This window comes from Aulonocara stuartgranti, assembly GCF_965226115.1.
Source record: "Aulonocara stuartgranti genome assembly, chromosome: 4".
Classification (NCBI taxonomy): Eukaryota; Metazoa; Chordata; class Actinopteri; order Cichliformes; family Cichlidae; genus Aulonocara; species Aulonocara stuartgranti.
Genome location: NC_138942.1, coordinates 20,134,018 through 20,194,965, shown reverse-complemented (window position 1 = coordinate 20,194,965; position 60,948 = coordinate 20,134,018). Strand labels below are relative to the sequence as shown.

General features: G+C 38.1%; 6 protein-coding genes across 9 annotated transcripts; 1 reads left to right on the top strand and 5 right to left on the bottom strand.

Annotated features, from left to right (window-relative positions):
* Positions 1 to 342: 342 nt before the first annotated feature.
* antkmt (adenine nucleotide translocase lysine methyltransferase) lies at positions 343 to 2,914 on the bottom strand (the record flags this gene model as incomplete). Its single annotated transcript, XM_082531584.1, has 6 exons — positions 2,821 to 2,914; positions 1,522 to 1,685; positions 1,329 to 1,433; positions 1,113 to 1,253; positions 781 to 831; positions 343 to 582 (listed from the first exon to the last, which is right to left on the bottom strand). Exons 2-6 carry the CDS (start codon positions 1,681 to 1,683, stop codon positions 343 to 345), a joined length of 699 nt encoding a protein of 232 aa, XP_082387710.1. The 5' UTR covers positions 1,684 to 1,685; positions 2,821 to 2,914.
* A 292-nt stretch (positions 2,915 to 3,206) lies between these two features.
* hirip3 (HIRA interacting protein 3) lies at positions 3,207 to 8,723 on the bottom strand. Its single transcript, XM_082530775.1, has 8 exons — positions 8,573 to 8,723; positions 7,928 to 8,048; positions 7,028 to 7,175; positions 6,083 to 6,436; positions 5,573 to 5,715; positions 5,104 to 5,251; positions 4,017 to 4,115; positions 3,207 to 3,633 (listed from the first exon to the last, which is right to left on the bottom strand). Exons 1-8 carry the CDS (start codon positions 8,644 to 8,646, stop codon positions 3,446 to 3,448), a joined length of 1,275 nt encoding a protein of 424 aa, XP_082386901.1. The 5' UTR covers positions 8,647 to 8,723; the 3' UTR covers positions 3,207 to 3,445.
* Positions 8,724 to 10,060: 1,337 nt separating this feature from the next.
* Positions 10,061 to 20,290, bottom strand: kctd13 (potassium channel tetramerization domain containing 13). The gene is made up of 7 exons (XM_082531730.1): positions 19,751 to 20,290; positions 18,398 to 18,658; positions 16,283 to 16,452; positions 16,113 to 16,202; positions 12,163 to 12,215; positions 11,886 to 12,081; positions 10,061 to 11,538 (listed from the first exon to the last, which is right to left on the bottom strand). The coding sequence occupies exons 2-7, from the start codon at positions 18,633 to 18,635 to the stop codon at positions 11,290 to 11,292; spliced, it is 996 nt and encodes a 331-aa protein (XP_082387856.1). The 5' UTR covers positions 18,636 to 18,658; positions 19,751 to 20,290; the 3' UTR covers positions 10,061 to 11,289.
* Positions 20,291 to 21,166: 876 nt separating this feature from the next.
* sez6l2 (seizure related 6 homolog (mouse)-like 2) lies at positions 21,167 to 38,408 on the bottom strand. Of its 2 annotated transcripts, none has more exons than XM_082531174.1 (19): positions 38,251 to 38,408; positions 37,442 to 37,509; positions 37,129 to 37,257; positions 36,815 to 37,030; positions 32,871 to 33,004; positions 32,370 to 32,562; positions 31,086 to 31,271; positions 30,783 to 30,966; positions 29,534 to 29,697; positions 28,814 to 29,008; positions 27,275 to 27,413; positions 25,651 to 25,847; positions 25,108 to 25,302; positions 24,040 to 24,234; positions 23,732 to 23,922; positions 23,516 to 23,558; positions 23,172 to 23,289; positions 22,936 to 23,047; positions 21,167 to 22,529 (listed from the first exon to the last, which is right to left on the bottom strand). In XM_082531174.1, exons 2-19 carry the CDS (start codon positions 37,494 to 37,496, stop codon positions 22,500 to 22,502), a joined length of 2,676 nt encoding a protein of 891 aa, XP_082387300.1. In that variant the 5' UTR covers positions 37,497 to 37,509; positions 38,251 to 38,408; the 3' UTR covers positions 21,167 to 22,499. The 2 variants fall into 2 exon arrangements, with proteins under 2 accessions (XP_082387300.1, XP_082387301.1); XM_082531175.1 differs by having other exon boundaries at positions 21,225 to 22,529; positions 23,516 to 23,554; positions 23,731 to 23,922.
* Positions 38,409 to 38,432: 24 nt separating this feature from the next.
* Positions 38,433 to 44,195, top strand: asphd1 (aspartate beta-hydroxylase domain containing 1). 3 transcript variants are annotated; one of them, XM_082531176.1, is made up of 6 exons: positions 38,433 to 38,557; positions 39,626 to 40,097; positions 40,231 to 40,437; positions 41,593 to 41,800; positions 42,442 to 42,555; positions 42,774 to 44,195. In XM_082531176.1, exons 2-6 carry the CDS (start codon positions 39,645 to 39,647, stop codon positions 42,881 to 42,883), a joined length of 1,092 nt encoding a protein of 363 aa, XP_082387302.1. In that variant the 5' UTR covers positions 38,433 to 38,557; positions 39,626 to 39,644; the 3' UTR covers positions 42,884 to 44,195. The 3 variants fall into 3 exon arrangements, with proteins under 3 accessions (XP_082387302.1, XP_082387304.1, XP_082387303.1); XM_082531177.1 differs by having other exon boundaries at positions 38,547 to 38,597; XM_082531178.1 differs by lacking the exon at positions 42,442 to 42,555.
* Positions 44,196 to 45,367: 1,172 nt separating this feature from the next.
* cabp5b (calcium binding protein 5b) lies at positions 45,368 to 49,547 on the bottom strand. Its single transcript, XM_082529258.1, has 6 exons — positions 49,300 to 49,547; positions 48,361 to 48,391; positions 48,126 to 48,269; positions 47,509 to 47,618; positions 47,207 to 47,354; positions 45,368 to 46,752 (listed from the first exon to the last, which is right to left on the bottom strand). The coding sequence occupies exons 1-6, from the start codon at positions 49,348 to 49,350 to the stop codon at positions 46,724 to 46,726; spliced, it is 513 nt and encodes a 170-aa protein (XP_082385384.1). The 5' UTR covers positions 49,351 to 49,547; the 3' UTR covers positions 45,368 to 46,723.
* Between the last annotated feature and the right edge of the window lie 11,401 nt (positions 49,548 to 60,948).

The following is a 60,948-nucleotide window of genomic DNA, read 5'->3' as shown; positions in this document are numbered from 1 at the left end:
CAATGCAAACTCCAGAGCAGATAAATATTTAAAAGTCTTCCCTTCTTAGATGACTAACTGACTAATAATTAGCCAGTCTGTCGCAGTGCTAACACAGAGACACAGGCAACCATTCACACTCACACTATGAATTAATTATATTACTTAGTTTTTATAAGTACACCATTATTCAAGCTCTCTGACAGGATTCTCTCTCTGTTTGTGAACACAGTCCCCGGGCCACAGAGGAGTAAAGCAACAGCAGCATGTGTGAAATATCCTGCTGCAGATGTTGGAAAAATCTGTCACATTTCAGTGAATGTGATTTATGTCATAAAAGCAGCAAATTAATAAAAGTCCATGTTACAATTGTAGGAGAGCAAAAAAATAAATAAAATAAAAAAATATAAAAGACTCTGTGGCTGTGAGGTTATTTTTGTTGACAGTGTGCTGTCTTTGTTCTTGCACGCTGTATGCCCAAGCTCTGTCCACGCCATGTCCCTCAATTATGCAAGGTTTCCAGTCAGGAAAGGGAAAACGGCCTGCCACCACTAAGGCATCATCAGGCAGCTCGGCCTCTAACTTCTCCTGCAACAACGAAAGCTGCAAACACAAGAGAAAAGCTAAAATTACGGCAATACTTAATAATAATGTTCATAAAAATTATCTAATGCCTGCCAATAATCCACTGTACCACATCTATTTTTATCCTATGTTGGATGAACCCAAAATATTTTTCATTCTTTATTTCCCCATTATAAACAGTTCATAGCTCATGTATATGTTCACAATATTACTCACCACACTAGGAGCCAAAAACACAGTGACATTCTTGCATTTTGTCAAGTCCACCTGTGATGAGATAAAACGAAGGATATAAATAAGCGAACAGCTTTAACAGTAATTTTGTTTCAAGCAAAATAAATCATTAAAAAAAACAAAGCATTTGGCTTTCCTGAAGCATTTAGTTACATAAGTATTAAATGTCACATTAATATGAGGATAAAAAAAAACCTTGGAAACGTTCATAAACATGCTTGGTTACTTACAAGAGACTTATTTATTTATTTTTTGTGAAGCAATTCTGCAAATTTGCATGCGAGCATCACTGATACCACACGCAAGTGACAAACCTTCCAGAGGTCTTCTCGTCGATACGATACTTTTCCATGATGCCCTGCTCTCCATGCATAAAATCGGGCCAGGCGAACAAGCCAGGGGTTGAGCTCATAACCGACAGCAGGAATGAAGCCATGCTGATGGGCTTCCAAGACCTTAGGAACACATCGAAGCCCTGTTATTTATCAGTGCAAGTAAAAAAGCAGCCCAAATATGTTGTTTATACTTACTATACGACCATCACCAGATCCTAAATCCACAAGACCTCCCTGTCGACCTCTGAGAAGGGTCATCACATTTTGTACTTGGGCTCTGCTGGCAGGAATGTAGGGAACCTGGGAGAAATTTCAAAGAGCTGAAGTAAAAATGAGTGATGCAAGAGCACTGCTATATAAAAAGTTATTTCAGACAACGTAGACAAACCTGTAGCTTCAAGGGGACTTTTCGGAAGCCAGGCTGGAGGATTCCTGCCCACATGGCATATACAGCAAGCCCAGTGCCAGCGGCTATCTGAGCAACACCCCATCCTCCAATGGGCCTGGACTTCAACTCAGCAATAACCTCATCTGGTGTGTCATCATCCATTCCTCCATGCAGGATTTACATAAACTCAATTAAAAGAACACACTAAAACTCGAAAGCACAACATTGTGAAATATTTCTTTTTGTTCTACCAAACAAATACTTTTTAAAATTATTAGTATTTTGCAATCAGAATTATAATCTGAATGTGCTGTTGTGCCAAACGCATTTTGCTTTTTCAAGGTGTGAACTATAAAATCTCTAAAGGCTCCTCTGTTAATGTGTTTGTTTTATGCTTATTTCATCATTTTTACTTGTGTTATTTCAGTTATTATATTATATGTAATATAGACTAGTGTAAGTTGACAGACAGAAAAAAAAAGGCAGGGGGGAAATAGGAGAAAATATAATAAAAGGACAGAGCTCAAATAGAAATGCACAATGTATTGCTTAGATGAGGATGCAATGACTCAGACAGAGTAGATGGTGTATGGATAAAGAAGAAAATCCCAGCAGCACATCAGTGGACATCATGCTAATTTAAACAAACAGAAGATAATCACCAAACAAACAATTATGATTCAGTGTACTACAAGTCTTAAATGTCTTGGGTGTCCTGCACCGAAGGTTTTCAGAAGGATTCGTTTGTTTTTATTTAGTATTTATTGTTTGAAAGCATTTCTCTCTTTTAAATTGTTATAATATGGCGGAAATCTGTCAGACGCAATGTTTAAACGTTCAGAATGGATATTACAATACAAACACACCACTTTGTGAAGGCAGTCATCCCAATGTTCCGTAAACACATGTACCGAAACCTCACAGTGTCACAGGAAAGTTTTTAAAGAGATTATTACATGTAGCTACATATTTATAAACCTTAAGTGCAAAGTTTTGCTAGGACTTAACAGTCGTACATTTACTGACTTATTTTACATAGATGGTTTAAATAAACAGTCACAGTGAAAATACCAAAAAATAAATACATTTTAGGTTATGCTGAGTTTTCGCAAACAGCTGTGATTTTATGCTGTCTGCAGCAGTCTTCGGTCAAATCCACGCCGTCTTTACAGTTTATCAGGTTACGCTGTCTGCTGGGAATAAATATTTATGTAGTATCGGAGGAAATCATTTTGCCGTGCTCCTATATATTCAAAACAGAAAAATCTCAACAATATTGCAATAATTAACGTGAAATACCTTCTTGACCTGTAGAAATGACAACGGTCAAATTACACCGTGGGACCAGTCCGTCTGCGAAATAGTCCGTATAGCGAAGAGTTTACGACAGTTCCGGTGCAGTTACGCTGATAGCTTCCACAGTAACATGTTAATTAAAACCTGTTGTTAATTAAATTACTGGAGTCATTCAAAACTCGTATAACTGCTCATGACTACAGAAGGATCTAGCACGGTTACAGAAGGTGAAAAGTTTACAAATTTATTTCTAAAATAAATTGTCAAATATTGCCTCATTTGAAAATCTCAATAACTTTGCCATCTTTTCTCTGGAATGACATCCCTTTCTTTTGTCTGTCTCACAAACAGTATTTCAGTCATAAAAGTAAATTACTACTCCACATGAATCCATTTTAATCATAGTATTTTTATTTGAAATACGATTTAACAAAGATATACAATGGCAGTTAACAAAATGGCATTCACAATATTTTAACACTCAAACACCATTAATATCCTTTTTGATCACTGTTATCGCCATATAAAAAAAAAAAAAACAGTTAGATTAATTTTGTTATGCTTAGTATCAAAACATTAAAAAACAAACAAACAAATCGAACACTTCCTGGGGGGGAAACCAGACTCATCAGTCACTGTCTGCGTCATCACTGATGATCCCCTGCAGGTTGGCCCATTCTGACATTTTCCTGCGACCTCTGTGGGTATTGTTTTCCTGATCACTGTCTGATTCTGAGTTTAGAGTGCGCTGATATTCAGAGGACGGACAGTCCTGTTGTTTCTGACTTGCTGAGGCTCCCCTGCGTGTAGGTCGACCTTGGAAGAAACCATATTAAAGGTTCTGAATCGCAACATAACTGACGCTACTGTCTACACCACTTCAGTATTCACCACAAGATGAGCATTGTGCATTTCTCCACATAAGCAGGTAATAAACCAAAGCTACAAGGTCTAGGATTCCCATCTAAAAACAAGGAAACGTAAAACTATTCAAGATATTTTTGCAGTTGTTTGCGTATCTGCTCAAAAAATATAGATTTAAATTGTTATTAAAATCATCATTAAATCAGATTAACAATAAGCATAAACAACAATGTCAATTTGTTTTGCGTTAGTTGCATCCTTTGAATCATGGTGTCTACAGCGCTGTATTTGAAACAACTCTGAAGGAGTCATAGTATGACAAGAGAGCTGGTTACCTTGTGTGGTAATGATGTTGTTGACATCAAGAGCAGCCAGTTCTTGAGCTCGCTCTCTCTTCATTCTGACCTTTTTACATTTCTGAATAGTTGGCTGACCTGTGTGGAAGACAATAAGCTTTAAGTCATCAAACTGCGTAATGAAAAAAATTAAAAATTCAAACTGTCAACAATTAATTTTCATGTTTGTTCAATACGGAAACAACTTGGCTACCATGTGATGACCCTGCTGTTGAGGGAAAAAGCCAATGTTGTGACATTTCCTTAAAGCCTCAAAGCCTACGCAAATGTAACCACATAGACTACAAAATAAAACCAGATAGTTTCTATCTGCAGAATCACATGGACTCTAAAAATGTTTTAGAGTTAGAGTATATAAAAAAAAAGAAGTTCTGTTAAGACGATTTGCCCATGTGGTTCAATTCAAAAATGAGGTTTAGTTTTTTTCAGTTTATGGACCAAACCTGGGAACTTTTTATATGTTTCTAGAGATAGGGTGTTAACTTTTAGTTTTTTGTTTTGGGGCTCCTCTATCAAGCTCGAAGAAACCCCTGGCAGTGTTTGGTCAGTGGCTAACTTTAAGTATCTATGTGTGCTGTGATTAACGATTGATCGCTGGCAACTATATTAGATAAAACGGCTCACTGACAAATCATCTAATTAGCTAATACACTCAATGCATTTAGGCATGTAGACATGGTCAGGAAGATCTGCTGAAGTTCAAACTGAGCATCAGAATAGGGAAGAAACATGATTTAAATGACTTGTTGTTGGTGTCAGGTGGGCTGGTCTAAGTATTTCAGAAGCTGCTGATCTACTGGGATTTTCCTTCACAACCATCCATAAGGTTTCCAGAGAATTATCCGTGAAAGAGAAAATATCTAGACAGGAAATTCTTTGGGCGAAGAGGACTTATTGATATCAGAGGTCAGAGGAGAATGGCCCGATTGTTTCAAGTTGATAGGAAAACAACGGTAACTCATGGTTTCACTCTTTAGGGTTGGGTAATTGCTAAAGAATCTAAATCTGCAAATAAGCCAGAATGCATTTCTTCATTTTTATTTGACAAAAAAGGGTTCCTACTCACCATGTACACCAAGCTCTTCAAGCTCCTTCTTCAGAACAGCCACCTGGGAGCGGATGGAGCGGCAGTCCTCCAGCAGTTTCTTGTAATTTCTCCTCACGCCGCAGAGGGCAATGTAACGTTTGAGCCTCGCCACTGATTTGTCATCAGACTGCAGGATGAAGCCGAGGAAAAACAAGGTGTGAAAAGAAAAAGATATTTTTAATAGATCTTCATTACAGCCTCACATTATATAGTTTTCAGGGTTATCTCTCTTTTAGTCTAGTTTTGCAGATTTGATTGAAAGCAGCTAAATAAACACAACTATAAAACTTTACTCAGTATTGTGTTTAATTAAAGGATCAGATACATCCAGAAACAAAATAATTCAGGTTCTCCTTTGAAGGATATGAAAGAATGCTTCTGTTGTGTGCACCACCAAGTACAATACAGATTAAATGTGTGTTAAAGTTTAGTTTTGTCTGACTCTCACCTTTGGTCTTCTGGTGCTCTCATCTTTCTTCACACTCTTCTTCATCTTCTTTTTATCAGTCTTATTTTCTTTTTCATCTTCCAAAGAAGGTAGTGATGAATCTGAGTCTGGGTCACTGGTTTTCTTTTCCACTTTTGTATCTTCTGCAACACATCAGTAAATCATAACTTAAGTGGACTAGTACTTGTATAATGCTTTTCTATACTAATTGAGCAGTCAAAGTGCTTTCTTACCACAAAGCTCACTCACCCAATCATAAACAGTCGCTTTTTTCCTGCCCCTAAGTGCTTTTAATCTAACGTTTACACACTCACACTCCAATAGATACACTTGGGACCACTCACGGTTCAGCATCTTGCACTGAACCCCACAATTCTGTACAAGCTGGGGAATGAACCACCATTTTTCCAATTAACAGACGATCCCAACTCAGAAACTCCACATATCAAGCAATTAAATATTGTGCCAACAAACGTAATAAATAATTTTTTTTTTTTTTTGCATGATCACCTTTTTCACTGTCAGAAGACTCGTCACTCTTAATTTTGTCACTCGTTTCTGACTTGCAGTCTCCAACTGATTCGTTTTCTGCATCACTCAGTGGCGTTTTCCTTCCTTCATCTTCACTGCTGGTTCTTGTCTCGACGTTCTTTCTCACCATTTTCTTTGGACTGTCACTGCAGTTGCTTTCCTCACTGAGTTCCTCATCAGAAGACTCGTCACTGTCAATTTGACGATTTTCATTTCTCTTTTGTTGTGATTTTTTCACCTCTGGCTCTTCACCATCAGCTTGAGATTTGGCATTTTCTTCATCATTGCTGCTTTCTTCACTTTCTGTTTTGTTGTCCTCTTGAGCCTCAGATTCTGTCATTATTAACCCACAAAAGGACATAATTGTATAATTTACAAAGAAAATATATTTGAATTGCAATCTTGAAATGGTCAAATACACTTGCCTTTACTTCTAATAGTAAGTAAAAATACTGCATAACCATACAAATCGCTTAAGGCTCTTAATTCATGTTGGCTTGCCCAGTTTTGGCCTCCTGCTGGGTTACAAGTTAGCTAACTTACAATATGACCAAAAAGGAAGTTGATGCTGAAGGCAGACAATTTCGAATGAGATAGAAGAGTCAGTAGCCTAGATCTTTACTGAACACAAGCAGAGGTCTGTGTACCCATTTATCAAAGGATCATTTCTGTTTCCATGTTACATCATTTGTGCCATCATTTTGAAATAAATTGTAAAACAGGGTATTACAAGCTGGCTGCAGGGTATCCTTTCTGCAGGTCTGTAATCAGAACGCACTCGCAAGGTTTGGGTGCTTTAGTTGGACCAAACTGCATGTTAAAAAGCTTCATTTGCTAAACGATGTGCACAAACTGTATATGTCTATAGGCTTTCATTTCCCAGTGTTGTCCTTAGTTAAAATGAATTAGACACTACTGACCTACCTGATGATGAGCTTGAATGATTATTTCGTGATTTCTTTGCCCTGGATTCATCTTCACTCTCACTCATGACCTCATCATTTCCATTTTCTCTCTTCCTTTTGTTCTGGGGCTTCTTAGTCTCTGAGTCACTTTCACTTTCATCATTATCCTATGAGGAAAATCAACAATTATAAAGATGATAACTATGGAACTAAAATGTAAATGTAAAAGACTGATAGACGATTATTTTATGTATTATATATATACATAAATTCTGATCTGCCACAAAATTAAAACAACCTGCAAAACAACAGATAAATCCCTCTCAGACTACCAACTATGAGACAGGACCTCTGTTACACAGGGCTATTCTGTTGCGTCTTGCACGTGGATGCTGGGATTGCTTTTGATCCTGTAGATTGCAGAAGTGATGCTCTCTGTATGGGCTTGTTTCAGTGCATATGGGTGCTTCCCAAAGGGTTGATTCTATTCTGGACGTCCGCTACATCGATGTGAACATGAAACGCGAGTCTGATTCTTCTGCCAAAGTGTGGGCAGGATCTTTTATATTTGCACACACATGATTTCATTTTGAATTTCACTGAATCCGTGTTTTTTGAATGTGGCACAGCTCAAAAATTAAGCAAATGCTTGATCATCTCTGCTTGATGGAATCAGGATATGAGGAGTTTGAAGGTAGCCAAGTTTGAGGGATTGTACTACTAGAGAAGGGCTCTGCAGTTGGAGAGAGCTGTTGCCATTGGGAGATGGAGTAATGTTTACATGAATGATAAATGTCAAAATAAAAGCCACATGAGGACCTAAGGTTTCTCAGCAGAAGTTTGCACTGTCTGTGAACGCTTTAATGATGTGGCTGATCAGTGTATATCATTATCTATACGGAAAAGCAAAAACAGGTACCTGCATTTTCATCAGTTCCTCTTGCACCACCTGTTTCATGAAAGTTTTTACTTCTGGACTTAATGAGTCACATTTGTTGTGTGCCTGATATCTCTTTTTTAAAATTCCCAAGGTCAGCGTGCTGGAATAAAACAGCAGAAAGATTACATCTGTGAGTGGCAGGAAGGCTCTCATTTACAGTAACTGTCACATTTGAGGTTTAGGCTTTTGAACACACTGAAAAATACATCTAAAAACGGGAACATCCTTCATAACAGCCTGGCACTAATCGATGCCTGCGAGAGAAGCTACTTGCACTTTTTGCAAAACTATAATATTTAGGTTTTAAAAACCCAAAATGTCACTGAAAGATCGATACGCTAGCATCAGAAAACGTCTCGAAGGAATGAAATCAATAATAAACAGAGAACTCGTTAATATAATACTTTTAAAATATGTCCCATCTTCTCAGTCGTAAATGGCACATTTGGGGTTGATTTTTACTTTTAGAACGGACAACATGCTGCTGGCTGGAGTATTCAAACAACTCAGCTACATTAACCGAATCGCATTGATTTCAGTTTAAGTAACCGAATGCTAACTAAAAACGTTAGGCCCATGTCGTTTATTGTTAGCACAAACACGTCTTTAATGCTTCCACTGTACCTTAGGTCTGCCTCGCCACGGAGTTGACCACACACGAACCTGCGGATACCTGCTGCCTCCTTCTCCGACACCATCCTAACACACGCTGGAAGATTCTTTTTGGCGGCGACTCCGGGACCTCCGCGCGTAATGGGAAGTGACGTCAGATACACCACGCCCCTTCAGTGTAGTAAACAATTGAGAGAACCACAAAAAAGTTTCGTACCAGTGTTGTGTTTTGTTAGTTTTATTTCTAAGTTTTATTTTTATATTTCATTTGGACTTTTTAAAAAAAATTCAGTTTATTTGCAGTTAGTTCCTGGAGTGTTTTTGCTCGTTTCAGTTTAGTTATTGTTTCGAAAATGTTTAGTTTTATATAGTTTTTATTAGTTTCTATGTTAGTTTTTGTCTCTAGTATTAGCTGTTTTAGGGCATAGGCTAGAGCAAAGTTTTAGTAAAATCACTACAGATATTACCACAGAAACAGAAATTTCTTAAATCAGCTGACCCCCAGTCTTGCAGCTATCCAGAGTCTCAGCATGTTCATCAAATCCTCAGATTTTACCAGATTAACAAATACTACAACTAATTAACTCCATTTTTAAATTAATTTTATTCTATTTAATTTTCCAGCATCATAAAACAGTTTGTTAGTTTTTAAAAAAACATTTATCCTTGTTTCCTATATGTGATGAATGTGCTGTAGTTCTATCTTAATGTAAGATAAAAAACAAAACAGCTGTAATAAGGCATACAATCCTTAGTTTGTTGACCATGGCAATATGAAATGTATATGTAACCAATTTTGTTGAATCATGTCTTTCAGTTTTTATTCAGTTAGTTTTCAGGTTTTTCTTTTTGTTAATTATCGTCTCTCTTTTCTTGTCTATGTGTGGAGCTGTTTGCATATTGTTGGGAAGGACAATACTAAATACTGGGGGCTGCTAATAGCTAATAAAATTTGTACTTTCCATTATAATTTCACTTTATTCTAATACCAAATATATCCCAAATACTTAGTAATAGAAGGCACTAGATAATAAGATAATTTTAATTTATAAAAGCAAATAATAATGAATTATCTAAAAGATTTCCCCCCCCTTTTTTCATTTTTTTCTCTTTATATGAGAGTTAACCGGAGCTGTTTCTGCATTGTTTTCAATACAGTAATGACCAGTCAGACTGTACTGGTGTTTTTAAAACTAGAAATAGAAAACCTTAGAGATGTTCCACAGATGTAGTAAAGGAGGACCTAAAGAGGGGACATTGTAACACTGGAAGTGAGCAGCCCAAAGAAGATGATGATCACCCACCCAATGAGGCCATTGCCCAAATGAGAGAAAGAGATTCACTCTGAAACTAATATGTTTGGCTTTTGCACATATGTTTAATTAAAGTCAGCATGGTAGTTTTTATGTAATATTACAGAAAGAACATGTTATAAGAAAGTCTGTTTTGTAAAGTATCTTAGAAATAAAAGGGGCAAAAAACCCAAAAAACAGTCCAAACTAGATTTCAGTCATTTATTGAAATATTTCCATGACAACTATTGGACGGAAATTACATTAGTGCATATTTCAAGATTATTTTATAAAAGATCTGAGTTACATATTGCTCTCATTCAGATTTTCCAGTATTCAGAGTGATTAGGGTTACACACTAGTGAAGATTAGAAAGACAATCCTCTCCCTGAGAGAACAAAAAATACAACCCAGTACACACACCACTTTTGTCATCACTATATGGCCAAAGAAAAACAACATAAAAGAAACAAAAAAAACCCAAAATTCTGTAGTTTAGTTTAAGACAGAAGAAGTGAAAGTCTTATGGCTCAGAACAAAATGCAAAATCCAAGAAATGGTTTCGGTTCCTCTTGAAAACTTAAACTGAAATGTAAGCTTACAATTTATTCATTTACAGGAGTAAATTCAAATTTTGAGTGCAGAGAGAGTGCAACGTACCTTTTCTGAAATTAAAACTCGTTTGAGCACGAGTGAACACAAAGACTCAATACAAAAGTTAAATACCAAATAATAAATTAGGTTCATAAATTAATAAAAAAACATCTTGAAGCAACAGCTGTAATAACATAAATAAAGAAAACTGAGCTTCTCATCATCTACAAGCCTCCCCCCCACACCAAAAAAAAAAAAAAAAAAAAGGCTACTGTGTCTTATTCCAGTGTTGCAATATCTAGGCTCAACTTCACCGTCCTCTGTCCATCAATGTTCGGCAGCATCTCACTCCAGAGGAGAAAGGGGAATAAAGTTTCACAGCCTGCATAAACTGACACAGTGTTTCCTACAAGTCACACACAGAAAAGGCTGCCTGTGCATGTCATTAAAACCCACATGGACATTAGGTTGTCTGCTCTAAGATAAAGATGGGAGGACATTGGGTTTTGAGGACTATTCAGTAGCTTGCAGGAGGTTCATTAACCTCTGAAAAGTAATGTCTACGCCAGTATCAGTACCAGTATTTCCCATCGAAAGACTGTACACACGTTGTTTTCATGTAAACAAATGCATTTTCCTTTCCACGCACACTCAGACCTAAATTTACAAATCAGTCATCAGCCAACATTTCTGAAAAGTCTGAGGACATTTAATGAAATTACGTACCAAACTATTGCTGTCATCGAAGACGTGTTTTTCATTCCCTTAACATTCAAAAAACAAACAAACAAAAAAAATCCCAACAAAGTTTAAGTCCCTTTCTCCTGCTTTGTTTTGACATTTTTAGTCCTTATACACAGTTTGCTGACCGTGGCCTCTTTCATCATGCATTATGTGTCTCCGTACGTGGATCCGTCGTACTCGTCTATCCCCTCCCACGGCACCCTCTTCCTCTGACTGACCAGCTCCCAGCGATGAACCGGAGCCTCTTGAATCTAAAAGGTGCAAGCCTCCTGGTCCAGATCCTCTGTTGTTCTCATAGATGAGGATATTGAGGGTTTCTTCAAATATTCGGGCTTCGGGAAACTCAACCTAGAAGCACAGGTGTTTGGGAAAGGTCACTGAATATTTATTTGCTCTGTACAGCAACCTGAAAATGTGCTTATTTGTAATAAGCATATGTTCAGGGCATAAGCCCAATATAAGGTGTTGGTACAGGAATAAGTTTAAAAAACATAATTGCATATCACTGTCATCCAACCACATGCTTCCTGCCTCTTAACGTAGAAAGCTCAATAACTGACTCCAGTGGGAGGGTTTTCTCTTCTTTGGATTTACTGTAGGTTAATTAAAAGGCTGCCATCATTACCAGACAGCAAGTAAGTGTATTTCTCAAAAATGTTGATCAAATGCTTTAATATTTATTAAACAATGCTTACTTTGGTCTGCTTCTTCTCTGTAGCATAGACAATGGAAGTGCAGCACACTTCAGCAATCTTGCGGCCTTCGCCATAAAAAGACCAGCAGCAGATCTCATCCCCCAGCACGTCTTTGACAAACAGGACGCGGCCATTAAATCGCAGCACGAGTTTGTCGAACAGTTCAATGTTCTTCAGCAGGTTATCGTCAGAGTTGCTGGACACAACAGAGCAAGAAAAAGTAAGCATCTATGAACTTTGTGGCTTCATTATCATTTTAAAAATCCAAAGATCTTACCTGGTGTATGAGTATTTGTTGTTTCCTCTGTTGTTCTGCAACTTTACTACTGGCTAAAAGAGCAAGAAAGAGCAATATTATATTAATAAGAGGGTACGTTTAATACAACCTAAAACGAGACAAACACTTAAACTGTCTCTTTCTAGTTAACAGTAAGTGAGGAGCCTTAAACCAAAGGGGTCATTTCAGTAGAAAACACACTGCTGGTGAACAACACAATAACAACAAAAATATAAGTGCAAGCATCTAGTGCAGGGGTCAGCAACATCTAAAATGAAGATAACACTGTATATATTGTTTTTACCTTTATGCTTTGTGTGAACAACTAAGGTGTGTTGCTTATGAAATCCATGAAGTGCTACAGAGAAAATTACATTTTATTTATGTAATTAACACATTTTGAACTCTTAAAGAAATATAACAAAAGGAAAGACACCCAGCTGAACTAAAATGATCCATGTAGCAAACAAAAACTGTTGTGAGCCGCCCCCCTTATATCACCTTTGGGCTTTTGGAGCCTTGACCTGACTTTTAAAAAAAATAATTGGAAAAAAAGCACTATGCTGCTGAAAAATGAAAAATACTGCCTAAATATGTATTTTGCCAGGTTAATGTGTGTGGCCGGGTGCGGTCTGCAGCACTGCTGCAGGGGCGGCGGATGCACCTGAGTGGCACCCGCAATCACGCCTCGCCGCCTTAACGTCTGTGTTATCTATGCTGTTGTTGGTATATGTCGGGCTGTGAGCTGAAAAGCTACAGCCGGCTGTGTGCGTACAGCAACCGTTTTGCAAAAAGTGGTCAATAAAGAGATGCTGAAAAGCGTGTTCATGCAAACATCGTCGGGTCTGCCGTGATATGTTTACAATGGGACTTCTGCTCCTGAACCTCTGCACACAGCGTATGCAAATCGGGGCTGTACTTTCAGCTTTACGCAGGACTGTAAGCTGCCATCTGTGAGGCGTGAGCGGTGTTTGTTTTTAACATAGTTCACGGTGGAGAATAGCTGCTGACAATGTGGATCTGAAGATCGATAACTGGCCTACCTGGGGTTGAAAGTCTCGATAAATGCACGGCGTTTCTGCGGGTATACCGGCTTCCGCGAGTGTGACGCTTATTTTGAGCAATGAAAAAAATAATAAAATTTTATTTTATTTTTATATTTCAATGTCACAATAATCTTCCAATTTAGAACTACAAGTAAAAAAAAAAAAAAACTAACATAAATAGAATACACTTCAAATTTATTTCCCCAAACCACCCGGAGCCGCACTATAAGGACTAAAGAGCCGCATGCGGCTCCGGAGCCGCAGGTTGCCGACCCCTGATCTAGTGCTACACGATCAATTTCCTACAAACGTATTGTGAAAGTTTCTGGACACAGAAAAGCTTAAGGGCTTTTATTTTGAAACTCACAAAGGAAATGCTGAGTTTCTATTGACAAGGTAATGCTGTAATTTGTGAAATGGGAACCACACTCTTTACACAGATGTTTTAAGAAAAACAGGTCCGTCTGTAATATAAGAGTGCTTCAGATAAAGCCCTGCTACCTTCTTTAGTTGAGAAAAATAAAAGCTCTTTTTTCAAGTACCAGCAGTGTCTGCTGGAGCCTGTAACAATCTCAGCTTTTTTTCTTATTCACCAAAGTAATACAATACTATACTGGGCCCCACCTCTTGATTTTCTTCTGAAATATTTTCTCTCCTAGATAATCCACAATCAACAGTCTGTTGTATTGTTGAAAAGTGGAAGCATTTAGAAACCACAGCAGCTCAGCCATGAAGTGTTAGACCACGTAAAGTTTCAGAGCGGAGGTTGCCGAATGCTAAGGTGTATAGTGAGTAAAAACCGGAGAGCTCAAAACCTCCTCTGGGATTAACATCAGCACAAAAACTGTGCCAACCTGTGTCTGGAGCTTCATAGCATGGGTTTCCAGGGGCGTGCAGCTCCTGTAGGTTTAATGTAGCACAGTGCTTACAACTTATACTTACAAGCATTTTAAGCTTGAATATAATTACTGTTGTGTTTTGTTTTTTTGATCAATATTTTTCTCTTGTGCATCTTTTTCCATCTCCTGGCAGGGCTCTAGAGTGTGACTAATTTGGTCACAAATGCAACCACATTTTTCAATGGTGCAACTAAAAAAAAAAAAAATCTTTGGTCGCACCAGTACGACTCTCCGTGTGGTCATCAACAGACACACATTATGCCCCTATTGGACTAAACCAATCCAGAATCAGAGATAGTAAGGGGCGGAACCTCTCTGATTGGCCGTGGTCCAGTTGAAAGTGCAGTTGGAAGAGGGAGGTGAGTAGCTTGAATAAAGCGATATTGATTCATTAAATCCTGAATCGACTTTTAAATATAACTGTGTTTTGCCAGAAATGCCAGATTCTCAGATTAAAGCTCACAAAACTATTTCAACAACCACCAAACAGTAGATGAAAGCAGGTACACGGATTCCACACAAAGACGTAAACACAGAGCGGACCCGACGCATCAGAATCAGTTTTCTCTTTCTCACCCGCACGTAGACGGACACGCTGTCAGAGCTCAGCGATTCTGATGCGTCGGGTCCGCTCTGTGTTTACGTCTTTTTGCGCTGATTCTGAGCTGCAGGTTTTGTCTCCCTCCAACCAAAATTCACCGAGCCAGCAGCAAAAGAAGCAGCAAACTACGCTTCACATTTGATAAATGTCGTCATGAATTCCCTCTGACTTTTGCCGTTTTGCTTCCACCACGATAAAAATCACACTTCATGCACAGCTCTCTCTCTCTGTGTACTTCAAGAACAGTTTCCCGTCTCAAATCTCTGTTTTCTGCATTATTCATTGGCTTATTACCCACCAGTCTACCATTTTTTTTTTTTTTTTTTAAAAAAAAACAGCGGCCACTGTCTTTTTCTTTTCTTTTTTTTTTTTTACTTAAATGACCTCGGACAAGAAAGCTGCTGTTCAATACTGAAGAAACTTTTTAAAATTATGCAAAATTGCAGAATATTTTGAAGGTTATCTGCTATAAAAAGCCAGGCCAGAAAAATCTCCTTCATGTTTTTCTGTGTTTTATTCTCAGTTACTTTGACACAAAGGCTTCAGCTGTGATGTTCACAATTCTGATGAAGTCTCACATCTATCAGTACTGATAAATGATCAGAATTATAATATTTCTGACGTCTGAGGCAAAATTGAATCAAATCAGGACTTTGAGAACCGGAATCGAATGGATTACAGAAATCAGTGATGATACCCAGCCCTAGTGAGTAGCCTAAACCCGACAGAAGTGGATGTAGCTGTGGGTAATAAGAAAAGTTGAAAAGAACTATTGATAACTTTTTTGTTAAGTTAAGGCTTGATCAGTCTGAAATTCACAGCCAGTGCTCTGACACAGAGCCATCAATCTTTGAACGTTGAAAAAGCACAGTGTATCCAGAAAACACATTATGTGCTGCAATAAATGCACTGCCCAAATGTTCCCTCTCCTCACTGCCTTTCAGCAGCAGGCAGCAGCAAACAGGTCGTCAGAGGAGGCCGATGTGATGATTAAGTTTAACATTTTCTACAATATTGCCAAAACACTTTAAGCACAAGATTGTGAGTTAATCATTTACAAATGAATATTGTCTGTATGGACTGCAATTTCCCCCCCAAAAAAGTGCACATGTAAAACTGCGGTGTTAAGTGATGCAGTTGAAAAATTTGAGTGCGCCTAACCTAACCGTGCGCCCATGGCAAACAGTTAGTCTAGAGCCCTGTCCTGGGTAACAGTAACAGCATCAGTCACTAATATTAGGCATTTAAGAAATGTTTAAGAAAATGACTGATTCCAAAACATTAAATACTACATAACTATCTGCCAGCACTCAGCATCTCCAAATTGCATTCACAAACAGCTAGACAGTCATTACATATGCATCCAGCTTAGGGGCCAATTGATGAAGCTTGAATTAAATTTACCTTTCTACATGTAGCAATCATCCTCTGTTCTTCTTTGGCTGAGGTGATCATGGGTATGCGGCATACACTTTCAAAGACATCCTTTTGTTTCTGGAAGTAAAGAAAACATGTCAAAATTTGTACATGTTTCATTTTATTAAAGTCCACAAAAAAGATATCCACGTGTTTACCTGCATGACACCGAGGCAGTGTTGGACGAGTCCCTGGACCCGGTAGTACTGGGCCTCTTTTAGAACTTCATCTAGTTCTCTGTTGTCCTCCGGAAGTGGTACTGAGCCATCTCGAAGGAAGTTCAGAACCAGCTCAAAATGTCGACCAGATCTATCCAAAACTACCCACCCTGGAGCAAAACGGAGAGTAATTTCAGGAATTTTAATTCAGGTTATTATGCTTATATTATATTTACTGAGGTAGTCAAGAGGTCCCTTTAATGTGTTAGCATAACAGCTAACAAAGAGGATACAACATAATTCAATATTTACCAGCTTTGCTTTCAGAGTCAACGTTATTTTGGTGGGACTTTTAAAACAGTAGTATGGTTAATAAGGCATACTCTTGGGACTCTGACACATACAAAAATGTTTTAAAAATAAAACAAAACAAAACAAATATTCAGAATTCAGTGTTGGGTTTATATTAAATGACTACTGGAGTTAATTAAGACAAATGCGTTGCAAATGCGTACAATATGATGTACAATATGATGTACAAGCAATGATTTGTACATATTTGTTGCACCCATGCGCGCGCTTTTTCTCCCAGTATTCTGTGGGAGGGGCAAAAATTCCTGTTCTGATGTTGAAAGTTGCCAACCTCTGCACTAGGTGATCAAAACTGTAGAAGCAGCCATTCTTGTGAATTGTGGACAACCTCGTAGATGGAAAGATAGATGGATAGATATAGAAAGAGAGTATAGACATATACAAAAGACTATCTCAGTAATAAATGGCCTTTTTTGGAATTTTGCAAATTTGCACATGATGTGAGTGATCGTTCATTTATTCATTATTTTGTTTTGGTTGTTATAAATGCTTACAAGATGAAAAGAACGACAACATGTGAACGCTGCAGAAGTGTAAACAACTTAAAGAAAATAAAACCTGACAGCTGTATTTACCAATAAGTGATGGATATGAGGTTAACCCATCAGTATTGTAAGGATTTTGGCTGAATTGGTGCAAAACTGAATGACTTCCAAAGTGTAAGACTTTCTGTTCAAGCCCATTTTTTTTAGGTCTCCTCACGTAAAATAAACCCTACACCTTCTATACAGTGCAAGTCTTGGTGACAGGATACTGCAACAGCCGTTTGACACAACTTCCGTTTTAGATTCTGCTTAGAGAATACACAGTAACTGAGAGTTATCATTAAATTCTGGAAATAAGTATAAGGGATGGGTATCGAAACCCGGTTCTTGTTGGCATTTTTGCAAACGATTCCCTTATTGATTCCAGTCGCCCCGAATGACGTCACCACGTTGCGGAGCTTCATTTACCTGGCAGGAAACGTGGCGCCTAAGCGGCTCAAAAGTTTGGTTATACTTTACTGGAACGGATGACAACAGGGCAACACGCAATACTTGCAAAGTAGAGATTTCATTTAAGGGAGGAAACACTATGAATATGCAAAAGCATTTTCTCACAAAACACACGATAACCTTAAATGAATGTCGTGTTTTTAATTCCGCTCCGGACTCGTGAATCTCAACCCAGCAGCAGCGGTAACGTTTGCACGTCCTCTCCCGTTAATGCAGCAGGTAAATGATCAACTAACAGTGCATATTATGTTAGCGCAATCTGGACATTACTGGATATTCTTGTGTAATTGCTACAGAATAATTTATGGTATACTTTGTTATTGCTACAGAAGAATATTTATTTTATTATTTTACATTTACATTTTTTTTCTGGGGAACCTGTGACACCCCATTGAAGAGCTGTAGGCTGTGGATCTCTTAAGATCTCACTGTTGGGTTTGTAAGGCCATGTTACTCCTAAATTTCTATCTTCTTCAAAAAGAAGTTATGAAACAAAGTTCTAAGCTAATCGACCTTAGTGTTCTCCTTTTTTTTAAAAAATAAGAATCAATAAGAGAATCGATAAAGAATCAAACTGTTAAACAGAATCGAAAACTGAATCGTAATCGTGAAAATCTTATCTATTCACATCCCTAAGTATAACTGCATAAAACCTTGCCTCAAACTCTCAACATCATGTTAAAACTCCTGATATCAACAACACAGTCTTCAAAATCTTAGTGCTCACCAAAGAGATACATCCACCCACCTTCTGAGTCTATGGTAACATCAGTTTCTCCATTGCACATGCTCCGCAGCAGGCTGTCTTCCTTGCTTAATGTCTGGATGGTTGTATAATGCAATGAGCCACCAACATTTAACTTGATGTACTTGCTCCCCAGCAGACCCTGGTTCCTGTGCTCATCTGTGTGAAGGCAGGCAGGCTGGGAAACAGCGGACTGGGCAGAGTCGGCAGCATGACTGCCGACTGAAGCCTCAGCAGACATGGGGTTGAAGGGTCACTTTCTGACTGAAATACACAAGAGTCTTATATTATTTATGCCACTGCTGATAATTATCCTATTTCAGCTGCTTCTTAACTGAGAGTAACATAATAGCTCTTAGACTTTAGGAGAATAGCTTTGTATCTGAGCTACTTTCTGCTTTCTTTCTTCTTTCTGCTCTGTAGCTGATGTTATGATTATCTGTGTCTATAGAAGCCACATATAATGACGAATATAAAAAAAATTCAAGTCAGAACAAAGTGCACTGGGAAATGGAGTAAGTGCTCATGAGGGTGTGAGCATAAGTAAAATAGATAGACCTATTAACTTAACAGGGTTATTATAGTTTTATATTTTCAAATTACTTTTCATTTAGTTTTAATCTTCGAAAAAATTGTATTAGTCTCTGTTTGACATCTTTTTAAGTAATATTGTATTTAGAGTAAATGCCAGATGCAACATTTAAGAAAATAAAAATATTAGAATAAAAACACATTGTTTTTTTCAAAGCAGTGTGGGTGAAAGTAGTGTTTTTTGTTCGCTTGTTTTTTAATCTTTTTTTTTTTTTTTTTTTTTTTTTTTTAAATCTACTTAACTAAAATATTCCTTTCCTCATATCTAGTTTTAGTGAACTATAATAACCTTAATCATTAATCACGGTGGGGAATTTAAAAAGAGTTTCAGCTGATCTTTGTGTTACTATGACATTAATACACCGTGTGGGTGTTTAGATTTCTTTTTTTCTTTTTTTTTTTTAAAAAGGGCCAAATTACAACTGTCACCAAACCTCTAAACCTGTACTAAAATCACATCATTTTCTCAGCCACATCCACTTTGTTTATTGTAATGATTGATTTTGAACATCTATCAGGACAAAACATTAGGATTAAATGACCATTTTTTTCCCCAAACAGCAAACTGATTCAGACTAGCCCTTTTTACATAAAGCCCTGAGGCGTTACTGACAGCCATTGATTAGACAACATAAACACTTTCAGTCACATGAGGCACCTCAAATGACACCCCTGACTGACGTCTACTGTAATATGACAGCTGCTGACATATCGGACTATTAAACTGAAATTACACTGAGCTAGCTCATAATAAACTGTACTTACCACACTGAACATCCAAAGGTGTTAAGAGAGTGAACCTATCTAAGCTAACAAAACTAAAAATATAGCTTTAATTAGCCAGCAATCGTTAATCAACTAGCTAGCTTCTGTAAAGAGGCCAGGTGAATTTACGGCGCAGCTAACATCTGACGCCTCATTTTAATCGCACAGCTAAAGGAACGAGGCTAACAGCAGCTAGTCTACTCCGTCACGCTTTAAGCTACTAATGCTCATTTGCTCTGTACCGCTTAGTGACCAAGAACGCGAATTCCACATCCACTCCAATTTCACTGTTGGGCACAAAACTGCAGCTAGTATGATAAGCTAAATAGGTCAGTCGGAAGCGAAACTAGACATCTTCTTCCGCTATTTTCTTCTTCTACTTTTAACCGATCTTTGAATCGAATGACTGCCACCTATCGAGCAAGTGGTTAGTGCTTACACTAACTTGTTGTAATAGACTACCACACATTCATATTATTCTCTTTTTAACAGAACAACAGAATTTCTCTAAAAATATATTGAAATTACTATTTCTTTCGGGACCGGTGAGCGTCTCTGTTATAGCTGAGCCTTAGGCCGTGTATACACTGCCATCTACTGGTCACAGTGAGGAACTGCAACAATACAATATCCGTTCTGTTGTTTGCTCTTCGATGAGTTTTGAACAAAGACATGGTAGTGGGTTTAGGTTAATAAAAGTGATTCTAAACTGCCTGTAAGTGTTTGGTTAGTGGATGGAATGATTGTTTTAAAGATGTCTGTATTAATCTCTTTAACCTGGGCCAGTGACCAGCATTTGTTACACTGCAAATAACGGGTCTAAAATATAGGTATGCTCATAAACATGATTATGGTACTTGGAACACTGATATATACCAAAAGGGAAGTACAATGCGTGTTCACTGGACACTGACAACTGGGTCTGACTCAGAGTTTCAGGTCTTCCTACAATGTAAAACATTCACATTAACAAATTCAGATCTATAGTTTTATTTTTCACAGACTATAACACCACATTCTCCTCTCTCCAGGAGTTGCAATGCAACTCAGAGACAGTGACAGGCCACTTCAAGTTGCACACTATGTACAAACATACCACAACCTGAGGGACGAAAAATTACAATGACAGACTTACAAAGCTTACATGCTGTATATGTATAATTAATGTGGATAAATCCAGTGTTAAAATAATCACATAATTGTTTTTGTGTATTGACATACTTTTCAATATGGCTTATCTTATAAGTCAAGAGCATGACCAATTTTAAATGAATAACCCATAAAATTAATATCACTATTTCAAGACAATTTCTATATTAAAATAATGAAATTTAATGAAACTGGTGAAAGCTAAAGTATTGGAAAGCTTTATATTGTGTTTCTCAGTTAAAAACTTAAGTTGTATTTCTTACTAATATGATTAATAGACTTCAACATTTGTGTATGTGTAAATGTGTTGTGATCACAAGCAAATAACTGCACATTTCTACAAGCTGACACCATTCAACAGAGACTTTATTTCCAGTTCAGCAAATAATTTACTGCCTTCCAAAGAGTGTATTCATATATGAAGCAAAGAAATGCTACTGATGATAAGAGAATAATTAAATCTACAAAGATCAGAAACAGTCTCCAAGATCCTTTCATTTGGCACAGTGAATGAGACTACATTCACTTTTCAAACAATCATTTGTAAATCAACACATAATGCATCACAGCAAGCAGCCAGATTTGTAATTGTTTTTATCAACATAGTGCATACAACATCAAATTTGATAACAATGATAGCTGTCAGTAACTATAATGGTAATGGAAAGATTGAGCATAAGCAATATAATTTACAATCAGTGCATGCTCTAAGCATAATGACATTCATGTCCTCACCTTTTTCTTACACGTCATGTCGTGTGGCGTCGGGTGATGATGCACTCGAGAAACAGCGAAGAATAAAATAAACACTGCCTTTGTAAACACTATTTCAACAACAGATGAAACACTTAGAGACATTAAATAATTTAACATTATATTTTGGCACTGAATTTTCATTATATGTATATAATGAAAATATATAACCTCCCGCCACCATGTATAAGTGTGTGTATATATATCTGTATACGAGGCTTATATATTTATAAACCTCAGTCACTATTAAGTCAGATATTTACATTCATTTTGTGTGTGTGTGTGTGCACGCACGTGTGTATGAGAGAGAGTGTTTTGCACACACGAAGAAAAAGTAAAGAAGAGAAAATCACTTTTTTTCCGGGATAAAATCAAACAATTCTTTCCCTGTACTGTAATGATGTACGAACCGCTTTAAAAATACAAGAGAAACACAGGATGTATTATGATCTCAACTTTTGATTGTTACAAATAAAGTATTGCCAAGTTCTTTAATGTTTGGCCTCATTCTGCTTTTACTAACTAGACAAATCCATTTCCCTTTACCCTTCCCCGCTCTCCAGCTCTACTCTCGCTTTTTTGTTTTTCTTTGTTGACAATTTCTTACCCTTTATAAGGCACCGGTCCTAATGATACAGGATGAAATAGGACTCACATTTGGCAGACCACCACATCAGTGCAGAAAATCAGAAGAAATCATATCCAAGGTGAATAAACCAGATATTACAGTGATGGTAAAACAGAAACATAATCCAGACTTTAAAAGGGGGAGTGAGACCTTATAATACAGAGGAATTTGTCTTCCCAAAGAATTGAATCATTCGGTGGTTTCAAGACCCTTTCTCCACTAAATGGACACTTCGTACTCCCGCGTATCCTGTCGTCAAAGTAAAAAACAGAGGACCAACTTTAATGTTGGATATGGTGTTGACATATCCTCACTGGACACTTTATTAGGTACAACTTACATTTAGCATACTTTGCTTTTAATAAGTGGTTATTTCAGTTACTGTCACCTCTCTATTAGACCAGAGCTATTTTGGTGATGCTCGGCTTTAACTTCAGCAGGTACTCTTGACCATGTCTGCTTGCCTAAATGTAGTTGTGCTGCAATATGATTACCTGATTCAATACTTGTGTTATCTAGCAGCTGAACATCTGTACCTAATAAAGTGGCCGGTGAGCATGCACCTTGAATGCACAAATAAAATAGTCATTCAGTCAGATCTCTATTAAAATCAAGTGGAATAAATAATGTTAAGCAGCACCTTCCGTGTACTTACCCCTGCTTCATAAAGGGGGTTGTTGAAGTCTGACTCGACTGTGATGGGACTGTAGGAGTGCGTGTGAGAAAGAGACTTCCAGAAGTGTGGCTTCCATTCTAGTCTGCAGATGCTGTGAAAGACAAAATGCAACCACCTCCATGAACTATTCAGCGCACAGGTCATTAGGAACTGAGGTGGAGAACATTTGGAAAGCAGTGTTGTAGTGTCTACACTGCAGATGTGGAAATACTTACTTTGTGTAGTACATGTAAATTCCTCCAATGAGGAGGATGACCAGGATGATTGGCAGAATTATTGCCAAAGCAATGTTCTCACTCAGGATCTGATGGGATGGCTGGAATGACTGGGAAACTGCACACCAATCAAAAGTGTTACATTAGTTTTTGGTTTGGTTATGAGCCTAAACTGTCAAACACAACAAAAATAAGGTGCTAAATCACCACATTTATATGTTATATTTATCAAATCAAAAAAATACCAGGTGCAATTGCATTTAAAATTAAAATCCCATATGTATTTGTTTTAAAGAGCATGTTTAAACGATGTATTTAAGAGAGAGAAAAACAAAACAAATTACCTTCTAACTTGTGATCATCCAATAGCTCCTCATATGCCACTTCAAAATAAGAAAGAGATAAAATATCATATTTTTAAACGTTCAGGAGCTCAATGCTATATTTTTATATAGTTCACAAAATAATTGCAGGTAACTAATAATTTATAAAGTCTGAATCTAGTCAGTTTAATCTTAATACAACGTTTAAAATAAAGATCCATAGTGGTGAGCTTCACCTTTGCAAAAGGGCGGCGGGCTGTTCCACTGAGATGGATGACCGGGAACACAGCTGATGATGACCTCACCGATAAGTTCGTAGCCCTCATAACAGAAGAATCGCAGAGTTTCTCCAGCTTGGTAGGTGTGCTTGTAAAGAGTTTGGTAACCATTGTCGGGGACTCCAGGGTTTGGACATGGGTCATATTTTACTGTTCGCGGCACACAAAACACACAGAGGACAGTCACGTACGTGCAGCTGATTCAAAACATGCAGAAATAAGCTTCATAAACAGACGAGGTCAGCTGAGTGCAGGAAGGGCACTTACAGACACACTTTGGGCTGCGGTCGCTCCATTTGGGGGTACCAGTGTCTCGTCCGTAGCAGGAGATTTGGCTGGGACCTTCCAGCTGATAACCCTGGTTACAGGAGAAACGAACCACTGTACCAACGGCAAAGCCTGTTTCGGGGCGCACGGAGCGTGCTCCGTTTACCACCTCTCCTGGGTCAGGGCACTGCTGTACTGTAGGGGGCAAAATTAGATTTATAAACTACTGGACACAAACAATATGAGGTTATTATTATATGCTACAGTATATTTCTAACTAACTAGGCAGCTGATTCTCTTTCTTGTGACAGTACTTTCTTTGAGTATATGACATGTTTTGGACTCAACTCGAGTCCAAAGCAGATGTAAAATTTAAAGGTGAGCTCAGAGGTCAAATGTGACTTATTTTAAATATTTAATTTAAATATTGTCAACGTACAGAAAGTATTCAACGTATACTTTCTATACGTTGACAATACACACCATATTGTAAAAATAATAGTTCCTAAGTTTTGCCAAATCTTGACTAATAAATGACTGAGTTGACCTTGAAGACCTTTCTGGATATAAGCCAAATTTAAATAGATTTTTAACATGATTCTACATCTTTTTAAAAAATCAGAATTCATTCAAAACCTTTCAAGCTACCATGCTCTTCATATGACTCTTCAGGTGAAAGCTTACAACCACATGTAACAAAGTGTCAAACCATTTCTTAAAAATAACACAACAACAAAAAAAAGGAACAAAAAAAGAAAAAAGGAAATTTATTTATTTATTTTTTATTTAACCTCTAAGAAACTCCTAAGAATTACAAAATGTTGAATTTTTCCATAAAATTAGGACTACACCCTGGTAAAGATAAACGTTCTTCTAAAACCATCTACACTATTAAAAGAGCTCCAATAGTGGAAAACTGTTAGGAGAAGGGAAGAAAAGGGAAGAGGACTTTTAAGAACCTTCAGAGAAAATCCTGGAAATGCTCTGCGAGTGATGAACTACAAACAGTTTGCATAATCTGGGTTCTCCCTCAGAGGGCTTGGCTCTTTTTCACACTGTTCGTCTTACCCTTAACGCAGGTAGGTGGACTGCTGCTCCAGGACAGGTCCCACTGGCAGGTGATTACGTCAGAGCCGCTGATGTCATACCCCGGCTGGCACTGATAGGTCAGCACGCTGCCTCTCACGGGGGAGGAGTGGGATGAGCTGATCCAGCCAAACTCAATATTAGGAAGGGTAGGGCAGGTGTCATTAGGTTCGACCTCTTCATAACACAGACAGAGGAGCAATTCAGTGACAGAAACAAAAGCAGCTGTTTGAAATCTGTTTCCTGCTGGCAGCAGCCCTCATTCAATTCAACTCAGTTCAACTCAATTCAGTTTTATTTATACAGAACCAAATCACAACAACACTCACCTCAAGGCGCTTTTAATTGTAAGGTAAAGACCCCACAATAATCCACTAGATGACTGCTTGTGAGCAAGCACTTGGCAACAGTGGGAATAAAAAACTCCCCTTTAACAGGAAGACACCTCTGGCAGAACCAGCTCTTCATATTGACCCTCTCCATATTGTATTGTGTACTTTTACAGTCATCAATTAGTGCACTTACCACGATAATGAATGAGGAATCCCTGACTCAGGATGAAGCTGGAGTCGTCCAGATCGCTCTGAAACTGGATGGCAACCTCAGACCCCCCTGAAACAACCTGGAAACGCTCTTTGGACCCCAGGTACTGGCCGATCACGTGGGACGTGAGATCACGCCCATCAAAAATGGTCAGCACATCAGTGTGACGGATATTTAAACTACGGAGTGAAGAGAAGAATCACAGGAGAAATAAGCTTTTTTATGTGTTGTATTCTTTTTTTCTAATACATATGTTTTTTCTTGTTTGTTTGCTGCTTTATTTTTAATGTTTTAAAACAATTTTCACATGTACCATGGATACAAAGTGTAACTTGAATTAAAATATAAACATGATCATGATTAAAGACAACAGTAGAAAACCAAGACCTGTGGGACATTCGTGACGTGAATTTGATGCTGATTAAATGATTTTTCTCTAATACTCATTTAATTTATTGTCAGTTCAGTGTGCTGTGTGCTGTAACTCTATTACTTTAAGGGAGAAATTAAATTAAGCACATTTATTAAACTACAATTACCGCTTTGTGCTTGTGTGCCTGAGCCAACACACCAAGGTACAGTTCATATTAATGATTCCAGTATGAAGAATAATTGGAGTTGTTCCTCATCTGAGTTAAGAGCCTAGGGAAAGAGGACGCTGTTTGCTGTATGGACTGTGAAGCCTCCTGAAGCAATTCTTTGATTTGTGATATAAGGTTATATAAATAAATTTGATTTGATTTGATTTAATTATAAAATGGAGTCTTTCTGTCCCTGTGCTCATGTAGGTTTCCTTCAGGTACTCTGGTTTCCTCAAGCAGTTAGTTAACTGCAGTTAACAGCTAATTCTTAATGGGCCTTATATGTGGATATGAGTGTGTGTGGCTGCCTCTCTGTGCCAGCCCTGTGATGGATTAGGGACATGTCCAGGGTGCACCCAAGCAGCAGCCTCTAAGGCTAAAAAAATAAAGTCACTGCAGAAGCTGGTTTTATTTTCGACTTCTCACCTGAGGGTGACTCCAAAATATGAGTCATTTCCCAGTGATTCCCATGTTCAAATGTTCAGCTAAACAGCATTTTGGCCTCTGTGGATAGACTACTAAAGCTTAAAGTTAGGGGCGCAGCTGCTTTGACTGACAGGTGTGCTGACACGAGCAGCTGTAGCCAATAGCTGGTGCCTTTTGGGGCATTTTTAATGAAACGCCTGTCAAACAACATATCCTGCTGCTGTACACATTGTTTAAGAGTGACTGTGTTTTAGTATCTATTATTTAAAAATGTCAAAGAAATCCCCCCCTGATGTTCCTGAGATATAGTGTTTATAAGAAGCAGATGAATGGATGTCTATATTTTCTTTTACTGAAAAAAACATGTCTCGGAGACATAGTTCAACAGCATGTGGAGATTTTTATATACTGTAAATAATTAGAAGCTAATCTAGAAGTTTAAAACATCTAAGATTGAAGATACTAACCTGCCTGAGATTGGGTGGACATTTTTAAAATATTGAATAATTAAACTCTATAGTACATAAAGCATCATGCGGTCTAATTTATTTTTAAAATGCATTCCAAATACTAAAAAGAGACACAAATTAATCACTCACATCTGGACATCCAGTTCAATGCGTTTCTCCTCGTTACCATGGATTTGCCACACACAGTCTAAGCCCTTGGAGTAGCTCTGGGGCCAATCAGGAGACAGGATGGTTCCAGAGGGCTCGGTCAACTCCCCTCCGCACAAAGCTTATGGGGCAGAACAAAGGAGAGAAACTGAGGTGAGGATGCAGACTGGGAGACAGAGAATGATTAAATTGTAGCAAGGAAAAGTAGACATTAAAGAAATAAAAAGGAAATTGAGAAGACACGAAATATTAATTTGGAGAAAGGAAAAGAAATAAAATTAAACTTTAAAAAACATTTGCAGAAGCAGGCTAAGCACATGCTTTTGTAATCATTTTGTTCACTACACATACTATTATAAGAAGGCTTAATGCAAACTGTCATTAGCTTACTTTCAGTCTTTTAAGGAATGATGGCTTTGACACTATTACCTCATTACTTCACAGCAACTACAAATGTAATACAAACAGTTCAGAAAGTATGTCAGTAGGGAAGTGGCTACTCAGCAGCACTTCTATTTCAGTGTAAAGCTGCTTTCAGCTGCTCCCTCACTCTGGGTATCTCCACATATTTGATTTGCAAGGCACCGGATATATTATATTATATAATATTGTTTCTGACACAACCACAAAGGGATCTGTCTCCTCCCAAATTGAAAACATGCAGCGTTTTAGGCGAGTGTGTGAACGACTCCATGATGGAGTGCAGTTCTACCATTTCCCCTGTAAGAAAACGCTCAGTTTGTGCTAGTGCTGGCTTCACGTAAAATGCCAGCACTAGCTTCACCAAATCCGAGGCATTAAACTGTGTTGCTGCACAGACACACGTCCAACTATAGTTATGGAGGGAGTCCAAGCTTTCGTTCAATAAATGTGATAAAAAAAAGAAGATGCAGAATGAGACTTCCCATCCTTCACACACACATACAGGATGGTAAGTCTACATTTGCAAATCTAATTCAGTGAGCGAAAAACAAGGATATGAAGACCTGGACTAAACAACCATAACTTTATAACAGGCACATGGATGCCAATCTCCTGACATTTCCTATTTCACCTTTCTGGATCAATATTTATACAACCTACTTCTTGGTTTCTGTAAGCAGAAATAAAACACAGCATTTGGCTTTCAGAATATGTCACGTTAACGCTTAGATAAAACTCTGGCACCTGTGTTTTCAGCCAGTCCCTGACCCGGTGCAAAATCTCTGCCAGTTTTAAATCTCAGTTTTCACAGCATGCTGGCAGATCAGCAGATGACACAGTCAATGTGGCTACACATGACATCTCAAAGCTTCAGACGCTTATCTCTGCACAACTCGCCCTAACTATCAATGAATCAAAAAACATTTTCTTACGTCACGCTAAATAAGAAATAAACAACAATAAGTAAAGTTTATATTTTTGTTTCGAAAGATGCTTTACAGTATGAAAGGTTTAATATTATTATACTGAAAATCAGTAAACAGTGTCAACATTACCATCTTCTCTTGCAACATGAAACCGATGAATCCTTAAACGTACCTCTGCACACAGGTTCGCTGTCATTCCAGTGAGGGTTACTGGGATCGACGCACTCAATGGTCCCTGAACCTTGTTCCATGACAAAGCCTGGAGAACAGGTGAAGGTGACGGTGGTTCCCAGCTGATACGTGATGTCACTGCTGCTGAAGTTTCCATGAGGCATGTAGGGCTCCCAGCAGTGCTCATCATCGAAAGCTTAAAAAGGACGAAGGAAAAAGTAAACCACGTGTGCACATTTATAAAGATCACAGAGTGTTTCCTCGTCATGGCATTTGATATTCAGGGAGCTGTTCTCCTTCTAGATAAAATTAAGCAGCCATCCTCGTTTGATTTATTGGGGAACTTTTCAGTTTCAAATCTTGGCTAGAAAAAAGCCCAGGTGTAAAAGGCTAAGAGTTTCAGCACTGAGCCGCTTCAAAGCCTTAAAGTAAATCCCACTGAAACGTGGGCAGACTAAGCATTCATGTGGCTCATTATGCATGTCTTTCCTGAATTATCAATAATTAACAAGGGAAAGGCTTTACTGAGATTTAACAAAATCTCCAAGAATCCATTTGCATGATTTCTGGCTTTTTTCTCAGGCACAATGCTGACCTGTGTACCATATATTTCACAGAAATTGGGTCAGAAGGATGCTCTACTCTGCTACCATCTTTTTGTTTTGCTGAACCCGGGAAATACCTAATGTAAGCAAAAAGGATGCAGGCTCTCTCTGCTCACCCTCATATCGCAGCGCCAGCAGCAAAGGGATGGAAGAAGAATCAGCTGTGAGCTCCAGGTACAGTGTGGAGCTCTCGCTCAGCAACCCACGTTCTGGGACGTCATCCATATCTGAGTCAAAAAGCGTCGGAGCCAGGGAACTGTTTCCACTGCGCACAATTAACCTGAAAGCAACGAGCCACAAAGACGCCACAAAGGTTAGCAGGAATGCACAGGCTGAAGGCGGCTGAACAAGTCTTTTGCTTTGGCTACTTTTTTATTGCAAAGTGAAAGTGTGCTGCGAGAGACTTTGCCTAGTATTTTGAGAGATTTTAAAAATTATCTCTAAACATATAAATCTTCTCGCACAATGCAAGCACATGCACATTAGTCCGCCTGGTGACTGAACTGCTGTCTATCTCTGTGTTAGCCCTGTGATCGACTGTCGACCTCTCCATGGCGCCCTGCCACTCGCTCTATGACAGCTAACCCCCTGTGACCCTGAATCAGATAGAAAAACGGATGGATTGATGGATGGAGAGATGGATGGATGAATGACCTTCAGAGAACAAGCGTAGGCAAAATAAAAGGGAAAATAGCAAATTTCTAAAAAGTTTTTTTTTTAAATTATTATTGTATGAATCTGGGAGCTTTATCTATGACTTAAAATAGCAACTAAATATTAAAGTGAACCTGCTGATCTTATTTTCTGCCACACACATACTGTTACAGTGCTGGATGCTCATATTAAACAGGGCCAAAGTTTCAAATAATGATACCAGTGAATGCAAAATGAATCCTCGTGATTCCAAAGCTCAGGCTTTAGACTGCATAAAACATTGGTTTCCAGTGTTTCTTTGATACTCTATATGGTAATCGCAAGCAAAGGATTTTGTTTGCAGAAGCATGAAGAGAGACAAACAAATCAAGAGAAAGTGGGCTTTTACAGAGACAGGAGCTTGTTTCAAACAGAGGACGAACTTAAAGGCTACACAAATGGCCAGCGTAAAATAAACAATAAGGAGTGTTTGTAACTATGAGAAAGCCAGTATAATTGAATCCTCGAAAAAAATATGAAGCTAGATACAAAGCACAGTTGGTAGTTTACTCCTACAATTGATATTGGAGAAAAACAAATGCTAAACACAAAAATGTAAAAAGAAAAAAGAAAAACTTGTTATCAGTGTTGTACTCAGTGATCTTTTTAAATCAGAGGGCATTCTTCATGTCATACTCTGCGATATGTGAAGTGGTTAAAACGCAGGCTTACTTATCATCATCTTCATCCAGTGCAATTCTCTCAAAGTGTAGGTGGAGTCTGTGTCCCTCTTTGGCTTCTATTAACCAGTGACAGCTCAGATTATTTCCATTGCTGTGGTTGCTTACTGATGGAGGCGGTGGGGACAGTATCCGTCCCACAGTCGCATTACGAATCCACCCTCCGCAAGACACGGCTGAGAGAAAATGAAATCCATTTAAATGAACTCAAAGCTGACCAGGTTTAAACCAACAGAGTTAGCAAAGAAGATGAGGCAGTGGGAAATTTAAAAGAAGTCTGAGTCAGTTCACTAACCAACACACTGAGGCTCAGGAGTGCTCCAGCGTGGCTGCGTCATGTTAACACAGGTCGCCACCTCATGCCCGCGGACTTGAAAACCTGGATCACAGTGGAAGTGTGCCTGACCTCCAGGATGGATGTCTGTCACTGTCACTCCACCGCCCTCAGGAGACATTGGGAATGGGCAGGACAGCAGGAAGGCTGTTGATGAAGGTTAACAGTTAAACTCTTTAGGGGTCGCCACAGCAGTTCCTCTTCCTCCATCTCACCCTATCCCTAGCATCCTACTCTGTCACACCAACTGTCTGCATGTCCTCCTCCACTACATTAAATCTTCCTCTTTTCCTCCTCCCTCGCAGCTCCATCTTAATCTCCATCATCTTTGTCCAATAATAATAATAATGTATACTTTATCGATACCCGTGGGGAAATTACTTGTTTTTCTCTGCATTTGACCCATTCACTCGGTGAAGTAGTGGGCAGCCACTAAGCAGGGGAGCAGTGTGTAGGGACGGTACCTTGCTCAGGCATACCTCAGGGTAGCCGTTCGGTGGATTAGAACACCCGACCTTCCGATTATGGGGCGATCACTCTATCTACTGAGCTATCCCTACCCTACCAATATGTCCACTGCGTATGTCCAAACCAGTTAGCTAAACATGTAATGCAGATCTTTTTCCTCTATACTGTCTTTATTCTTTTACTTCTACTGTGTACGCTCTGCACGTCTCTTATTCATAATTTTCTTCTGCCATTTACTCCAAACACATTCTAATAAGTCGTCCATCAGGTGGTGATCTTTAAGTCCTCAGATATCTGTTATGCTATCATCATCACGTAGCAGAATAGAAACAGAAACAGACAGAGATGTCCAAGGTGGCGCGACTGAGCAGGTGGCTGTCTCGTCACCTGCACAATTATCAGCTATCATCACTGGTGTTGCTTTTAACAAGATGCCACTGACACTTGGTATTCACCTTGAATCTTTTCATTCATTTTAATCAAAAGCGTAAAGCTCAGAGTTTCCTGGCTAAACAAGGCAGGCTTTAGAGAATAAGCGATGCACATGAAAATGTGCAGGTGAGACATTCTCATTTTAAAACTCAAAGGACAGTGACTAAATTAAAACCTGCAAATTAAAGTGAGAGAAACATCTACCATGCTTCGGTGGTTTCACTGTGTATTTATGAAGCTTTTTATTCCAGCCACATAACACTTTACCACATTAATGTTACTAAATAAAGGTAGATAGAAAGAAATAAAAATGTTCTGCTTATCTTATGAAAGAGGTTGAGTTACCTTGATAGTGGAGGCTGAACATGCCATGGTTGGTCTGACGCAGACTGCGATAGTGGATGTAAACCTGATTGGTTGTACTACGAATCACCTGACCCTGTTTCATCAGGGTCTCATTGGCTAACAGCTCTGGTCCTGATCTGCCGTATCCCATGATTGTTAGAGACTCATCCTTGGAAAGGTTAGCCTTTCTCACCTGGGGGAAAAAAGAGGACACCTCTTTTGTCTGCTGTCGTTATATAAACTTTCCTGGTAGCTTAGCAGCTCATGAAGTGAATCTGCTGACATACTATACAACCTAAACTAACTCACGATTGTCTGTACAATGTTTGCAAATGCTGCACTTACAAAAAGAAAAGCTGAGTCATGGAGTCTAAATTAAACATAACAAACACTTTCTGACAAATTTATCAACAGCAGCATGTTGGGCTTTTTTTTTTTTTTTTACAATAAACTGCTTAAAAATAGCTGGTTAAGATGTTTATGAATTTTAATGCACATTACCTGAATTTCCACTCCGTAACCTGCGTACACAGTAATGCTGTAGGTGCACTCCAAGGGGGAATAAGATGAAGATGTTGTGGGATCTGGAGACTCAACAACATCCTCCATGGCTAATAAAGTAGCGTTGCATTGAACTGTAAAACAAGAGGGACAGAGCAGGTGAAGAAGTAGGAAAAGTCTATGATTCAGAAAAGCTGTAGCAAACTTATATACAGGTTTTATACTATCTGCATTTTCTTTCTCAACTGGTATCTTCACAGCTAGTGAAAGCATTCTTTGATCATGACTTATTGTCAGTATCCCAGAGGATGCAGTGTGTGTCGACTGATTAGCCTGATAGAGTCTAGATGCGACCTTGTTGCACTCCAGTAACCTGCGTTTTGGAGGAGAACTGCAGAGTGACTTCTGTAAGTGAAAATGAGAGAAGTTCCAGCATCTTAAGATCTTTTATCAAACTGCAACTCCGATGCCTGAAATGAGCAGCCATATGGTTATCAATAAAAATTTAAATGTGTGCAGAGACCAACGGGATTGCTTAGTTTATAAATGTGGTGCTGGGTGTTTATGATTGCAAGGGTCTGCTTTAATGAAAATTAAATTTCTAATTTGGTAAAAGGTGATTACAAAAGCACTTTAATCCCACACAAAGGGAAAATACTCCTCTTCTTAAGATGTAAAATGTGAGTCTGAAAGTAGGCGAAATGGATGATAAGGTGGTGCAAGTTATCAGCAACAGTACATCAGCTGGTTTAGTAAATATTAACTGACATTAATAACAAATGCAGTGAAGCACTGGCTTGGGTGACACATAATATGCTGGTTTCCCTTGGCTTAAATAATTTTATTGACTGACAAAAACCGCTGCTACGCATCAGTAAAATCAAATTACTGACGACCACTTACACAGAAATGATCTCTGGGGAGGAAATAGGCTTCACAATCTATTTGGCAAAGACTGAACAGAAACAAAGAAGGGGTTGCTCGCTGGGTAAAGGACTATAAAAACCCCACTAAAAAGACGGCATGTGGTTTTTGGCACCTTGTTTAATGCAGCCATCCTTATGTAGCCTCACACTTAATGTAATGTGATTCTCAACTCTTAGCAAGAAAGCGACGGTTTTGGGAAGGTCACTTCTGAAATACATGCGTTACAAATTACTAGTTTAAAGTGCAAATAATAGTGATCCATTTAAAAATGAATCTAATTATTACAGTGACTTATTTAATTTAGTTACTCTTTGATTACTTTTCTGACAAATGTTTCGAACTGAGCAGGAAAGTTGTAGGCGGCAGCTGAAGCCCACTAAAAGGTATTCCCGTCGGACTATACAGCAACCTGATTTGTCGACTGTTTGCAGGGATGGCATACTCAGGTTAATTACAGCTATGCACATTCAAATGGAGCCCCTTTTGAATGTAATCATATATTTTTCTTAGTAACATTTATTCTAAAACTGAAACATCTCCAATTACTCGCCAACACCAGAAAGCAAATAAGCCCATTACCCAGAAAGCTCAAATGTGCGATAATGTTGCAATAAGCAATGAACATGTTTGACACCTTTGCCAGGCTCCTCGAGAGATGTTTGACAGAAGGCTGAAATCCCAATTAACACTAAAGACCCAATAAAACCCCGAGAGGAAGCAGGTGACAAACACACTCTCTCTTTGTGTCTTTCACACACACAAAAACACACGTCTCACAGATTGTTCATCTTCTGTGACATTTCTCTTCCCACATATGGTGTAAATCAGCTGACCTCCCTCCTTCAGCTCAATCAAATTTCCAAACTCTTGTTTGTGCTGTTGCTGTATGAATCTCATCCATCTCCAATAAGAGTCTCACGGGCACCGGAGCCCACAGAAGTGCATTTCTGACTATCATTTGCACAGGATGTTGGTGCACTCTTCACCATCCTGTATCAGCATGCTTGCCATGAGACAACGATTTCTTACAGGTGCTGTTACCAGTATTTCAAGGTTCACGGTTGCTTTTTTCAGTTATTTCCATGCTCACCAATTACTTTTTATTGCATTTATTTATTTTTTGCATCAACAATGAGAAGATAAACAATAGAATTAGACTTCATTATTAACACTAGTCTGGTTACAGTGAACACAGTCAACACCAATAACCTCCTTCCAGATGCAAGTCCCCTTTGTATACTATAAAGAATAATTCTCAAAGTACTTTGTACCGACGTAAACATTTAGAGGGTTTTTTCAGTGCAATTAAACTGACTTGCTAAGCATAAACTGTTTTTGTGGAGTTATTAAACAAAACTAATATTAAAATGTTAAGCTACTTTCAGCTGCTCCCTTATTCACAAGGGTTCACCATAGAGAGCAGATATTTGGCAGCTTTTTACATCAGCTGCCTTTCCTGATACAGCCCAAAGGACTTGTGACTCCTAAGCATCAAACTGTGGCTCTTTCACTTTTCTGGCAACTGTGTAAACCACTAAGGAGCCACTAAGTTTATTTTGCGTGTAAGTCTCAATGAGGCTTGTCTGGGAAGTTCCCTGTGAGCCGCAAAAAAAGAATGGAAATCAGCTAAAATATCATGTATGCTCCTTCACACTGAGTTGCTCTATGTTTGCTACATTACGCTTACAGTTTAATTGCTCAGGCTGAGTGTTATTTGCCTTCGTGTCAGAATAGAGAAACTGTGACACTGTGAGTGTGGAGCTTCACTGAGGTGGGCACTATCCCTGCGATGGCACAAACAGGAGTGTGTGTTAAATGTTTATCATATCATCTAATGCATGCCAAAAGTGAGTAACTAAACAATTTAAATACCAAAAAATGACTTATTTAATTTGCAGTGTGCAGGTTTCACATCTTATTTTTTTTCAAAGAATCACAGATCCAGTCAACAAGGTCTCTGTTATCCTCTGTGAATGACATAATTATATATTTTTTAGAAGGGGCACTTCCTGGATTCAACCCATTTCTATTTGAGGTGCTTAAATAAAAAAAAGTCAAGGCACTCCCTGTGCAAAATAAAGCTAAATTTAAGCCTAAATCTACCTTCCTTACTTCAAAATAAAGGCATTTTGATTTTATTTTTAAACCTGAGTGCCTTTTTACAATATTCAAGCTTATTTTTTATTAGTTTGAATCATCAGTGTACATCAAAAAAGGAGCTAAGTGGAGGAAAATCTTTGTCCAGGATTCAATTAGGAACAGGCTAAGAGCATCTCTCCAGATTTTGAGACAGAGGATGAACAGCCTGTTTATCCAGCTTTTCTTCACTGTCATTCATTCCTATACTAACCATCAGATACAAAGATACACAAGCCCTTGGAAGGCATATTATTGATAGATCTGGCTAAAAAACCCCATCTGAAAACAATCTGGGCTGGTAAACCAATCTGTTTTTGCTTTGCTTTGGGATTACTGAAGAGCGACAGAGACAACAGGTGGTCCCACTCTCAACATCAAACAGGTAAGTAGGAGTACACTTCATCAGCCTCTTCTCAAGTATTCAGTGTATACACTCATTCCTTTGTGTCACGAATCCTGAAATGTAGAAACAAAGGAAGCACAGTATTGCTGCAGGAATTAGACCACAAACATGCACAGATGTCTGCACTGACTGCACTTCTATTGTTACTGAAAATGGAAAAATATTCTCTCTTTAGCACTAAGCTAAAATTCCTTATATATAAAAAAATCTGTGGATCTGAATATGTGTCATAGCATTACTTTACATTATTATTAGTTAAATGCAAAAGTTTAAGCATGAACATTGAGTCACTAAAGACTGTTTAAAAAAAACAAAAAGTATGTTTACATTTACCTTGTGTGGCAAAATCTTCTTGAAAGTGAAGCAGGGAAGTTGAAGTTGTGATTGGATTCAGTAGAAACTTGCAGTTGCTGTGGATCATCACATCGCAAAACAAACAAGACTCAGGGGAGGGAAGATGGGAAAACACAATTACCTGGCATGTGCATTGTGGTTATGGTGGTTGTGGTAATCAGAGTGGTAGTTGTCTCCTCCTCTATGGGTAGCGGGGACATGGTATTCCTCGATCCCTTTTGGCTAGCAGCTGAAGAGGAGCTTAAAGCTGTTGTCAGCAGCCCTGGTGACATGGCAGTGGCTGTTGACTCAGTCTGCCCCATCCTGGGTGCAGCCTGAGTCGGATTGGTGGTGGTACCTGCAGAGTCCAAGAGTTTGATTAAATGTGTGTCATTTCCAATGTACAATTACTATAGCTGCATTAATTAAACTATATAAAGAGCATTATTAGTGTACCTGTGTCTGCAGAAGCACGTCCCAAGTATTCCTTACTCTGCAGGGCAGCATGGATCATGTCGCCCAGTGGGTAGGAGTCTGGGGGGGATGTTGGGGGTGTATCAGGCTCAGGAGTCATAAAGCTCATCCCTGGAAGAGGCACAAAGTTAGTTTTTGTTGTTGTTGTTGTTGCTGCTGCTGCTATTTACAGCAAAAGGGAGAAAAGACATTATTTTTCCTAAATATGCAAGAAATAAAATATCTCAGTCCACCATGTGTCTGCTGTAACAACACACATTTAAGACCACATACACACACAAACATAGACTGTTACCTGAAACTAGGTGGATCACTGTGACAGACAGCGTCACAAGGCGAGTGAACCCCATGGTTATGGATGACCTGGGAAGGTTAAAATGAACGGATCGATTAGTAAACTGTCATGTGATCATGTAATTAGGCGGCTGCATTTTGTAGGTTACTGTAATGATTATTATTAGCTTATGATGGCTGCAGGAGGCTTATTCCGCAGGAGTGGTAATGAATAACAAATTGTTAATCACAGCAAATTCGGTCGCAATTCAGCACATGTTTACATCACAGGCCACTCGGATCGGAACATCACCGCGATACCGTAAAATCTCATCTCAAAAGCCATTTCGTTTTATAAAGCGTAGAAGCGTAAATGTCTATTTATTAAAGGCTGTTGTTACAGGTGTTGATGTGGAGAAGAAATAAACCAGGTAGGCCCACACGTCGCACAAGGTATAAGGTTAAATATTCAGCCTTCCCTCTGCATTTTCTCATTCAAATCTGCAACAACATGCCGAAAATGCGCTATTCCAAAAAAGCGAGCGAGCCTGTGATCGCTGCTTGCCCAATTTGAACATGATACCTGTTCACAGCAATGTGTGAAAAAAAGAGGAAAAAAGGAAAAAAAAATAACCTCCTCTTGCTATTCGAGGCGTTTCCTTCGGTGAAAATGCCAGCTTGGTGTGTGACAAAATGATGGGGCTCTGCGAGGCAGCTTCTCTCGCACCTCCCTCGGCCCTCTTTTGTGCGGAGGACGATTTTTGACACCAGTCATCTCTACCGTGAGACCAGCAACCATCTCAGCAGCGCTTAAACGTGCCTACCACTTACCTTTGTCTTCCAGGCGGCGTTTAAGTATTCTTTATCCTGGCAAGTATCCTGTTGCTTTAGGCCGAAATACGGCGGGCTTTGCGCTGGTGAGATGCCCCTGGCTGGTTACCGTGTGGTTGACGCATTCGGCTATGATGTGAGGGCATTTGCGTTGAAGCGCCAGGTGCACCCTAGCGGCGAAATGCTGTAACTGCAGAGCGCCGCGAAGCTCCCCACCACATTTTGTCTGTCAGCGGTGGAGGAGCTGTCCACCGACGCGGTGCTGAAGTGCGTCCCGACACAGCGCTGCGTTGTAGCCTTTATCAAGGTAATCTGACAGGGACGGGAAAAGCGGCACGGTAAATAGTGTATGTTTATTCATTTAAAGGCCTGCATGTGTCGTACCGTGTGCATGGCGAACATTTTCAGCCGCCGATTCTTGGAATGGGTGGATGTTTGCTCCAACATGGAACACGGGCAGTAAACAAGCCAGCCGAGCTGTGGGGGCTGGTGCAGAGGAAAAAAACAAAAAACAAAAAAACAAAAAAACAAAAATGTATGCTGAAGCATGCGCAAATCATGAAACACATTTATGGTGTACGTCTGTGCTGCAGCACGGGGTGCTTCCACTACATGTGAGGGCTAAACGAATGTGCAGAAATATGACCAAACCCCGACACTTTGTTTACTGAATCTTCTAAAGACACACACACACACACACACACACACACACACACACACACACACACACACGCGCGCGCGTATATACCCCAAAAGCCAAATGCAACAGTTGCACTAGTCATGCAATACTAATATTTTAACTAATGGATAAATATTGAAACATAACATAAAACTGTTTCAAAAGTTCCGTGAATTCAAAGTAAAAGCTAAACTTTGTAGTCACAAGACCTAGCCTGCAGTGAAATCCACAGCTAGTTTGGGTCACAGATCAGGTCTTATGTAACACCATGTCAGCCTCCAACTTAAAAAAAAAAAAAAAAAGGGGGGGGGGGGGGGGGGTAAGTGACCCAGTGATCCAAAGCTACATGTCCACTCTCAAGTCCACTCTGACATCGACCTCAATCCCCATGGCGCTGAACGGGGATTACGATAAAGAAAATAGGTTGGGCAAGGACGGTCTTTTGTTTGCTTTGGACTGCAAGAAAAACAGAACTGTGGAAAAAATCTTGTTGTTTTGTTCCATAAATTAAAAAAAAAATACACGAATCCACTTTAATTAAAAACATAACCATGCAAAAAGTGCAAGTAAAAAGTACAAGTGTGATGGCATCTGTAAAACTCCTTAAATTCATAAAAGAAGTAAAGTAGCAATAGAACTTTGCCAAATTACACATGTTGTATTATCTCTCAGTCTGTTTCTATTTTATTATTTCAGTGTCTCCCAAAATTAAAGGATGCACTGGTCAATGAACACGCTTCCCTTGACTCCGTATATGGAGCTGGGTGTACAATCACTGAGCGGCCTTCTGTGGACTCTACTGCTTTTGTTTCTTTGGCACTGTTATCGGATGGGCTCCGATCTGCCAATCCCAGGCCATGCGCATGCTGGAAAGCTCAAGTCAAGCTCAAGGAGGTCCATGATGTCCCGTAGCGGTAGCTGTATTGGAACAAAGTGCAGTGCACGATCCAAGCTGTCCAGGAGCGATCAAATTAGTCCCTTTATTTCCATGGAAACAGTGGAAGACGATGAGCAGGGACAGGGCTACCTCACCCCAGTGCTGAGTCATGCCTTGTTCCCTGCCCAGGCATCTGCAGAAGCCAAGAAGTTGTACACAGCCCTGCAGCAGTATGCCAAACGCTACAGTTGGGTGGGCATGGGCCGCATTCATAAGGGCCTCCGCGAGCAGGTATGCTTCCAAGTGGACTGCAAGAGTTGTTCCACAATGGTTTAAGATTTACAGCTGCATTCTTGAAGCCAAAAAAACCAAAAGAAAACTCTGCCAAGAAATAATCACAGCTTTTTCATTTGTCTCACTTTAGGTCAGACTGAATGATCACTCTGCTATACAGAAGCCTCATCTCTTCTTTCTGCCAGATGTTCCAAGTGTGCCTTTCTTCCCACGTGACGCTCATCGACATGACATTGAAGTCTTGGAAGCCAACTACCCTGCGATCTTGGCTGAATTCCAGGCTGTTTACCAGAAGGGCATTGACTCAAAATTAGGCTGGACCTGTGTAGGACCAAAGGTATGCAATAAAATCCTTCAGGCCAACTGGGAGAAAGTGATATAATGCACCATCCAAAAATAATTATCTGTCATTCAAAATACCATGGAATGAACTTGGTAAGTCCTGGAAATCTACTACACTTCCTGAGATATATTTTAGTATGATGGCATTTTTCTGATTATTCATTATTTTTTCACTGTTTTTTTCTTTTTTTTGGCTCATAATGTACAGTTGTGGTCTCTAGTTTACTCTCATCAAAGACATGAATGCCATGTTAATTTGGGACATTTAATGATTTATCTGAACTGTCCTTTTTCCAGGGTGCCATGTTTGTACAGCACACATGTTTAATGACTAAAAAAAACAAGAACTGGGTGCACAAGTTTGAATTTATTTTGGATCTTCTCTAATCCACAGCATAAAAAGTATGCTGACAGCCTCAGAGTAAAAGTGAAATTTGTTTAAATCAAGTTGCACATCAGTGCTTTTGATTGCCATTAACAAGCTTCTGACAAAATTCTGGCCAGATATTTGTCTATTCGTCTTGGTAGAATTGGTAGAGTAAATTTAAACAGTTTTTTCTGGCTTGGACCCAGTTTTGTGACTAAATTTCAGTCGAGTTCAAAGGTGTTGATTTTGGAGCAGGGAATTCTTTCTAGCTTGGCACCCTCTCAGTTCATGGCAATGTAAAACTGGCTTCATCTCATCTGAGGGTGGCAGTTTGTGCCTACTTGGCAAAGTGGTGACACATCTGCATAACTATTGTTCTGAGTATTGGTCAGTCAAGCTGTAGCTGGTTATTATCACCAATGAGAAGTCAATAGACCTGGACCTTGTCATGTTAAAGGGGATTACAGAAGCTTCAGCAGCACGTATTAAAATATTAAAGTGAGTACTTGTATATATTTGAGCCCGTATGCATACTTTTGTGTGGATTAGATAAAATCCAAAATAAATTGAAATGTGTGGACCCAGTTCTTGTTTTCTAAAGCAATTAAAGATGTGTGCTGTAAAATCATCCCACCCTGGAAAAAGAACAGTTCCAAGAAATCATTAAAATCCCCAAATTACTGACTTCATGCCAACGATGAGTGGATGTAAGCTTGTGATTGGAACTGTTAGAAAAAAAAAGATCTGTATCAAATGTTAAACATGGACTTTTATCTTTTTCAGGGCCAAGCTGTGTTTCCTTTGTACAGCGCTGGTGTCTCTGTGGCAGGAAACTGCCGTGCCTGTCCCTGCACCTACCGGACACTTCTGTCTTTACGTACTTTTATAAACAGCAATTCATTGGGATCAGCAGGATTTTGGCTGCTGGGCCCTGGAGCAACTTTGGGAAGCACATATGGACCCACTAATACACGCCTGCGTTGTCATCTTGGTATGTAATGGACTTATAGTTATTGTGGATAATGGAATCTGTTTATTCTGTTGTAACTATCCACACTACACTAATACATGGATTTATCCTCCTCAACCTAATGACCTGTTTTTATGATATTTACATCAAAGTACACACACACACACACACACACACACACACACACACACACACACACACACACACACACACACACACACATACTGGTTTATCACCTGTAGGACTTGACTTCAGGGTATGTATGTGTGTGTATTGCAGGAACTACCTCAAGTTATGTAAATTATTAGTTCATTATACATAATGCACTGTGCGAGCAAAAACAAAGCAGTATTATTGGATTTAAGATTAAAAAGGTGGAACTGTTTGGGTGCACATAATAAATTGTTGTCAGACTTCGCTGCACTATAGAGAAATAGAAGAAAAAACAGATTAAATACTAAACCATTGCATAATGTAATACTTCTCTGGTCAGGGTTGAGGTTCAGTTCCCTCTCGTCATTTTTGTAATGTGATCCATCTGGCTATAATCCTTGCTGCTTTAAATAAAAACAGGGTTGGAAGCCATGCCCTTTTAAGTAAAGGGGAAAGCATAATGCTGTGTTTTTAAAACCAAAGCTGAAAGACAGACGTCGCTGTTGTAGGTCTGCAGACTCCACCCCTGTGCGAGCTGGTGGTGGGAGGGGAGCCTCAGTGCTGGTCAGAAGGACACTGCCTCCTGGTTGATGACTCCTTCCTTCACACTGTCTCCCACAAGGGTCAGTGAGTCACAAATGGCTTTGACAAATGAATTAATTTGTGATCTATTAGCTTATTGCATTTATTAATTAACATATGACCAAATGTTAAGATGTAAAATGTGGTGGGTAATTAAAAAAAAAGATTCCTGATCAATTTTTATGAATTGTTTTAGATAAGTATAAACAGCTATTACATTTTTTAAATGCTAAAACTATATCTCCGTCTCCTTTGAAAGGCCCTCCAGATTCTAGACCCAGCGTCATTTTAAGTGTGGACCTTTGGCATCCAAATGTGGCTGCAGCAGAGAGACAAGCCTTGGACTTCATGTTCAGCCCTGAACTCTAAAATGTTTTTGTTTATCTGTGTACTTGTATACAACATGAAGAGATGCCTTACATTAGACCTGGTAGTCCTGGGACATGCATCTCATTCCAGTAAATTAACCGCTGTGTGAATCTGCCCCAAGAATTACACAAGCCATGCTTTCAAGTGCTGTTGGATTTAGGGTCTACACCGAGATTTACCACATGAATGCATTACATTGTTGTTATAGGCTGGATGCTAGGCCACAAACTAAGCATCACTTGAAAGCACAAAGAGCAGATCCAGTGTTAGCAACTTGGCATCATAACTTTATGCATGTGAAAACTACTGGAGTTTATTTTCAACTGTTGATGCATGTGCAGATATGCTATGGGAATGATTCAACCAGAAAAACTGTGAAAAAAAAAGATAAATATTACAATTGTAATATAAAATGATTTTTATTTTCCAAAATTATTGCCAAAAATATTTTGACTAATATATACTGTGGTTCTTTCTTTCCCTACATACAGTCCTCTGTGTATGCTTGTATATTTCTATCTAGAAGTGCTTTCCTATAGTTTTGTTTATAACTGATTGCCCTGCAGTGGTTTACATATTATACAACATATAGTACTGTGCAAAAGTCTTGATCCATCTGTCAGTTCTTTATATTTTACTAGGAAAATGGGACGAAGGTGCAGTGATTTATTGAAACATATAAGAACACACATGATAATTCAGTACATAAGGAATTGTAAAAAATAGAAAATACAAAACAGAATTGTAAAATTATAATAAGCTTAAAATTCAATACTTAATATAAACATGTTTATTCTTTGTAATAATAATAATAATAATAATAATGATGATGATGATGATGATGTGTGGCTCAAAAACTTTTGCACAGTCCTATATGAGGCTTTTGTCAATGCTGTTTGGAAATCAAAAACCAAATAAATGATCAAACCATTATTGTCTTGCTATATATAATCAGTCGGTACCAAGGGGCCCAAATATCATCTGGATGGACGGATGTACAGATGGCAGTATGCGTCTATGCTTTTATGCTGTTTACAAAATTCTGACCCACTATCTTAATGTCACACTGGAAACTGAGACTCATCAGGGAACATTTTTCCTGCGCAATGTAGTCTCAGTTCCCTTTTTTCAGCTGACAGGAGTAAGACTTACTGTGGTCTTCTGCAGCTGTAGTTGCTTTACAATTACATGTTATACATTCAGAGATGCTCTTTTGCATACCTTGGCTATAAGAAGTGGTTATTTAAGTCACCGTTGTCTTCCTTTAAGGAGTCTGACCATTCTCTTGTGACCTCTGCCATTTTCAGCTGGAGAACTGCCGCTCACTGGATATTTTCTCTTTTTTGGTCCATAGTCTGCAAACCTTAGACATGTTTAGGTGGGAAAATCTCAGTGGATCAGCAGTTTATGAAATACTCAGACCACTGCATTCGACACTAACAACCAGGCCACGGTGTAAGTTCTTCATGACAGTTTCTACATGCCTAAATGCAATAAGTTGCTGCATTGAATATTTGAATATTCTTATTTGTATATATTTCAAAACTTAATTATTTAGGTGAAAATAATTATTTAGGGACATGGGCAAGTTTATAGTCTAAAAAAAGGTATGCAGTCTAAAACATATCACACAAACACTTTAATGAATGTGTCTTTTAATTCAATCATCATACTGAAACACATTTCCAATCATTTAGGTCATTTAGCCCTTTTTTGCTTCCTTTTTTTAGTCGGTAGATAAGAATTAGTGTGCCGATTTTGTCTTATCTGCCATCTGTTCCTGTGAGGGTCCCATGATGGGGATTACACTGACTGAACTAATCCATCCCAAAGAGGCAGATTATTCCCGAGACTGTTTAAATGCAGTTGTATGGGAATGATTCATTCAGCAGGGGACATTTACTGGGAAGAAATAATGAAGCTTTCACAGTCATTAGCAGATAGTATAACAATTTAAAAGCAAGTAAAAGAAGATTTTTTTCAAAATGAAGAGATATGAAGTAAAAAAAAAAATTAATTAAACTTTATTAGTAAATATTTAAAAATAAAGTTAAACCTATATTGTAGAGATATTTGTATGCCACTAATGGCATATTGCAATATTATTAGTCATCCAGTCAGAAAGAATAATTAAGTAGTTTTTTTTCTGAAAATGTAACAAAGTTCTATAACACACATTATTTGTCATTACCAGCCTTGATATTAGTCTTTAGAAACTCAACCATTACATGTAAGTCTGAAAGATGAAAATAGCCTTTGTCACATGCAAGAACTCACATGCTGTTCTTTTGTTATGCAACAGAATTAGCAACTAGAGGGATTTTCAAAAGTGAAAGATGTCTAATATGGAAAGTGGTTGAAAAATAAATCTCTGCTTACTATCACTGGGAGTCTGCTGTTTGGAAATTACATCAGTCATTGGTATTCAACTGTTCAATTGTTGAGAAAAATTTCCAGTAATAAATAAAATTCCATGGAAACAGCCATCCTTCAGAGGTTTATTACAGATTTTGCAATCTTGACTTTGAAGAGAAAAGATGCTGAATGATTTTTACCCAAGTCATCGCTGCAGAGAGAAAAATGGGATACAACAACTTCAACCTTTACACAACCTGCAGTCTGGAATAAAATATTTTTGAGAATACTGTCTATTTGCCATAACAGGCTGATCATAGTCCTGATCATAGAGGAAATAACTTCAAGCTGTGACTGTCAGTAAAGAACATATCACCCATCCCAGAGTAACATCTGTGCCCTGTTCTTCTTTTTCCCAATACAGCTGAGCCTGACTGAGCTCATGAGAGCAGACAGCAGACAGTGGAGACACAACCAAAGAGCAAAACATTACAACAACATGTATAAATAATACTCATCATTCAATAAATATCACATTTTTTTTTTACACATATACAAAACATTGTATTAATTATGTTAATTTGGTCATGGAAAATGATGATTATTAATTTTTGTAACTATTTTGTTTCAGATATTAATTTAAAGGTGCCAAAGCAAAAAAACCAAACAAACAACAAAAAACAAAAACAACAAAATATATATATATATATTTTTTACAATGGTGCATCTCTACCACAATCATCACATATGTTTTAATTATCTCACATGTCACAGAGCAATAAAGAAACCTAATCTCTGATGTTTTATCCAAATAAGGCAAGAACACAGCACCACTTAGACTACACCTCCTGTCTGGTGATTAGCAGTAAAACTGGGGAAATGCATGTATCTGTTCAGGGAATACAATAATTAGCATGTCAGTAAACTCCACTGCTAAGTTAAACTGCAAATCAATGACCTTTTGTAGTTTGACATGAATTGCAATCCTTTTTCTGAGCCAAAAACAAGAATTTCAGCTAAACATGCAGAACTAATATAGGTGAAAATGTCCAGGAAGGAATTCATGCAATGTAAATCACTTCCAGCATGAAATATCGGTATGCACCGCAGCCCACCAAGTCTGTCCAGATCATAAATTAACTTAATATACTGTAGAGTTGCTATTTTTAATATTTTATATTTATTTATAAATTTTAAAAATCAAACAATGACACAGATACAACCTGTCATTTTTTTTAACTTGGACACGTTCAGGGCATTAAGAAAGAAGGGGACAAGTGACAAATACACAAAATCAGGTCTGGCTTTCTAGAGCTAACAAATTTTGACAATAGCAAATCCATAAATTAATAAGTAAGATTTAAAAAAATAATGAGTGCCACATATTCTAGCAGTGATGCAGGAGCCCATTACCAGAAATTACAAAATAACAATAACAGAAAACGTAATAAAAATACATCCGCTCCTTTCTTCATTCCTTTGTTCTCATTTCTGTGACATCATTTTCACAAACTCTGTAAAGAAAATAAACATAGTTTCTATAAGCTATGTTCTTCTTGCTCCATAAAGCTACAAATATTTATTCATTCTTATGTAAATGTTGCAGCCTTGCAGCAGCATTATTGATGACATAGATTTGCCAGCAAGATTGAAATATCGGTAAATACGTGTGTAATAAGTTTTTCTACCGAGGACTGTCACAGTATTAGGAAGACAAATTTTGAATATGTTTTTGTCACAACAACAAAAGCTTAAGTTAAACTAATTTCCTTTTCCTTGAGGTGAGTGTTGTTATAAATTGGCACTATATCAGTTAAAACTAAGCTGAATGCACAACTTCTTCTTTCTTTAAGTTTCCTGTTTCACAGTTATAGTAATAGTAATATTATTATGTGAGGCAACACAAAATAATATAAAAAGTTGCTGTAAAATGAAATTATTTTTTTGTGGTCTGTTTGTTTAACTTACCCTCAAAGTCAACTGTTCCATCACCATTGTCGTCAGCCTCCTTGACCACTGCATCGATTTCATTTTTGCTGGTTTGTTTGCCCAACAACTTCAACATAGCATGTTTCATCTCATCAGAAGTGATAGCACCATCGCCATCTAAATCAAACTGCAGAAAAGAGGAAGAAGCCATCCAAATATTGCAAACCTTTTAGAGTTCTGCTGCATGAGTTTCATGCTCTAACAAAGTTTTTTAAAGTAAGTTAATGCACTGTCCACCATGGGGTGCCAAAGACCACAAAGTGAGTCAAAGGTGTGCTTACCTCTTTGAAAGCATCTTTGAGTTCCTTCAAACCAATCATCCCTGCAGTTTCATCCAGAAGCTTGGGGGTCATTAGGTCGACAAAATCCTCAAAGTCCACCCGCCCCCCAACTGCAATAAGATTTCGATAACATAGTTTAAGCAGGGCATTTGTCTTCCTGTGATGATGGACTAGAATGAAATACTTTACAATAGTGTTTCTATGGGTTTCATAAATGTCCATATGTACACACACTGACATAGAATGAGCCAAATGATCATAAAATGCATTATGATGACTAATGTTATTATACCCATATGAAACAGGAAATGTCAGCTTTAATGAACCATTTTCAAGTCAAGTTTCCAGAAACTTTAAGAAGAAATGATGCCATGTTTCTATTTGTGTTTGTAGAAAAATAATAAAAGAAAAAGCGAAAAACAAAAACATAATCAACAAATATGGGAATTTATTACATATTTAAAAAAGTCAAATGTGTGTCACAGAAAAAAAGGTGTTTTTTAATGTCACTGTTATATTTGTCTGTATTATTCTTCATAAAATGTGATAGTTAGACTTCGTTTTCTTCAGTTAATAAACTGTAGGTTTTAGTTTTACTTTGTTGTCACATTACTCACGGTTCATGTTGATGTTTTGGCTCAGTTCTATCAGCTCCATTTCAGTTGGCATATAACCCATGGTCCTCATCAAGTTCCCCAAGTCTTTACAGCTTATTAAACCATCCTTGTCCTTATCAAACTCTACAAAAGCTTCACGTAACTCTGTGGAGCATACAATTTGAGGAAAAGTGAGAAATGTAAAGAATTATACAACCCTTTATAAAGTAAATATGAAAGCGTAACATATAATTACCTTCTATCTCATCATGTGTAAGTGCTCTTGACTGCAAAACAGTTTAAATGAAAATGATATTAGTAATGCTTCAGTAGTGCCACAAATTTGACCTATTTGGTAAACATCAGCCTCAATGAAGCACTCTTCATCTGTTGTTCTTGGACAGATGTTACCAAATCACGCAACACATTCTCATCCCTGGGGACAAACGACTCTTTCTAAAAGTAACAGTCATGCATGCTGTGCATTTCTGCAATGCTCCTTAAGCTCTGCATATATAATCATGTTCCCTGTATAATAAGAACACCCATAACACATTAGCTGAAACTGCTTTTGTTCAATGACTTTAAGATCTGTAAGTGTGTATAACTTATTTAAACATTACTGCAATAAAATATTGTAAGCTAAGAAGTGAGAGGGAGTCATTGTCACTCAGACATGATAAATGAAAATCTTTAATACAATTGTGTGAGTGAAATACATTCATAGTTGTTTATGTAATTATACTTTTGTCTGGGATATTCTTCTAACAGTTGCTATCTTTATTCCTGAATGGTACATTTTTAGCATGTATTATTATGTTCATATACACCCTTGCATGGCATGTTCTTTAGCTACAGCATCTATCTGATCAAATTTCCTGTGTAGAATGTCCTGTGTAGATCATAGCCTTCATTTGGTAAAGCTATGCTTGTTAGAATTATGTATAAAGTGTCTTATTACTATGAAATTAGAAAATGTATTCAAAGAAAATGAGAGAAAAGCATCCTGGTGAGGAACCAAGCAAAAATCGGCCTTACAATTAGTTCTTTAAGCCTGTTTCCTCATTAGCTGAAAATTCTACGATATAAGAATTACCATAGGAACCAAAACAACTATTCCAAAAAAATAATGAATTTCTGTTGACAGAGAAAAAGAAGAGAAATTTAAATAGACTGAAATCATATGTTTACTTACATGTCTCCTTTTGCCTCCTTTGAGAAAGATGCAGGGCTGTTTAAGACTCATGATGCCAGATTCAGTCAAGATCCCCAAGCTATGTGTATTTGTGAATTTCTTTCTTATAAAACTATAAATTCCTTCTGTTTTTAGTGTGAGCGAGTGAGAGTATGTGTGTGTGTGTGTATGAACTGAGATCAGCTGCGGTCCACATACGCCAGATGAGGCAAGGGATGTCTCATATGGATTATCTCTGCCGCTTTGGTCTGGAAAAGAAAGATAGGCTTAAATGCTGTGCATATAGACAATTTCACATATGTGTTCAAATGTTACCCTAATAAGCTTTTTAATTTGTTACATCAGTTTTACTATCTACAATCTGCTTCCATTACATATTTAAAAATAGAAAAAAAAAGTTTCTTATATGACCCCGCAGTTAACGCTTAGGATTAGTCATAGTCTCTACATGCAAACAATCAGCGAAAACAAAGAATCGCTGTGACTCTTACATGCTTTATATGAGAATACAGCAGTGTCCTGTTATATGACCATATAAGCCAATGCTTTGTCAAAATTTTATGATGTGTGTAACGTCGTCAATCTGCATCATATTCTTAAGTCTTAACTCATAAATACACATTATTTACTGCATCACATAATTTTAAATAAATAAGCACGTGACCAATGTGACGCCTCAAAATAAATACAGGAAAATGAGATTGTGGCAGCTAGCTCAGGCATCAGATATGTATTTAAAATTATACTTGTTTATATAACAGATTAACTGTATTCACCACATAAAATTGTCTTTGTGTAGTTATGTCATGTCCTGATGTCTTTTGTAAAAACTATTAATGAAATGAATATTAATCAGAGTTACATCATTTTCATGCTTGTAACATTTTCCAAATTGTTAAGCAGTAAATAGGTTTTGCCCATAATGACGCCAGACAAGAAGGACTGCCAGTAAGTTGGGTACCTAATAGCCATCACTTTGTTAATAAAGACTTTTTTCTTGAGTTTCTCCTGATGTAATCAAAGTACCTTAAGTGGTAGTTTGTGTCATTGGATTTGTCCTTTTCTTCTTATTCATCATAAGTACAGGCTGGGGATTAGGAGAAACTGGTCAAAATTCAGCTGTTCATTAAATCATTTATTTTTAATGGAACAAAAATAAATATTAGGCTTGTGGGAAGTGAGGTAGCAAACTGAACATGTTTGTTAGTGAAAGCAGAAAGACAGGAATAAATTCCATGCAACATTTAGCTGCATTTTTATTTATATGACCCAGACAAATCTGCCCCTCCCACTTAAGATCTGAGAGCAGATATCCAGATGGTAAACTGGATATTTCTGCCCTGCTGTTGACTGGATGTTTTCCTTCATTAAAGCAACTGCGCTCTCTGGAAGAGTGTATGTGTGACAGAGCAAATGTCTCGATCAAAAGCCTGCGTATATGTGTGTGTGTGGAAATGAGTGAATATGGCTTGTACTGTAAAGCACTTTGAGATAAATGTGACTGTAGTATTGTCACAATGGCCAGTGAGTCTTGAAGGTTTCCTGTTTTCTTGTTTTTTGAAACATGCAGTATCATCTTTAGAGACTTACTGCCCCGTCTCTACATACCTCTGGGACCACAGCTGTAGATGTGAAACTGCTTTAAAAAACGATCAGCACTACAAATACAAGTTCTTAAAACAGAAGGCACACATTTCACTGCACACATTTGAATGTCAGCAGGTGTCCAGGCCTGAAATGGTGAATACACTGTATGCAAACATAATCATAAGAACAAACAAACACTGACAAATCTAAAGTTTTAATGCTTTTTTCTTTCTGTAGGAGACAATTTCTAGAAATGTGGTGTTTAAATGTATTTTTTCTTTTATTTTTTAATCTTATGGCTCATTTTGATGATTAAAGATGCTTGACTAATGATGAAAGACAGAAATGTTTTGCATATCATAGTTAAAATATCAGCAAGGCATGAAACTGAAATTTAACAAGCACAACCAAAAACATGTGCAAATGTGATTTTTTTTTTAGTTTGAAACTTTTTTTTCCCCCACTATGCAAACTCACATCTTCCTGTGCAGATTAGGAAGGAGTAATAAGAAGCAGTTTAAATCTGGTTCACAGAGGTCAGAACTGAAACAGAATTAAACACCCGCAGTCGTCTGTCAGGATTTGAATCACAAATAATATGACTGTGTTTCCAAAGAAGCTGAGTCACTGTAGAAGATGTAAATCATTCTCAGTTGTTCATAAAGAAAGCCTGCATTGGGGTGCTATAAATAATATACCAATTTTCAAATAATTTAAACCCTCCTTTGAGTGTATGCTTCAAATTTCTCAGAATATAACAAACAGACAATAACGCAGAACTAATTACAAAGAAACAATGCTGCTCTATTACGTGGAGACAATGCTGGTACATGTGATGTCCATGAATTTCTGTGCTTTTCAGTACAGAATCATGTCCTCATTCAGTGCCACCTGCTAACTGTTTTTGTCCCTTTTGTACAAAAATGTCTTCAATTTCTCTGAAGTGTTTATTGATTGTATATTACAGATAAAGGAAAATGCTTAATGTGAATTGAATTTGCCAAATTCACACATTAGTGAGACCCTCCACATCTTTACTTCTGTCTTAGCCTCTCAAGGATGTTCTTTTTATACTAAGCTATTGTTACTGATGAACGTCATTAGTTAAATGTTCCACTAGATGATTTTTTTATTAGCATTACACACCTTCTCAATTGATTAGTTGCCCCTGTCTCAACTTTTTAAAAATTAAATGATCTTTGACCATGACTACATGAATGATCCAGCAATGGCCTCTTATCTTTAAAAAAAAAAGTCAAATAAGGTGCATAAGAAGGTGGTTTGTACTGTCACCTTACTGCAAGAAGGTCCTGGGTTTGTATCCATGTTGGGCCTTTTCTATGTGAAACTTGCATGTTCTCCCTGTGCCTGTGGGTTCTCACCCTGGACTTCTACTTCCCCTCACAGTCCAAAGAGATGCTTTTCATGTAAACTGATTATTCTAAATCCTCAGGATGACAAACACACTGACTTCTTTCTGCCATGTGAGTGCTTCTGCTTCTTCACTATGAAGAAACACTGTCTCTGCTGTGTATTACTGTTCCAGAGACACATTAAATTAATCAAATCCTGATGCAAATGCAAATGTGTGAAGTGTACTTCTGTCCTGCTGACCCATCTTATACTTTGTGTTGCTCATCAGAGCAGCAGTGGAGAATCTTCAGGCTCAGGATGACAAACACACTCATTCTGCTGCTGTTTGCTTTCTTTCCGCCATGTGAGTGCTTCTGCTTCTTACTGTTCCATCATTAACCAGGAAAACTGTGTCAGTCAGGTGTTACAGGTCAGAATTTGGAGTCCATTCCTTCCAGTCCTGTAATGAAAAGGCCCGGGGAGACTCTCAGTCTCTCCTGCAGGGGATCTGGTTCTGAATTTACCTGCTGTGCTATGAGCTGGATAAGACAACAACCAGGAAAAGGACTGGAATGGATAGGAAACCTTCCAGCAACAACAAATATGCGAGTAGTTTGAGTGGACGTATAGAAGTCAGTAGAGATGACAGCAACTACATAGTGTATCTGAGGCTTTCCAACTTAAAGCCAGAGGACTCTGCTGTGTATTACTGTGCCAGACACACAGTGGTTTAAGTAATGAGAGGCTATATAAAACCTTCAGCCATACAGTTTTACAGGAATCTACAGTGGGCAGTAGATGATCAAGAATATAATATTCATCTCACTGACATGATAATGCTTGTGATTCTTCCACGTGTGAATACAAATTTAAAAAATGCAATAACCTCTAACAAACATATCAGAGAATAAATGTATAAATACATTTAAACACTAGCAATCAACCATCAATATTTTGAGTCTACCTTGAGTCTGTATGTTTCAAGAACATAGCTTTAAAAAACATGTGTTGTTTGTTTTTTATTTTGAGATAGAGAACTTAGTTCAAGTATTTTACTTGTCTCTTTCCTAGGTGTTCCAGAGAAAAGGATGTTGATCCTCAAACAGTGAATAAAAGCAAACACATCTGGAAGTATTTAAAACATGCTTTAGTCAGAGAGTTTATCAGTGCAAGAGACAACAGCAGGGTCAAACAGTCATTTCCCTTTTTCCTAAACATTTTCCTTGAAGCTTTCATGAGGAGGACCAACGATGAGAAAGAGGAAAAACATTGACATACAATCCACATACACTACGCTACTTTACTTTCGTATTAATGAACAGTGTTGATGTGGATCTGCTGTGGTGAATATACAAGTTTTGAAATGTAGCATACAACAACGGTGTTTCATATAGATTTCTTCATCAGATTCAGTATAAGAGAACACGGCACCAGAAGAAACCCAAACTGAACTCTACTGAAACAGCAAAGATGATGTTTGTAGTATAATTTTTAAAGAACTGGGGCAAAGCATACCTGGATCAACAACTTAAAGATGAAACCTTCAGCAGAACCAAAGTCAGAGACGGCAGCTCTCTGTTCTGACTGAGTGGCGTGACTAAAAAGCAAAATCACCAGACACAACAGAAGCAGCATGGTGTATCTGAGACTATCCAGTGTAAAGCAAAACCAACCACAGTAACACAAATCATCAGGAGATATAAACATGAACCTGAACACTCTTAATATGAAACCACCAGAAGAGGAACCCTCAGAACACTCATCATCATCATCATCATCATCATCATCATTTATTTATTTATATAGCACTTTAAAAACACAGTGCATTGTACAGCAGGTAGATGAGGAACAATGAGGAAAGAGTGCAGTCTGCCCAGGCCTTTTCACTACAGGACTAGAAGGAATAGAGGCCATAGTCTGACATGTAACATGAAAACAGATGAGCCACCAGAAAGAGAGATCAAAATCAAAATGTTCTGGCATCAGTGACTGACCAACAGTAAACGTGTCCTGGTAAAAGATGAAACAATAAGAAGCAGAACAAATGCAGTGTTCTGTCAGGATTAGAATCACAAATAGACCTTTGTTTCAAAAGAATTGAAACACTTTATAAATAGAACAACATTGTTTTTTCAAATCATTAAACTCCTTTTTTTTTTTTTAAGTAAAAACATCATTACTACTCTATAACTTTTATAAAATTTAAGAGTCAGGCAATTAAACTGACTCTATCACAAAGGGAGAATGTTGCTATATTACATGGAGACAAATGTTGCTACATAAAAGCTTGTGCTGAGAGATACCTGCGGCTCTCCTCGATACTATGTTCTTATTTTCTTTAATTCAATTCAATTCAATTCAAACACTTGGCCAGTACTGTATCATGTCCTAATTCAGTGCTGCCTGTCTGAATGGATGTTTACTTATACTTTTCTTTTACAAGTAGAACGTGAAAGAGAGTGTGATAATTACTATGTGTTTATCTTTTTATGGTCGAGTGAATCTTATAAAATATAACTACTGACTGTGAGGGAGTCGTATTATTTCTTCTGATATATATTATAGTTAGAAAAATATAATAATTAAAAAAGAAAACTGGATATCTGTGTTTAAAATATCCTAAATGAAGGCAACATTAGATTCAGTGATAAGGAATAACAGCACCAGAGCCACACCTTCTTCATTAAATCCTGATGCAAATGCAAATGTGTGCAGTGTACTTCTTTCCTGCTGACCCATCTTGTACTTTGTGTTGATCATCAGAGCAGCAGTGGAGAATCTTCAGGCTCAAGATGACAAACACACTCACTGTGCTGCTGGTTGCTTTCTTTCTGCCATGTAAGTGCTTCTGCTTCTTCACTATGAAGAAACACTATGTCAGCCAGTCACTGAAGAACATCATTTCTGTTTTCATCTCCCCAGGTGTTACAGGTCAGAGTTTGGAGTCTGTTCCTTCCAGTCCTGTAATGAAAAGGCCTGGGGAGACTCTCAGTCTCTCCTGCAAGGGATCTGGTTCTGACTTTAACTGCTGTGGTATGAGCTGGATAAGACAACAACCAGGAAAAGGACTGGAATGGATCGGGGTTGGCCACAGACCTTCCAGCAACAACAGATATGCGAATAGTTTGATTGGACGTATAGAAGTCAGTAGAGATGACAGCAACTACATAGTGTATCTGAGCCTTTCCAACCTAAAGCCAGAGGACTCTGCTGTGTATTACTGTGCCAGAGACCCACAGTGGTTTAAGTAATGAGAGAGGCTTTACAAAAACCTTCAGACATACAGTTTCACAGGGATCTACAGGGGGCAGTATATGACCAAAAATCTGATGTTCAACTCATTGTCACAATAACACCTGTGATTCTACCATCTGTAAATACTAGGGGTGCAACGATACACAAAATTCACGGTTCGGTTCGGTTCGATACTTTGGTGTCACGGTTCGATATTTTTTCGATACAAAAAAAAATGTTCATGCCTTTTTAATTTGTCATTTATTAAAATTATAAATATATATTTTAACACAAAAGTACAGTTTTTAAATTTAACCCTAACCCTTGTGCGTGTTGTTTTTTAGCTCGTCATATTGCAGCCACAGAAATTATTTTGTCCATGAAACCATAAAGCTGCACTTTCTTTTTGCCTTATAGTCTGATTTGTCATAACTTCTCCGTTTTGTGGTAAGCTTTTCTTTGGCTGTCACTTCTTCACCCTGACCTGTCTTATTTGGCTCAGCAGAACTAAAATATATATCTGTCTGTGAAGGTTCTCAATCATCCAGGTCATCGTAGTGAAATATATATCCTGCCGCACTCACATAAGCTCAGCGATTCTCTGCGCGATCAACCTCTCACATGTTTAAGCTGCGGGAGATTTCACTTGTCATGTTTGCATAGTAAGCTAACAATTAATAAGACGATGTCAGAGGAATTGGTGCACAAATTATCATCACTCACAGATCAGTGCTGTCGCTCTCTATACACAGTTCGCGCGATTGCAAAGTGAAAGCAAAAAAACAAGCGCAAATTCAAACACGATTTCAATATGTCACATATTGACAGTGGCTCACCCAATGACATAATTACCCAGCTACATTTCTGAAAGAATGCAAAAGCATTGACATATATTTTTCCTTCCTACAATAGCCCGACAGGCAGGGGAGAGATAGCCCCGGGACGTCGGGCTAGCGATATTGCGAGCCCTGTATCTGATTGAGGAATCACTCATCTTTGGAAAAGAGAGTTTATTACAGAGAAATGTCTCTTTCCAAAATAAAAGCTATACTATCCGCTTCTTCTGGGCTATATTCTCAGCAGCATATTAAACATATCAGGTCTCCATAAGGAGAATCCTGTGCTAACAGCTGTCTAAATGACTCGGCTAAAGTTTGTAGCATGCATGCTTGTTGTTTTTGTCTTTGCACTAGGATGATGTCGGTGTAAATGTGCAGTCATATTCGTTGTGTTCCCACTAGTGCTTTCAGGTTAATCTCGTTGAAATAACCTTAACGCCACAACACGGCAAATCTCCGTTAACGAGCTACCCTATACAGAGGGGCTAGACGGCCAACACGTTAACGAGCTAACTGCGCTAACACACTAGCTCCCACCCATGTAATTGAGCATTGCATGGCACATCCAACATACTGTTTTACTTTAGTCCATGACTCGCTTACCTTCAGGGTCATACGTCACATGAAAACCAAAATAATTCCAAACGCCAGATCTGAATGAGGGTGGGGAGGTCCACTTCTGTCTCGCTAGCTTGCCCTGCGCTCTTCCTTCTGACGATGCTGTCTGTGTTGAGTGCTCAGTGAATCTGCGTTCGACTACTCCGCCTAGGCTGCACTCTCGAGCCTAGGCGGAGTAGTCAAATGCAGATTCACTGAGCGCTCAACACAGACAGCATCGTCAGAAGGAAAGTTGATAAAATAAATTACAAATTTTGTATTGTTCTTTTTTTTTTCTCCCCTTTGGTTTTCTTTCTTTCTCTCCCCCTCTTTCTTTCATTCTTTCCCCCTGTCCTATCCCACAGTCATGTCTGTCCCGTTTGCAACTGAAAATAAAATAAATTCATAATTATAATAAAGGTCAATCAAATGGACCAATATGATGATCCACTTAAAATAAATCCTCTTGGCATCTTTCTTGGCCTCAAGACAACAATTCTGATGGCTATAGATCCAAACGGGACACAAAAAAAAAAAAAAAAAAAAAAAAAAAATTGAAAAAAAAAAAAATTTGAAAAAAATTGTATTGTTCGATACATATGCGTACCGAACCGAAAGCACTGTATTGAACGGTTCAATATCGATACGAATATCGTTGCACCCCTAGTAAATACATATTTTTAGAAGCTAGAGTATTTCTATGTAAATGAACGTGATAAATATTGATACAAATGTTTAATTTAAGCATTTAAACATTTAATATAGTCATATTTCATTTTTAATTTTAAAATGTTTTAAAATTTAAACTATGGGATTTATTGCCTCTATGTTTTTTTTTTTGTTTTTTTTAATTAGAGCAACTTTTCTTTCTTTCTTTCTTTTTTCTTGTTCTTTTTTAAAGTATTGTCTGGCAAACACAACAACAGCAAAGACATTACGGTATCAGATGAAGTATTCACAATGTATTTTGGTCTGTCATCCAAAGACGGGATTACCTGCTCCAGAGACAACAGCAGAGTGGAGATTGAATAGTAAAAAAAAACAAAACATTTAGACTTTTCCTAAACATTTTTTCTTGAAAATGCCATGAGTTCAAGTAAAAATCTGATGTAGAAACAACAAATGTGTTGCTTAGATAATCTGACTGCACTTATACTACAGTACATTGATAGAACTACTAGACCACCTACTCAGTACACCTATGGGAGTTGGTAGACAATTGAAAGTCATGTGATAAAGCTCCTGGCATACAGTTTTTGTGCTGATGTTATACCAGGTAGGTTTGGAGCTTTGGAGTTACTGAGTCATCAGTACTTTTATGCACAATGCACCTCAGCATTTGACCTAACTCTAACTTTATGTGGTCTGAGACTTCATGGCTAAGTTGCTGTGGTCCTTGAATGCTTCCACTTCCATGCAACACCAGTTACAGTCTATTGTGGAATATCTAGGAGGGAAGAAATTTCGCAAACTGCAGCGATCGCATCATAATTTATCACCATGTTCACATTAATTGCACTGTATAGAACGACTCATTTTTTCATGAGTGTTTGTAAAGATGGCATGAACAGGTGTTTGATTTCATACAGCATGTTACCTGCATGTTCTCTGTTGGTCTTTTGCTGTGAGCCTCACTGAAAAAGAGACATGGACAGTATAATCAAAGCACTGCTAATGTTACACTGTTGCAATACATCAGTGTTCACCATGTTATATTCCACAGGTGTGAAGTGTGAGCAGCTTACCCAGTCAGCCTCTGCAACTGTGCAGCCAGGGTGACGTCTGACCATCACTTGTCAATTTTCACATTGTCAGTGCTCGAATATTCTGGATAAGACAAGCTGCATACAGAAAAAGAAACTAAGTCCACTGGTAATGTACATGTCAGACACAGCACACAGTACAAGCAGTAAAGAACACGTTTAGCATGAACACAGACTCTTTCAGAAGGAAGTTGACTCTGATGATCAGTCTAATGGTGCCAGAGAACCACCCACAGTAACGCACATAATATAAATATAATACACAATCTTTATTCTAATGATAATAGCATGATATTCGTAGAAGCCAAAAATAATTATGTATAATATATGATGACTTCAGTGTCTAATGTGACTTTATTTGAATCTGTCCCATCTGATGGCTGAAACATGGGCAGAGGAGATAAAGGCCTGTGATGCTACCTGGAGTGTGTGGCTGTAGCAGGACAACTCAGTCTTTGACTTCTATAAAGGTTATTTACCACCCATTTCCTCAGCCAAATACCAGAAAACTGGTTGCCAGAGGGGCAATTTAATAATAATTACACCATCATAACAGCAAAGTATCCTTAAAAAAATCATAATCAGAATACAATAAAATGTTATCCTATTGTTATAACTCTGTTTAAATTATATATCACTATTTTACAGTAAATGTAATCTCAATGTCTTTTATATTGTAAATTAAAGTTTTTGAGACACATTTGATTATTTGATATTGATATTTTAGCCTCTCCCTAGTAAAACCCAGACGCCAAAATATTGTCCACTTATTGACTCTCCCCTCAAAGCACTTCCTTCATCCCTTCACTTATAAAGTCATGCTCAGACTTTTCTGATGACAGTGCTCCGGCCTGAAAGTTGCTTAATGTCATGATAATGATACAAAAAAAGAATAATCAGATTTTAAAAATTGTTTGAATTACTAAACATTTCACTCTGATTTTCATTGAGCTTTAGCAGGTTTGAATGGTCAGGCTTTGGAGTCCATTCCCTCCACTACAGTACAGTGTTCTCCTCCTGACTCTTGGTGGCGCTGTCACTTGGTGTTCGCTCGCTCTGTGGTAGAGTATCACTTCCTATTCCTGCTCAAACACAGTGGTGTTTCTGAGTAGCTTATCTGCTGAGCAATTTAATTAAAAACTTTTAAATACATTATTTTTTAATAGTATAATCCTCACGTCCTTCATTCGAAGCACACTTTCTGTGTACTCACTACCTAATTTATAACCAAAGTATTCACTCACTGTGTCTGTACTGTTTCGCTAGCTTAGCTCATACAGCTATGCAGATGACACCCAGCTCTATCTGTCCATGAAGCCAGATAACACACACTAATTAGTTCAACTGCAGGAAGACATAAAGACCTGGATGGCCGCTAACTTTCTGCTTCTTAATTCAGATCAAACTGAGGTTATTGTACTCGGCCCTGAAAATCTTAGAAATATGGTCTCTAACCAGATTCTTACTCTGGATGGCATTACCTTGGCCTCCAGTAACGCTGTGAGGAACCTTGGAGTCATTTTTGATCAGGACATGTCCTTCAATGCACATATTAAACAAATATGTAAGACTGCTTTCTTCCATTTGCGCAACATCTCTAAAGTTAGAAATATCCTGTCTCAGAGTGACGCTGAAAAACTAGTTCATGCATTTATTACTTCCAGGCTGGACTACTGTAATTCATTATTATCAGGATGTCCAAAAAACTCACTGAAAAGCCTTCAGCTAATCCAAAATGCTGCAGCAAGAGTGCTGACAGGGACTAGAAAGAGAGAACATATTTCTCCTGTTTTGGCTTCCCTTCATTGGCTTCCTGTTAAATCCAGAATTGAATTCAAAATCCTGCTCCTCACATACAAGGTCTTAAATAATCAGGCCCCATCTTATCTTAATGACCTTGTAGTACCATATCACCCTATTAGAGCACTTCACTCTCGCACTGCAGGCCTACTTGTTGTTCCTAGAGTATTTAAAAGTAGAATGGGAGGGAGAGCCTTCAGTTTTCAGGCCCCTCTTCTGTGGAACCAGCTTCCAGTTTGGATTCAGGAGACAGACACTATCTCTACTTTCAAGATTAGGCTTAAAACTTTCCTTTTTGCTAAAGCATATAGTTAGGGCTGGACCAGGTGACCCTGAATCCTCCCTTAGTTATGCTGCAATAGACGTAGGGGATTCCCATGATGCATTGAGTTTTTCCTTTCCAGTCACCTTTCTCACTCACTATGTGTTAATAGACCTCTCTGCATTGAATCATATCTGTTATTAACCTCTGTCTC

Coding starts and splice junctions, on each gene's coding strand:
- asphd1 (XM_082531176.1), top strand. CDS start 39,645: ATGCACTGGTCAATGAACACGCTTCCCTTGACTCCGTATATGGAGCTG. Junction 40,438..41,592: donor GGACCTGTGTAGGACCAAAG/GTATGCAATAAA, acceptor TATCTTTTTCAG/GGCCAAGCTGTGTTTCCTTT. Junction 42,556..42,773: donor TCACACTGTCTCCCACAAGG/GTCAGTGAGTCA, acceptor CTCCTTTGAAAG/GCCCTCCAGATTCTAGACCC.
- kctd13 (XM_082531730.1), bottom strand. CDS start 18,635: ATGTCTGCTGAGGCTTCAGTCGGCAGTCATGCTGCCGACTCTGCCCAG. Junction 12,216..16,112: donor TGATTGCTACATGTAGAAAG/GTAAATTTAATT, acceptor TTGCTCTTTTAG/CCAGTAGTAAAGTTGCAGAA. Junction 12,082..12,162: donor AACAAATACTCATACACCAG/GTAAGATCTTTG, acceptor TGTTGTGTCCAG/CAACTCTGACGATAACCTGC.
- hirip3 (XM_082530775.1), bottom strand. CDS start 8,646: ATGGTGTCGGAGAAGGAGGCAGCAGGTATCCGCAGGTTCGTGTGTGGT. Junction 8,049..8,572: donor CGTGGCGAGGCAGACCTAAG/GTACAGTGGAAG, acceptor GTTTTATTCCAG/CACGCTGACCTTGGGAATTT. Junction 7,176..7,927: donor AGGAACTGATGAAAATGCAG/GTACCTGTTTTT, acceptor TTTTCCTCATAG/GATAATGATGAAAGTGAAAG.
- sez6l2 (XM_082531174.1), bottom strand. CDS start 37,496: ATGGGGTTCACTCGCCTTGTGACGCTGTCTGTCACAGTGATCCACCTA. Junction 25,303..25,650: donor ATTCCTCATTCATTATCGTG/GTAAGTGCACTA, acceptor TGTGTTATGAAG/AGGTCGAACCTAATGACACC. Junction 24,235..25,107: donor TCCACCTACCTGCGTTAAGG/GTAAGACGAACA, acceptor TGCCCCCTACAG/TACAGCAGTGCCCTGACCCA.
- cabp5b (XM_082529258.1), bottom strand. CDS start 49,350: ATGAGTCTTAAACAGCCCTGCATCTTTCTCAAAGGAGGCAAAAGGAGA. Junction 48,392..49,299: donor AAGGAGGCAAAAGGAGACAT/GTAAGTAAACAT, acceptor ACTGTTTTGCAG/TCAAGAGCACTTACACATGA. Junction 46,753..47,206: donor TGGAACAGTTGACTTTGAGG/GTAAGTTAAACA, acceptor TTTTCTTTACAG/AGTTTGTGAAAATGATGTCA.